The 72,089-nt window shown below is 35.9% G+C and overlaps 2 protein-coding genes across 11 annotated transcripts; both read left to right on the top strand.

Moving 5' to 3' along the window:
- The first annotated feature begins 39,541 nt into the window (after positions 1-39,541).
- On the top strand, positions 39,542-41,099 carry LOC131599505 (protein PYRICULARIA ORYZAE RESISTANCE 21). Its single transcript, XM_058871835.1, has 3 exons — positions 39,542-39,861; positions 39,958-40,042; positions 40,176-41,099. Exons 1-3 carry the CDS (start codon positions 39,844-39,846, stop codon positions 40,823-40,825), a joined length of 753 nt encoding a protein of 250 aa, XP_058727818.1. The 5' UTR covers positions 39,542-39,843; the 3' UTR covers positions 40,826-41,099.
- Positions 41,100-44,531: 3,432 nt separating this feature from the next.
- On the top strand, positions 44,532-48,133 carry LOC131626478 (uncharacterized). 10 transcript variants are annotated; one of them, XR_009291175.1, is made up of 7 exons: positions 44,532-45,458; positions 45,581-45,981; positions 46,225-46,335; positions 46,558-46,602; positions 46,698-46,903; positions 47,274-47,386; positions 47,673-48,133. XR_009291175.1 is itself a non-coding variant. In XM_058897307.1 (7 exons), exons 4-7 carry the CDS (start codon positions 46,225-46,227, stop codon positions 47,724-47,726), a joined length of 372 nt encoding a protein of 123 aa, XP_058753290.1. In that variant the 5' UTR covers positions 44,532-45,458; positions 45,581-45,689; positions 45,771-45,981; the 3' UTR covers positions 47,727-48,133. The 10 variants fall into 10 exon arrangements, 7 of the variants coding, with proteins under 7 accessions (XP_058753290.1, XP_058753298.1, XP_058753281.1 ...); XR_009291174.1 differs by having other exon boundaries at positions 46,742-46,903; XR_009291176.1 differs by having other exon boundaries at positions 46,225-46,321.
- Positions 48,134-72,089: the final 23,956 nt, after the last annotated feature.

Consider the following 72,089-nt stretch of genomic DNA (forward strand, 5'->3'; position numbering starts at 1 on the left):
AATCTTATAGTGTGTTTGGATGGAGCATTTTAACGAGGGAAAGTAATGTTTTGAGGGAATTTAAAATGATTTGACCAAAATCTATTGTTTGGATACAAAAATAAAGAATTGTTAAAATGATGGAAATTTATGGAGTATTTCATCTAAGTTAAATTTAATCATTTTGAAATGACACCAAAAACCAAAGAATTTGAAATTCCTCTCATGTTCCATAGAATGTATTTGTTATTATTATTTTTTCAAATTTTACAAATTGGTCCTCATATTTTCCAAAATTATAAAATTGACCCCAAAATTTTTAAAAAAATTGCAAATTGGTCCTTGATAATTTTTAAAATTTACAATTTGGTCCTTCAAATTTTTAAAAATTGCAATTTGGTCCCTACTTTTCAATTTTTTAATTTGGTCCAAAAAATTTATATTTTATAAAAAATGACCCAAAAAATCTAACAATGGATTACCTTAATACTTCATCCAAACAAAATAATTTAGAATGAATGGATTTCAATTGAATCATTTGAATTGCTTTGAATTTTAAATTCCCTTAAAATTTCTAATTACCTCATCCAAACACACTCTTAAGATCCTAAGAAATATCCATGAAGGTGGTAAATTTAGAAAAATCAAAGATGTAGCAATGAATGTCTACACTCTGTTTTCGTCAGTTTAGTTTTTAACTTGCTAATATGAAAGACTGAATTATTGGATTTTATACTGTTTAAGAATTATTATGGCATTGAAACTAAATTGAAGTGAGAATAATAGTTTAAGGATGATTGGGTCTATATATATATGGATAGGAATTGAGATTCTTTGGTTAAAATTCAATTATTGAAATTGAAAAAAAATTCTATGGTTGCATATCTATCACCTAAAAAGTTGTCACAATCCGTTGGGCCATATATGACCTTGCGCCAACCGCACCAATGGACAACTTGTGGGCTCATTCTTTCGTAAATAATATTGATATTTAACATAATAACATATCTAATTTTTTTTTAATTATAAAAATTTGGACAAAGTTTGGACAAAGTTTGGATTACCTTGCCATCTAGGGGTAGAGGGCTATTAATAATGTTCTCCTTGGGGGTGGACTAGGTCGTCGTATTTTTGTGGGTTTGGGCGTGATATCTGGGTCCAGAATATAGGAAACAATGGAAGAGGTTTTGGGTTAGCCGAGCAAGGGGAACTAGCCGTTGGCGGGAACGAATGCCCAGCGTGCTTGGATAGTCCTATGTTGTAGGAGACCTGTTGATGAGTCATGCTCGGACAACGAGGAGCTTCGTCTTCTCCTTGCTCCAAAGAGTGAGCCAACACTTATTGGGCCTCTTCACACTAATAAGTGGGTTGGGCCAATTTATACAATTGGACTAGTCCAGAATATTTTGTAATCGGGAAAAACCCAAACCCGAACTCAAACTCAGTCAAAGCAGATTTTTTTCATCAACTTCGGAGCAGGTTCGGACCAGTACGAGTTTTGTTGTGATGTATATGATATGAAGAGTAATTTTAATCATTGTTTTAAAATTCCTATTGATGATTAATCTCTTTAGAGTGTTGGGTTAATGGATTATTGGTTAAATCAATGAGTCATTGATCAAACCACATAACCATTAACTCAATCTTTATTAAAAAATATAATATAATATTTAAAATATTTAATTTTAATTTATATAAGAATATATGTTGATCTTAATTAAATCAGATTTTGAATTATAATAATTATAGTATTCTTGCTAACTTTGTCATCAAATAACAGTTAATCTAGTAGGAAAAACTTCCTTGTCATTTAAAATGTCTATTTTCATTTTACATAAAGTGAAATTATCGTCCATTTTCAAAAATAAATGGTACAACAGCATGCACGGTGAATCGGGTCAGTTTGATGACATCATAATGGGTTAATTGCATTTTCGGTCTAGTACTACTTTAGTTACTGGTTTGCGGTTAAACTGGTCGGACCAACTAGTTCTATCCGAATTTTAAAACTATTTTACTTTAAATAAATATATCATGAATTCAAATACAGCTTATGCATTTAGCTTCCATTTACATTTCAGTTTAATTTGGTTTTGTATTTAAATTACATTTCATTTGGGTGTTAGTATATAAATTCAAAATGAATTTTGTTTGTAACATATCTTTAATTTGAGTTTGGGATTGAAAAGTTAGTTACAAATTTTTTCTCTCTCTCTTTTTTTTTCATCTTCATCTTCCTTTCTCTTGTACATCAATGGAGTTTGTGTGTTAACTCCAATAAATTGGTATATAGAGCTCCATATTTTTAGTTTAAGAAAACACGTATGTACGTGAGGCATGTGATCGATTTTGTTCCTTAAATTTACACTGAATTGAAGTTCGAAATCAGAGAAGAAACACATTTCTTGATTATGCAGGATTGGGAAACACGAGTGTTGATAAGAATCAAGTGATTTTCACAAGACCGAAGATTAACGGTGGAGATGGTAGCTAGAACACAAAGCTTTCAGTATTCGACGAAAAGAATTGTAATTAGTGGTCCATTCAGATGCATGTGTTGTTTGAAGCTCAATATGTTCTTGATCTCGTCAATGACGGTTACAAGCCGATAACATAAGGTGTTGTTCTATATCCATCAGTATGTGGTTATGAAGGAGTTTGAAAAGATTGCTGATGCAACGACGATGAAAGTTGTGTGGGATATACTGGTGCAGTGTTATGGCAGTGATGCATTAGTGAAGAAGGTGAATGTTGAAACATTAGACACTTAATGCTTTAGTGCAATAGGTGTTGCAAAGGACAGTGAGTTGTAGCATAAGAAATTGGGGCATATGAACTTCAGAAGCTTATGCCATCTGAGATTAAAGAATCTAGTACTTGGAATTCCTAAGATTGTGGCACCACAGGAATCATGTGATGTATGCATGAAAGGCAAGCAACCAAGATTTCCTTTCTCATCAGAATTTCCTCCTAAATTAACTTATGCTTTGGGTGTTATGCATTATGATGTATGTAGTCCTTTTAAAGTACCTTCACTTGGAGGGAACAAGTACTTTGTGTCATTTGTGGATATGTTCACCATAATGACATGAGTAGCATTCATAAAGTCAAAACATGAGATGTTTGCAGAGTTCAAGAAGTTCAAAGTGAAGTATGAAAATCAAAGTGGACAAAGTTTGAAGATCCTTACAACTGATGGTTGAGGTGAGTTCAACTTTGGAGAGTTCAAGAAGTTCTGTGAGGAGAATAGTATTGTGCATAAGGTGAATGCTCCACACACTCTATAACATAGCGGTCTTGCTGAAAGAAGAAAAATAACTCTATTTGACATGACCAGAAGCATGTTAAAAGAGAAGAATACACCTTATACTTTTTGGGGTGAAGTTGATGCTACTGCAGCTTATGTGCTCATTAGATGTTCAACTAAGAAGCTAAAGGAAATAATTCATTTGGAGAAGTGGACAGGGAAAAATCAAAGTGTGAGTCATCTGAAGGTGTTTGGTTCTGTTTGTCACAAATATGTACTAGATGCTACTAGAAGGAAATTATATGACATAAAAAATGCTATGTTGCTTATATGTTACCACTATACAGGTGGCTATAAACTCTATTGTCCAGTCACTAATAGAATTGTTGTCAGCATAGATGTGATATTGGAAGAATCAGAAACATGGGATTGGAACAAGTTTGATCCTACTTCTGAAGCTGAAAGTGTTTCTGAAGATGCCTCTGAAGAAGACTCTGACTCTAAAGGAGATTTTGAGTCTAAAGGTAACTCGGGTTTTGTAGATGATTCAGAATTTGAAGATGATTCAGATTCTGAAGGTGACTCAGACTTTGAAGGTAACTCGGACTCAGAAGGTGATTCAGACTCTGCAGGTGGTTCAGACTCTGAAGGTAGTTCAACCTCTGATGGTAGTCCACCCTCTGATGGTAGTCTAACCTCTAATGATATTCCAAAATTTTGTGGTAATCCAGCTTTTGAAGATGTACCTGGCCCTGAAGGTAAATTTGTGCAGTTCTAGGGGCCACAGAGAGTTAGATAGATATCAAGGAGACTTGTATATTTTGTGTTTTTGGAGCAGCGTACAGTGTGCCATGATGGTGGATGTTGAATCAGTCAGCATTGATGAGGTTCTTAAGAAGAAAGTATGGGTGAAACCTGTGAAAATCATGAAGGAAGATCTTAAGGCCATTGAAAGAAACAAGACATGTGAATTGGTTGTTCTACCAAAGAAAAAGGAAGTCATCAGTGTAAGATGGGTATTCAAGATAAAACTGAAGCCAGACGGGTCAAATTCCAAACATGAAGCAAGGTTAGTAGCTAGATGATATCTTCATAAATCTGGTTTAGACTACTTTCAAGTGTTTTCACTCTCTATACTAAAAAATGGTAAGTGCTCTAACCTATCTTCATCCTCTCTAGTTCTATTTCCCATTCGTAACCATAATTCTATTCTCAATTGCATAATCGAACATTTAAAAGGGAAAAGTCAACCTTGGATTGAGAAAGATGATGAAAACGAGCAAGGGTTTTGGGCATGCATGTGGATATGAGAGAAGAAATCTCATCATCAACCTTGTCATTTTCTTCTATAGATGAATTGAGGTGGGGTTCCCTCCCTTTAAGTTAATACTTCCCTATTTATAAACCCTTAATTGTATACGATTAGATGCAAATTATATTATCGGGTCTTAATTGTTTGTATATTGTACAAGGATTCTAATTCATGTGTTTATGAGGTTATAAGCATGCTTATTGAATTAATTTATATTTAGGGTTACAAGTAGGGGTTGTGTAGTGGCTTTTTGCATGGGTTACAAGTAGGGGTTCCCTCCTTGATTTTTGTACCAAGATGAGAATGCTATAAACCTAAGTTTGTGTTGTGCTATAGACGTAATATACATTATAACTAGTCCGTAACATACATGTAACACAAGGCATGGGCACCAAACGCATATGTTGGTTTGTGTTAAACGTCGAATGACCAAGTGCGAGCCACACATTTAGTGAAGGGACTGAGTGTTGGATGTTAGAACATGAAATGTTCAGATCAATATTTCTAGTTTTGATGATAACATTATATATGAATTTTGTATAAGACAATGTGGTACTCTAATTATTCACGTTTTCCATTTCAGGAAAAGTCTAAAAGAGTATGCACAAAATCAGCATTCAGAAGCTCTGACCCAGAAGATCTGGATGGCTTCATCAGAACATGGTCTGGAAGACATCAGAAGATGGTCTTGAGAAAATCAGAACATGATCTGGAAGGCATCAGAAGATGGCAATCAGAAGCAAGGCTCTGAAGATCTGATGGTATCACGCTGCAAGGAACTTCCAAAGTCTGATGACTGAAGTTACAATCTGCACCAACGCTGAAGACTCTGATATTCAAACGTCATTCTAATAGTCTGAGTCCAGAAGCAAGTACAATATGAAAAAGCTACAACGTCAAATTTGTCTGACAAAAGGAACGTTAGAAGCTACAAAAGGCAAAGTCAGCAAGATCAGTTGAAACAAGGCTCGAGGTAGTTGACAAAAGAGTGAAACATTAAATGAAGCAGTGTACTATTCACGTAAAGCATTAAATGCTCCTCAACGGTCACTTTTCTCACTGCCTATATAAGTGATGCTCTGGATGCTGAAGAACTAGAGAACTTACGCAAAAGAAACCTTACGCTGCCAAATTGATTCTCAACATTTTCACACAAACAGCTAACAACTTCATCTTCAACCTCACAAACATTGTAATATCTTAGTGAGTGTTAGAACTTAATCTTGAGAGAAAATCACTTGGTGATTATAGCTTATTAAGAAACACATTAAACTCTTGTAATATTGTTTACTATTTTGTAAAAGAATTCCTAGAGTGATCAAGTTGTGATCAGCTTACTCTAGAAGACTTAGAAGTTGTCTAAGTGGAAAACCATTGTAATCAAGATTGATTAGTGGATTAAATCCTCAGTGGAGGTAAATCACTCTGTCAGGGGTGGACTGGAGTAGTTTAGTTAACAACGAACCAAGATAAAAATAACTGTGTGATTATTTTTTATCTGCCATTTTTAGAAACAACCCTTATTCAATCCCCCCCCTTTCTAAGTGTTTTTCACTCCTTCATTGGAGAGCGGTTTGGGATGCGTGATTAAAAGCTGATGTTTCATTAATCTATCTAAACTTAAAATAGTCACTAACAGTAAGGAGAACCCTAACCACCGTGATATTTTTGGACTTAGAATTGGCTAATAATGCATGAATATTATCTTGCGAGATGGAATATCCCATTTGGCTAGAATTACGAAATAGTAATATAATTAGTGTGATTATGGTTATGTGATGCTAGGATTTTCATAGGTCGGTCCATGATTAATTAGGTCTAATATAAGTGAATCATGGACATGTGACACTCTTATGTTTTTATTATATTCCAAAGGAGTGGGACTAGAAGGACTCATGGGGTGACGACCTCGAGGATACCTGTCTAGTTTTGTGATATGTTACACCTTTAGGATATGCATGGGTGTTCTTTGTATAACATTGTGTGGCTCATTTAGAGGACAGGGCTCAATGTTGGACCCCTTGTGAGTGTTACAAGGCTTAAACAACGCGGTAATATCCCTATTGAGCACAATGCATGGGTTATCCCTTCAGCTAAGTGTGGGATTTGTGAAGACCCTAGTCTCGATGTATAATTCTCGATGTATGCTTGTGAAGCACAGACAGGGGTTCTCATGAGGTGAGTAGGTCGGACAATGATCTGTTCACTATTCTTGACAGTTGAGTACTACCTATGTAGTCCAAGACATATGAGTTATAGGGGATGGTTACACTTCTGAATCATTTTGAGAAGTAGGAGACCGAGACCATGCATAACTTAGCTCATTTGGATTACACTAGGATAAGTCGGATCTAGGCGCTATGCTTGTGAGAGGGCCCTGAGTGATCATGACCTTGGATGGGTGTTCTTTGTATAACATTGCGTGGCTCACTTAGAGGACATGTGCTTAATGTTGGACCCCTTGTGAGTGTTACAAGGCTTAAACAACGTCGTAATATCCCTACTGAGCACATGATGCATGGGTTATCCCTTCAACCAAGTGTGAGATTTGTGACGACCCCAGTCTCGATGTATGCTTGTGAAGCACAAACAAGGGTTCTCATGAGGTGAGTAGGCTGGACAATGATCTCCTCACTATTCTTGACAGTTGAGTACTATCTATGTAGTCCAAGACGTATGAGCTACAGGGGATGGTTACACTTCTGAATCATTTTCAGAAGCATGAGACCGTGCATAACTTAGCTCATTTGGATTACACTAGGATAAGTCGGATCTAGGCGCTATGCTTGTAAGAGGGCCCTGCGTGGTTGATCGGTAAAATAGCAAGTGTACTATTTTGCCTCTGTAGTAATAATAGGGAAATTCCCCGAATGTCGATCTCAAGGACTGCACGTTAATATCGAGTTTAAATAATGGTTCAATTAAACAAAAAACTATATTTGGAGTTGTGTTTGCAAATTGTGACTAAAAATAATTAAATTAAGCAGAAAAGTAAATTGGCTTTTTGACAAATATGAGTATTATGCTAGGGTAAAGTGTGTGATTGTTCATGTAATAACCTTGGATTTAGATCTCTTCAACAAGTTCATAACCTTTAATTACCAGCCCTTTTAGGATATTTTCCCCTAATTCCTTAGCGGGAAAACCTTTGAACATTCATCCTAAATCCTAAGTCCTTAGAGAATTATGATGAAATCAAGCCTTTATATTATCAAGAGTTAACCGGTAACTATAGGGTATCCCTAGTCCTAGGTGATATCTACTATAGTCTAATCGTACAAAAACCTTAACAACCGCTGTCCAGCTGGTTGTTAACCTTAAATCAATCTTGTTGGTCCGACAAAGAAAGCATAAAAACCTTGTACAATTAAATTAAATAAGAAAACAAATCTATTGATGAACTCAGGAATTCAAAATCATTACAGAGTCAAATCAGGGACACCCCCTAGCATTAGGGTTTAGTTACTCATATTGTTCAAAGAAAACAAATTATAAAATAGATACATTACAAGAATTGAGATGAAAGTTGATCTTCAATCGCTTCCGTACATGAAGACCTTCTTCTCTCCCAAACCCTTGTTTTCTCCAATCTTCAATCGTGTCTTCTCCTAGCCAAAAAGTCCCCTTTTTCATCATTAAAACTCTTCTATATAGTGCATACTCACTTAGGTTGGTTGGAAGTACCCAAAATGCCCCCACAACTTAACCCATGGAAAAAATATGAAAAAATCATAAAATCAGCGTCACATGCTGACACGGGCCGTGTCAGCCAACACGGGTACCCGTGTCAGACTTCTGTCATCTTAAAACTTTTTTTTTCTCCCAGGCCTCCTGACACGGGTGCCCGTGTCAGGTAACACGGCCCGTGTCAGCCCATAACTTCATATTTTGGCTTTGAGTTCTTCATCAAAGTTGTAGCCCTTTTCGTTAGCGAAATTTTGCCACCGGAACCGCGTCAATCGGAGTTACGAAGCTCTAGTTATGATCAAAATACTACACACCTGTCACGATGAGAAACATGCTGAAAATTTCCAGATCTCACACTTGCTAACACGAGTCGTGTCAGCCCCGTGACTTTCATCTCTGTTGCATTTTCTTGGCCACGCTTCATCCTAACACGGCCAGTTTCAGGTGACACAAGTGGTCGTGTCAGACCTCATGTAGCTTGATTTTTCACTTCCTTCGAAACTCCCCTTTTTGTACTTTTTCGCATTGATTTGTCTCGATTTATTCCTTTGAGCCTGCAAACAGTAAAATACACAACCAAAGCATAAAATGTAGAAGAATGAAGTAAAACGCTTGATAATATAAAGCAAAGACGACTAAAATCAATGGTAAATAAACGTGTAAAAACCACTGATCAAACTCCCCCAAACTTAAACCGTTGCTTGACCTCAAGCGACAATTACAAGAGAAAATGACCTTCCAGGCACACCGGTGTTCATACGTGAGATATCCGTTTGTATTGCTCAAGAGACAGTTGGTTCGGCATTCACATGACGCGACGAGTTTCTGTTACAATATTAAACCTTAAGCTCCCCTTTCGGATACCTCTCCAACTATGCTTTGCACTTAAGTCTCTTTCCGATTTTCCTCCTTTTTCATTCAGACAATCATATTAAGGCACTGCATTTTTAAGAATAATCATCACCTGCATGAGACGAATCAAGGCTTCTTATTTTCTTTTCCTGACACCAAACTAGCAGCATTTGCTACTTTTAATTACCGATGAAATTTTCAAACTTTGCAGTTATATATTGTCCTTTTGGACGACGTTTGGGGATCAATCTCCTTTGGGCTGAATGACCGGGTGAGGGTTACCCAACTTAGCGAGCCGATTGCCTTTTACCGCCTTTCCATCATTTGGTGCCAGCTTTATATCTCTTTTTTTCAATCAGTCATCATGCAAGTGAATCTGAATTATGCCAGACAGTATCAATAAACTACTCGAGCAGTACTTCTCAGGAGACAAGTACTATGGTGCAAATCTACACGTTAGACTCGTATTTCTTTTAGGGAACCAAGGGTGTTTACCAAACCTCTTCTTGTCACATTATTCCAAACTTCCTGTCCTTAAACAATCCTCCCTTCATCTCTATATACTATTCCCGATCGCTCTTTAAGATCAAAACTCTTCAACAAAAATTGAAATTTCGGTCAAAATTTGGGAAGAACTCAATGTTTGGTTTTACACATCATAACAAAAACATAAAAAGAAAAATGCAAGAGTAAATCCTCCCCCAAACTTGAACTAAACATTGGCCTCAATGTTTCAGAACAAGCCCGAGAGGGGTGACTCACAGAGGGTATTGCAACTCTAACTGCAGCTTCCTAGCATTCACCAGAAAGTCCCCCTTTTTATTTCCTGAAACAAAAACAAGCAAACACAAAAAAGAAAACTAAGTTGTTAAAAGCATGGGTTGCCTCCCACGAAGCGCTTCGTTTAACGTCGCATGGCTCGACGATCCATTCCCCTTGTTAGGGTGGCATATATGACACAAAGAACACATCATCTTTTTTCTTTCTTTTGTTTGGTAGCAATCCCATGAACTTAAAGTACCGATGATGTTGCTCCCAAATCCTTTTCAGCTTGATTTTATTGAACAAGGCATAAATGTCTTCCAATACTTTGTCAATTTCTTGTCTTTCATCTGCCTTGTTGTAAAAATAGTTTTTGGGGATACCCTTTTGTTGAAAATTTTCTTGTTGGATGTCCACATCTTCACAAATTGTTAAATTTGTGGTTTTATCCAAAACTCGGTCATCTTCAAGTTTCCTTATTTCTTCTTCCCCATATTTCTTTTTTACCTCAAATTCTTCTGTTCTTACTGCACCCTCTTCATCTGATGTTAAGCATTTTTCTTCTGGTTCCACATACTCTTCTTCCAACTGTAACTTTCTCCAAATAAACCTATCTGGATAAAGGTTAGCTTCCTTACATTCATTCATAAGGATTCTTACCTCCCTTTTATATGCTTTGAAAATTTTAGTCGCCTCTTCCAAGGTGACTCCTGAATCAGGCGACCAACATGCAGGAGATACAGGTGGCAATGTATCAAAATAATACATAGCTACAAAACTCGGACAATATGTTAGTAGCACAATATAGAAGAATTCATGAAGCAAAAATAATCAACCTTTTTTTTTCTTTTTTTTATAATATAATCAAATTCAAATAAACAAAAACTTAAAACAAAATTTTAGCTGACGAGCAACAAAATTTCAATTGAACTAAAATTAAAACTCTATATTTTGGCAGTCCCCGGAAACGGCGCCAAAAACTTGATCGGTAAAATAGCAAGTGTACTATTTTGCCTCTGTAGTAATAATAGGGAAATTCCCCGAATGTCGATCTCAAGGACTGCACGTTAATATCAAGTTTAAATAATGGTTCAATTAAACAAAAAAACTATATTTGGAGTTGTGTTTGCAAATTGTGACTAAAAATAATTAAATTAAGCAGAAAAGTAAATTGGCTTTTTGACAAATATGAGTATTATGCTAGGGTAAAGTGTGTGATTGTTCATGTAATAACCTTGGATTTAGATCTCTTCAACAAGTTCATAACCTTTAATTACCAGCCCTTTTAGGATATTTTCCCCTAATTCCTTAGCGGGAAAACCTTTGAACATTCATCCTAAATCCTAAGTCCTTAGAGAATTATGATGAAATCAAGCCTTTATATTATCAAGAGTTAATCGGTAACTATAGGGTATCCCTAGTCCTAGGTGATATCTACTATAGTCTAATCGTACAAAAACCTTAACAACCGCTGTCCAGCTGGTTGTTAACCTTAAATCAATCTTGTTGGTCCGACAAAGAAAGCATAAAAACCTTGTACAATTAAATTAAATAAGAAAACAAATCTATTGATGAACTCAGGAATTCAAAATCATTACAGAGTCAAATCAGGGACACCCCCTAGCATTAGGGTTTAGTTACTCATATTGTTCAAAGAAAACAAATTATAAAATAGATACATTACAAGAATTGAGATGAAAGTTGATCTTCAATCGCTTCCGTACATGAAGACCTTCTTCTCTCCCAAACCCTTGTTTTCTCCAATCTTCAATCGTGTCTTCTCCTAGCCAAAAAGTCCCCTTTTTCATCATTAAAACTCTTCTATATAGTGCATACTCACTTAGGTTGGTTGGAAGTACCCAAAATGCCCCCACAACTTAACCCATGGAAAAAATATGAAAAAATCATAAAATCAGCGTCACATGCTGACACGGGCCGTGTCAGCCAACACGGGTACCCGTGTCAGACTTCTGTCATCTTAAAACTTTTTTTTTTCTCCCAGGCCTCCTGACACGGGTGCCCGTGTCAGGTAACACGGCCCGTGTCAGCCCATAACTTCATATTTTGGCTTTGAGTTCTTCATCAAAGTTGTAGCCCTTTTCGTTAGCGAAATTTTGCCACCGGAACCGCGTCAATCGGAGTTACGAAGCTCTAGTTATGATCAAAATACTACACACCTGTCACGATGAGAAACATGCTGAAAATTTCCAGATCTCACACTTGCTAACACGAGTCGTGTCAGCCCCGTGACTTTCATCTCTGTTGCATTTTCTTGGCCACGCTTCATCCTAACACGGCCAGTTTCAGGTGACACAAGTGGTCGTGTCAGACCTCATGTAGCTTGATTTTTCACTTCCTTCGAAACTCCCCTTTTTGTACTTTTTCGCATTGATTTGTCTCGATTTATTCCTTTGAGCCTGCAAACAGTAAAATACACAACCAAAGCATAAAATGTAGAAGAATGAAGTAAAACGCTTGATAATATAAAGCAAAGACGACTAAAATCAATGGTAAATAAACGTGTAAAAACCACTGATCAGTGGTTATAACCTTGTGAGTCATATAGGATTTATACGATTGTGGACACTTTACTTTATTTGATAGAGTCTTTGTGAGTCACAATACTTAAACATCCGAGTTGGGGTTTAATTAAAATCAATACATCTCTATCGGCTTAGTATGTGATGATTCTATTATTGGTTGGTGAACCGCAATGGAATATGTATATTATTTTCCATAATGTGCATCATGTATATGAGACTAAATGGATGGCTTTAATGAGATGACCATGAAGTGTTTAGCGAGTACTCATAGTGTGGGATGGATCTGAGACACCCTGCTGGAGTTTCCAAGTAAACCTTGACTCGGGTAGAAGGATAATGAGAGTTTAGTGGTTTAGATCAGGAATCCTTTGAGAATAGTATCTCATTCCACTTAGTTGTATTATTTTCATGTAAGCGTGTATTTGGAGTGGACTCGCAATTGTAGACTTGACACTAAAGACTTGATGGAGTGTATTTTTGTTGTATTGGAGATTTGGTCTAATTGCTGATGTATTTGTAGACTTTGTTGTATTGTTGAAAAGACTTTTGGTTGAATATTTTCAATCAACACCAGCATATATATATATATATATATATATATATATATATATATATATATATATATATATATATATATATATATATATATATATGGCATATCATATGAGAATGTCTTTTTTATATGAGAATGTGAGAATGAATCTGAACCATTAGATTTTAAAATAAATGATGAAGATTATGTGCGAATCTTTTTTTATCTCTCCACCATTATTTTATATATATATATATATATATATATATATATATATATATATATATATATATATATATATATATATATATATATATGAGTTAAATTTTTAGATTTGAAATCTAAACTTGTTTACTATGTATTAAAGTTGGATTAAAGATAACAATGTGCTAGTTTGAGTATTTAAGTTTCACTAAAGTCTCAACTTATAAAAGATCACTTCCAAATGGTTAGATGGATATATATTAGTATGAGCTAACTTTGGATATTAGAGTCCTATTGTGTCACTTTGCTTGTATTGAGAGACAGAATGCCACATTGACTTGACAACATATTTTCCTCAAATTCAATTATTTCAATCATTGCAGAATTAATGTTGTGCGACCCTTGAGGTCTTTTATGAGAAATAGCTAATGAATCATTCCAAAAGTGAATAAAAGTTATACTCCTATATCACTAGTAGATGCATTTCCAGCAGAATAATAGAATGTTGAAAAAGGTTCAAGACCTATTAGATCATCATCATTCCACCTTGGCCCATTTCCAAAATAGTATGATTCAAACCTACATCATCTATTGTTCTTGTAGATTTTCTTTTGGTCATATCATATATTCACGTTGGAAAAAAAATGAAACTAGGGTTGGCAAGATTGAGGGTACTTTTGAGTTGAATGGTGTAAATTATTCTTTGTCTGATTAATATCATGGTTGATATTCCATTATTCCCACCATTGTAGAAGTGGAGTTGACAACTATGGTAGATGCATTAAGATGGAAGCTAAATAACTTTTTGTAATGAAAATGTACTTTATAGATTAGAGGACAAATCGAACTCATAACAACAATTCCATTATGTCATCTGTAAGAATGTTAAAAGGAAGGGAACCTTTTTATAATTATTCAAATTTTTAATGGAAGGATGACTTTTAGCAGATTAAATTCTAGATCCACCATATTGTCATAGTTAATTACGCCCTCAAAGACGAATATGCGTGTGACATGTGACAAACACAATTCAAATGTATAGAAATAGAAAAGTAATAGTGAAAGTGTCGTACATTCCATACGTTGCATCATTCACTTCTCATTTTTTCTCTTGTTGTTGTTGTTGTTGTCTGTCCTTGAACCTTCCTTTTTCCACTCGTCGTCTGATTGTCATGAGCTACTCTCACCGTCCATAGCTCACCGTATTACTAATTATCTGACTTGAAGATTGTCAATTGAACAACAAACTTTGGCGCGTTATCTATTATTTAATTTCTTAAAATTTTGGATAGAAATTGGATGTTGGATGTTGATTAGCCCCTAAACATGTATAGTTATTAAATTTTTAATGTATGGTTAACATAAAATAGATATAACATGCTATATATGGTCATTCATAGTTATATTTTGGAAGTAGATGTAATATTCAAACGTGTGAGATACACATAAAGAGATGATAAGATGGAGAGAGTATATTGGATTACCACACATCAATGCCTCAAAAGTGTATAATAACCTTTGACATATGCGATTCGTTTCTCCAAAATTGAAAAGAATTTTGTAATAGAGACAAGTCTATGAATTCAAAAAAGTATAAAGTGGATTTCTTTTTCAATTCAATTCAATGGAAGATTTTTAACAATCGATGTAAAAAGAAAGAGGGTAAGGTGTTTGTATGGATGCTTCACGTTGGGATGCACAGAGAGCACATTAAATGTGCATAGCGTGCAACTCTACTTATGACTTTATTGAATTTTTAGTGACAGTACCACAACTCCAATATCTTTTATGATTAGGACCTCAAACCAACCAGTCTTGCACTTTCACTTGATTTCTACTCATTAATGTAGTTCACACCAATTCGCAATTTGTGGTCCAAATATATCTGTATCGCCACAATTTATTGTACAATGGAAACTGAGATGAAGTGCACTAGATTCATCTGTGTTATAATGTCTTGTGTTATTTTGCACTACAAATGTGTTTAGTATATAAGTAGTATTTATGTCTTATGCCTGTGGTGTTTCTTTAATGATTGGAGTGGAAAGAATCTTGATTGGGCCTTAAAAAGGGTTGCCCATAATTTAAAGGACTCTAAGTCTCGTAAAAGAGATATCAAATTTTTTTATAGACTTCGATGGGTGAAAACTCTGCTGAAAACTCCAAAATACTTTTCGGAGATGCATATCTAAAAAAATTGAGATTTTGATTAATTCGGAGATACATTTCCGAAAAATCCCCAAAAAATGGTCAGAGGTTTTTTCGGATATGCATATCCGAAAAATGGTCAGAGGTTTTTTCGGATATGCATATCCGAAAAAATTAAAAAATTTAGGATATTGATTAATTCAGATATCATAAAATTAAAATAATTTATAAGTTATGAATAATAATAATAATAATAATAATAATAATAATAATTATAATTATACGGTAGATATTTCTATTCTAATTCCAATTATAAATTGAAAAATAAAACTCATAAAAAATTTAATTGTTTTTTGATAAATTTCATATTAATAATTACTAAAATTATAACTAATACACAACAATCACAACAATTATGATTATATAAAAAATAAATACATTAATAATTATTCAACAAAAATTTAAAATCAAAGAGATCAAATAAGAATAAAATTATTTACTACTAAATTCATATTTTAATATAAATTTAGAATTGCATAGTTTTTCAAAATAATAAATAAAAATCACAAATATTAAAATTATGTTTTTAATAATTAATTATGATAAAATAATCATTTTTCATTTAGTTTAAAAAAATTACAAGAAGATTTTGTCTTAATTTTATTTAGTGAATAAATTATATATTTAATTTTATATAATTCAAAATTTACTTATGAAATATAATAAAAATATTTTTAACTCTGAAATTGTTTTGAAAATTTTGTTTATAAAATGAATTTTTTTAACTATAAATTGTTTTTGAAAATTAGTTTATAAAATAATTTTTTTATGTATCATAAAAAAATAATAAATAAATATTTTTATTATTATTATTATTATTAATTTTATATATAAAAATAAGGTGTTGATTTAAATATTTATTAGGCTAAAATTATTATTATATCTTGATTATAATGATATATATATATATATATATATATATATATATATATATATATATATATATATTTTAATTAATATAATTAATTATATTATTAATTGTATTGATTCACCTTGATTTTAATTTTTTTAATAATTATTGAGTTTTTTCGGATATGCATATCCGAAAAATTCCAAGATAAAAAATTGGAATATTTCGGATATGCATCTCCGAAGACACCCCTTTCCAAAAAAAATGTGTTTCCGGAAATGCATCTCCGAAATCACCTTTTTTTTTTTAAAAAAAAAAATAGGTGTATTCTAAAGTGCATCTCCAAAACCAACTTTTTTTCATAAAAAAGTGACTTTGGAGATGCACTTTCGAAATATAGGGACATTTTTGAAATTTCATCGCGGGTTTCCAAGAAAGTTAGGGGTCCATAAAGAAACTGTCAAGAGATATTACACGATTCGGGCCGATTAGCAGTCGTCAGGTCCACCTTACATGGATGGATCCATATCTTCCAACCATTAATTTGACTAAGACATAATGGACTTCAGTTCCATTAATGAGCATGCTGGTTTCAGCGAACTGGAAGGTTCATATCGCTCAACCTAGTGCTTCGTGACCACGGGGTCCAAAACTTTAGATATAGGTCGCGGTAAAACTGATCAACCCATTATATTAGGTTGCCATTTGCTTCTCCTATGATTAAAAGATAACGGATCCACTCACTCCCATAATCTGGTCAAAACCCTAGAATCATAGTTGAATCCATAGGAATAGAAATTTGCCCATTCCTTTCACTCTAGAAATGGCCCAACACATAAATATTCCAACCCCTAAGGTTTGAGATTCATCCACTAATTTCACACAATCACAATATAGACCCTCTTGCAATCATACACGTGAGCAGGGTCATGTTTAAATCAGTGTATTTTTTCCACAAGTACAATTGACGTCAATTATGGAGTTCAGTAAAATTAATATAAGCACCAAGTTCAAATAACATGAAGCTACCACAGGCGGAGGCGCCGATGACCCTAGCATCGGCGACAACAATGGTGAAATAGGTGATGTTGGAGGACCCAGAAAAAGAGGGGCTATAAAAATATTTGTCGAAACAAAATCGTCAATAGTAATTTAGCTCTCATGCAAAAGGCTAATAAGTCATCCATAAATAATTGAAACATGTCAAACTACCTCATGAGCATCGAGATACAAGCTAATTGAAATCTTCCTGAAAGCACCAGGAATTGAGTATTGTTGGACCTTCACTAAAAGATTATGGTCACCTTATTAGGCAATAAATTATTGGACCTCCATTAAGGATCCTTACTGCCTTATCATGTAATGAATTGTTGATCCTTTGTTGAAGGATCTCGGTCACCTTATTAGGAAATGAATTAACGGACCTGCATCAAAAGATCCTCGCCGTCTTATCAAATAATAGTTTGTTGGATCTTCATTGAAGGATCTTTCCCACCTTATCATGCATTGAATTCATGGACCTTCACTGAAGGATCCTTGTCACCTTACTAAGAAATACTTTGTTAGAATTTCTTAAAAGGATCCTTGTGGCCTTATCAAGCGATTTTACTATATCCCAAGAAGGAGTCCTCGTTGAATTATCAGACTGTCAATACTTGACCTCGTCGGGGTGACTTCACAGCCTTAATAGACCACTAACTCAATTCCAAGGGGGAAAACGCCTCAGAACTACGACGTTATTAAATGATTTATAAATTCTAGAAGGCGTTAACATATCCCTTAAAAATCAGAAAGGTGTTATTATAAAAGGGCATACAAAGGGTGAGTATAAATAGTGAACAAAAGTACACATACTTAATGAATTAAATGTTGCATGTGCTCCCCTAAGAAACACTTCAGGTACTCGCTCCAATCAACTCTCGAGGGACTGGCCCCAAGCAACCCTTGAGGGACTCGCCCTAACCATCGCTTGAATAACTTGCCCTCTAAGCTACACTTGAGAAACTCACCCCCTAATCTTCGTCTCAGAGATGCGCTTCTCCAAGAAAGAAATTAATGACTCCCAAATTAAAATCACTTCACCTTGTTTCTTGGTGAGGAGTCGAGGCCACCTTAAGTTGGGGTGAGAATAGGTCAGACTAACTAACAGAGGCTTATGTCCTAGATTACAAAGACCCTAAAAAAAGCCTTCTAAGCCTACAAGGCCAACCTATTTAAATAAACATGAATAACTTTATTATTATATTGTATTTTATACTTTGAATCAAAATAAAAAATAAAGCTTAGTTATCTTGAAGAGCTTATGTAAAAATAGTTTAAGAAAATCTTATAAACAATGTCAAAAGTTATTGTCATAAGTTGTTTCCATAAGTTCTCACAAACAAATAGTATTATAAAACTTATGGTAATAGGTAAACTCAAATGAGTCAATAAAACAAATTCTTAGTCTCATTGATATTTTAATTGTTATTCTATTTAACATTAGTTGAATTTCTTATTTACAAATATTCAAATAAATTAGGCTTTTAAGTAAGCTAGTAGGCCAATTAAGCCTTCGAAAAGGCTAGACTCATGCCTAAAAATAAGCCTATGGCAGACTACAGGCCACACTTAGGATTTGAATTTTTTAGCAGGCCAGACGCGTGTTTGGTAAAGCCTAACTCGGCCCAGCCTATTTCCACCCCTAACTCTAAGACGCCATCTCGTTCGAGTTAGGATTGGAAACTATTGAAGCTAAGCCTCACAACGTGTCTTCAACATCTCAAAGAACAAAAACGCAAAATCAATAAACTTACCGCCAAAGGTGTGAATACTATCATTAGAGTACACTGAAGGGAGATGTTACAAAATTCCTCTAACAGGGCTACGAACCAAATAGTACAAAAGCGAAAAGGGATAATTGTTTACCTTGTGTAATCACTTCTCTTGGAGCTTTAGAGGCTATCGATTGGGAAAATTCTAATGGGGCCTTAAAAGGTAGCGACCCATAATTCAAATGGCCCAAATCCTCATAAAGAGTCATTAGACGAGTCGAGAAGGTAAACGATCGCCTGATCCACCTTGATTGAAGATTGGGTTGTCTGACCTTAGCCCATATGTTCCCAACACCAACCTAGTTAAGCTATAATGGACTTTAACTCCACTTATGGACATGATGGTTTTGACGGGCTGAAAGATTCATGTCACACGACCCAGTGCTCCATGATGTCCAAGCCTAGTAGTTCACATATATATTATGGTAAAATGTCGTCACTAGCTTATCCTATGATTAAGGGAGACTAGTTCCAGTCTCTCCCATGATTTTATCGAAACATTATAATCATGGCCAAATTCATAAGGATAGAGTTTGAATTGTTCCTTCGCTCTAGCAACCCTTCAACACGCCAAGGCCACATAAAGGCGAATTATCCCAAACTTGCTAAAAGTGGTCATAAAGGAGGAGAGGAATCAAAGTCTAAAATAGCCTACATTGCATGGGATGATAATGAAGTGAGTTCCTCATCCGATTGGGAAAGTGAATAATATGTAAATGTTGCTTTGATGGCATCACACCATTCCAATGATGAAGAAGAAGAGGTTAATGATGAAATGTCTTTTTATGATAATGATGCACAAGGTGCAATAGATGAAATACTCAATGAGTGTAAATTATTTTACAAACGATGTCAACACAAAAGAAACAAATTTCATCTGTTGAAGAAAATATTGACACCACGCAAAAAGATTTTGAAGTTGAAAAAAAATTATGTTGAGAAACAAAAACATAATTTTATATGCAAAAAGTGTGATTCACTTTCTTTTCAAATAGTCCAATCGAAAAGAGTCCTTGAAAGATATCAAAAAGGACAAATTGTATTAGACAATGTCCTTAGTCAATAAAGATACTCCAATGATAAAAGTGGACTTGGTTTTTGTATATTTGATAAACCAAGTACTAGTAAAACTAGTGTTGTAAAGGCAAGTGACTAATCCAACAAACCCTATTGAACAAGAAGGGCTTGCATCTACAGGAGCCATAGACTGAAATCATTCATCCTGGTGTGCTTCTCAATCTCATACTTTGTTGACGACATATTCTTCTCCTTGCTCACCGCACTAGTTATGGTAACGAGCGCTGTCAAGAACAAATTAAAACTATGGGAAAGATTGAGTTTCTTGAACAAACACAAGAAACCCTTCAGTTTTACGAAAGAGGGGAGAAGAAGAAAATTAGGATTGGTTATAACAATTGTACTATTCACTTTTTCAATTAGGGTTCAAAGATTACAAGTGAATAACAACAACCAATGCTCTCTCTATAACCTGAGAGAACCAGACTATTTATAGAGTACTAAGCTAACTTAAACAATTGAGCTAACAGACTAGCCCAATTTGACAAGCTAACAATTTATCATATTTTGACACCTGCATGTTTAAACGGATGTCGACCATAGTATGCAAGACTTCGACTTCTGTCGAATCAACCCATGTCGTGACAAGAGTTTGATCCAATTACCACAGTTTTAAAATTAGACAATCTCTTGTGCTACCCAGACAATCGAAAGGTGGTTAAGATCGATTATTGCTCACCCTTGATTAATTACAAATGAAAGTTGAAGTTCAAAAACTTTGAGTTGAAGATAGATAGAGATTTAAGAATTATGTGAAGTACTTTTCATCGTTACGAACGAAAGGGTATGATCGAAGTGGATGCGACAATGGCGAGATTGATCGACAATATTCTAAATATGTTGAAACATCCTCAACCATCTCTAGATAATGAAATGTGATGTTAGATTTTACATTAACAAAGAACTATGTAATGATACATATTTTCTTTATGTGATAGCAAATATTTACGTTGATTTGCGTTTTCTTCATTTTTAGTATGAAATTTCTTTTTTTTTTATAACAGAGTATATTTCGGCTTTAACAATCCGAAAAATCACATGGCAGCCTGAAATTTATTATGATTTCTGATAACAATATATATTCTAGATTTTAAAATTCAAAAAACCCTCCTAGATGAATTAGGTGTGATTAAGTAGTAGTATCAGAAAAGAATCATAATTTTAAAATCCAAATTTATTTTTAACTTAGCGTGTTTTAAATTATATTGTGTTTTACGTGGGTGCGAATTTTAAAATCTAAAATCTAAAAATACTTTTAGAATTTTGACATGTACATGAATAACATTTGCGGGTGCGATAAGTAATTTTTTTATCTCTATTTAATAGGGCATGTTAATAACAATAAGATAGGTACTTAACTGATTTGGAAATTGAGATTAAGCCATCAACATTTTTTAACTTGTATTTTACTATAATTTTATCTGGGATCTCTATTCCTATGTCTCTCGCTTCATAATTTCTGCATATTTATATGAAAATGCGGCAAAAATACATAGATTAAAAAAATATGGATCTATATTTTCATATATTTCGTATAAATATGTAGTAAATTGATAAAATTTCAAATTATTTTTGTTAAATAATTGAGATATTTCAAATGTGGAAGTTTCTACAATTTTTTTTTAAAATCTAAATATTTTGATAAAGAAAAGATGCAAAAAAAAAAAAAAAAAGGTAAGTTTTGCAAAAATACGATTAAATATTTTGTTCTAATATTATTTATTTACATGTTGATACGGAAAAATATATAATTTAAAAAAAAATAAGGATACCATATCTCTGGATAATTCGCATAATTTAAAAAATGAGGGACATTTTAGTTTTATTTTCTATTTCTTTTGGGGGGTGTAGAGTATAGGAATGAGGTGCCAGGTTGTTAGCTTGTGTTGTACTTTAAATGCAAAAGCTGAAATGCATGGGCAACATCTAGCCCAAGTTTTCCTTCTAATGGAACGTTATTTAATTTCTAAATGGGAGACCCCTTATATGCTCTTACACCCTTTACGATAAATTTTTAAAAGTTAATAATTCTTTATCACCAAAATGTTAAACTTTATAACATGTCTAAAAATTCTTTATCACGTGTCCCTGTTTATCGCTTATCAGTTGAACTGAAATTTCTTTTGAGTTTAGAAATACTATGGCAACTGTCTCACCCTTTGGCACAACAACCAGTAGAAACTTTTTGAATTGGATGTCTAATGGGTTCGTTTATTGGTTTCTGATGAGAGTTATGTGAAATTTAGTGGAGAGAAGTATCACTATGATATGATTTTAATTTATAAACAAATGTTGTCACCACTAACATATTAAATTATAGCATGCATCATTATCATTTTTATTAAGGATTAAATATGTTTTTGTCACTATAAATATTTTAAATTTTATTTTTAATCTTCATAAAAAAAATGACATATTTTAGTTTTACAAAATTTTTATGCATTCAAATTTAGTCTCTGTTATTTTTTAAAATTTTGAAAATTGTTTACTTATCACTAAACTTTTAAATTTTTGAATAATTTTTTCTCTTTCTGAATCTTTTCTAAACACGGTTAAGTGCTTGCACCTTAGAACCGGCGCTCTGATGCCAATTGAAGGATAGAAAAACACTTAGAAAGGGGGGGATTGAATAAGTGTGACTTTAAAACTTGGACGATAAAAATAAAATGCACAATTATTTTTATCCTGGTTCGCTGTTAACGAAGCTACTCCAGTCCACCCCCGCAGAGATGATTTACCTCAACTGAGGATTTAATCCACTAATCGCACGGATTACAATGGTTTTCCACTTAGTCCGCAACTAAGTCTTCCAGAGTCTTCTGATCACACACTGATCACTCCAGGAACAACTGCTTAGATACCCTCTAAGACTTTTCTAGAGTCTACTGATCAACACGATCACTCTAGGCTTAGTTCACTCCTAAGACTTCCCTAGAGTATTCTGATCAACACGATCACTCTAGTTACAAACTGCTCAGCCAACTGCTAAGACTTCCTAGAGTATACTGATCACACTGATCACTCTAGTTCCTTACAACTTAATGTAATCTATTCAAGAGTTTACAAATGCTTCTTAAAAGCGATAATCACAACTGTGATATTTCTCTTATCGTTTAAGCTTAATCTCACTAAAATATTACAACAGCAATGTAGTGAGCTTTGATGAAGATGAAGATTCTGAGTTTAGATTTGAACAGCGTTTCAGCAAGTTTGATATAAGATGTTTTGGTGCAGAATCGTTAACCTTGCTTCTCATCAGAACTTCATATTTATAGGCGTTGAGAAGATGACCGTTGAATGCATTTAATGCTTTGCGTGTTCCGTACAGCATTGCACTTAATGTTATACGCTTTTGTCAACTACCTCGAGCCTTGTTCACGCTGTGTCTACTGACGTAGCCTTTAGTAGCTTTTAACGTTCCTTTTGTCAGTCAGCGTAGTCTGCCACCTGTACTTCCTTCTGATCTGATGTTTGTGAATACGACGTTTGAATATCATCAGAGTCAAAACAGCTTGGTGCATAGCATCTTCTGATCTTCTGACCTTGAAGTGCTTCTGAGCGTGATACCATCTTCTGATCTTCAGTGCTTCTGATCTCATGTTCTTCTGATGCTTCCATAGACCCATGTTCTGATTCTGCTTCGACCATCTTCTGATGTCTTGCCAGACCATGTTCTGATGTTGCATGCTGAACCATTTGAGATACAACTTCTGAGCGCTGAATCATGCGTACTCTTTATGTATATTTCCTGAAAGGGAAATTGCATTGGATTAGAGTACCATATTATCTTAAGCAAAATTCATATTATTGTTATCATCAAAACTAAGATAATTGATAAGAACAAATCTTGTTCTAACAATCTCCCCCTTTTTGATGATGACAAAAACATATATAAATGATATGAATTTGCGATCAGAAAGAGTAGACGGCAAAAGACAAATTACACAGCTATAGCATAAGCATATGAATATGTCTCCCCCTGAGATTAACAATCTCCCCCCTGAGATAAATAATCTCCCCCTGAAATAAATACTCGAAGAACTTTGATAAAAGACTTCCCTGATTATTTCGGTAGAGACGATCATATAAGCTTCTGCCTTCAGAGAATTCATAGCTTCTGACTTCTGCTTCCATTGGACAGCTTCAGAACTTGAATTTCTTTAGATCCTTAGAACACTCACAGCTTCTGATTTCTGCTTCCATTCAGGACAGCTTCAGAACTTGACTTTCTTTGATCTTCAGAACATTCACAGCTTCTGACTTCTGCTTCCATTCAGGACAGCTTCAGAATTTGAATTTTCTGGATCTTTTAGAACATTCACATCTTCTGATTTCTGCTTCCCTCGGATAGCTTCAGAACTTTGAATGTCTACCAACATCACTTCATGCTAGATTTGTATCAGAACATTGTTGAATGTACCAGAGCATCATCAGAGCATCTCTACATCCTGAAATGTTACAGAACAAAAAACTAAACGACAAAAGTCAGCATGAACGAGTTAGAACATAAAAATGTATGTTTGAACACATTATATATATCAGAGCCATATAGGCTGAAATAATGTATCAGAGCAAATAATGTATCAGAGCCATAACATTATATGTATCAGAGCAAATAGAATTTTGTCAGAACAGGATAGACAATGATATTCAAATTCTATTATCAGTGCTTCTGATTCATTCTTCTTTCTTGCTTCTGATCTCTGAAGCTTGACAGCACTCAGCTTGCTTCAGTTTCCAAGAGCTTATTCCTTTTGCAGAATAACGCTTCTTATGGTTTTGCTTCTAGTGTTTGCTTCTGAAGATTCACTTCACTTCTGTGTACCTGCAAAACACTTAAACCATATAGAACTTGCAGTTCTTGTTAGTGAATGCAACTGATTAAATCAAATCATTTATCACAGTTTTTCTCCCCCTTTTTTGTCATATCATCAAAAAGAATAGAAAAGATTCAGATGAATAAACCAGAACACATGGAGGAAGAAGATGATTTCATTAAGGTTCAACCATTGGGTACAGAAGTACAAAATGATAAGATCAGATGCACAAAAACAAAACAGATGCAGAGAAAAGAATGAAACAACACAGACTCAATCTAAGATGGCCCTAGTCTTGACAAGATCTTGGCCAGCATCGCTTTAACATCGTTGTTGTGTCCTTCTTGCCTTTCAATGAAAGCATCATACTTGTCATTGAGTGAGCTTTGCTCATCCTGTCTCCTCTGAATCGCCTCTAGAGTCCTTGCAAGACGAGAAGGTTCATCAGAAGAAGCTTCACGGCTTTCAACTACAGGAATGGCATGTTGATCTGCAGCTTCCATAGAAGTATCATTTGCTGGGATTTCCTCAACAGGGTCTGATTCAGCAACATGATCTTCAGCATCTGCTTCTTGCATAGAAGCATCTCCATACTCTGCAGCAGGAATTTCAGAGTCTCCATTCTCTAGTGCCTGAAGGATGGCAGCTAAATTCCTGGGAGCAGAGGGACCTTCAACTTCTGGTGGGTCAACAACTTCTGGAATGACCAAGTTTGAATCTTTCTCAGACGGGTTTTCCCTCAGATAGTCAAAGAGAGTCTTGAAATCTCCGAGCAGAACAGGATATTGAGGTTTCCAAACCACAATCTCCCTGCAAGGATTTGCTTCCAATGCAGCAGCCAGTCTTAATACTTCCAATTCATCCACAAAGGGCTTCTCCTCAGCAGCAACACAATTTCTGAGAGGATGGTAGTATATACCATTATCTCCCTCCAGAAGGTAACCAGGGTAACCAGGGGCAGCAGCCACTAGTCTTTTCTGTACTGCTATTGCTTCTACTTGAAAATCCTTGCGAAATCTTCTCCAGAGATTTCTTGTAGAAACATCATCCAGACCATTTAGGAATGCATCCTTCAGAAGGTCTAGACTGCTAATCACCTCAAGTCTGAAAAGTTCCAGGTAGGTATAGGGTTCAGGTTCAGGTTCAGGCGGATTGAAGGTGAATTTGTAGTCAGGATAGAGAAGACAGTAAGGTTCGGAATTTTCGATAGGAAAGGGATGAGATATAGAAGTTGGAGGAACAGTGGATGAGGAAGAGGGGATATCTGAGAGAATGATTGATGAGGATGGAATATCAGAAATGATGGATTGAGACGAGGATGGAGTGTTTGTAAAGGGAATTGGTGAGAGAGATTTATCAGAAGGAGTTGGAGGAAGAATACTTAAAGGTGTGGGGTTTAGTATGGGAGAGGAGAAAGATGATGGAGAAGGATTTGGTAGGGTGAAGTTTACTTTTGGTTCAGATGGAGGTGATTGGAAAGATGGTTTAGGGACAGAAGGAGGTGGAGTAAAGACCTTTCTGGAGATTTGTACAGAAGAAGAAGAAGAAGATCTGGTTCTGCGAAAGGAATCTCTGATCCTTTTATCTCTTCGTTCTTGAGAGTCCACCTTGTCAGGATCATAGGTGACCCTCAACTTCTTGGCTCTCTCAGCCTCATCTTCTTGTGCCTTTCTTTTTAGCCTTGCCTGACGTTCCTTTTTATCCTTCTTCAGAATATCATCTTTGGATGGAAGTACTCTGCCACGGATCCAAGCAGGATCAACATCTGATTGCTTCCTCACACAATCTTCCAAGTAAAACTTGACAACTTGATCAAGTTCTTTATGATACAAAGATATGAATCCTTCAACAGCAATTCTTCTTGACAGAATGTCAGGGAAGCTTGTGCACATAACAGGTACATTCTTAATGACTTCCAGTCCGAACAGATCAACACCATTGAAGATGGGACCTTGAGTTACTCCAAGAAAATGCGAGGCATTACGATTTCTGATGGAGTCCACCACTTTGCTTTCAATCAGAATGTCTGAAATCATCCTTCCGAAAGGAATGGTTGTTCTTGGAATATGAGGGTACTTCGCCCTTTCATCTTCTCTTGACTCAAAGATAGAGGTTTTCAGATTCTCAAATAGAATATGAGAGATGTTGATCTCTATCTTTTTGCCAATGCAGAAAAGAGTATACTTGTGAGTCGGACTGATGTAGGAGGAGCAGCGCATTTTTTTCTATGGTGAAGAGAACCCAGAATAATCTCAGCCCATACTTTATAAAAAGGCTTTAAGTTGCCCGTAAAATGAGAATCAGTTCCAACAACCGTAGAGATTTGTTTTTCAACTAAAGTCCAGTCAACTGTATGGGGTTGAAACTCAGACCAACCTTCTTCATCATCAAGATTGTACAGCTTTCTGATGAGTTTCTCAGTGATAGTCACTTCATGCCCTAGCACGAATGAAATGATGGCAGTTGGGGTAACTGTTGCATGTACCCAAAACTCCTTTACAAGTTCAGGATAAATTGGACCAACCAATCTATCAAGATATTTAGACCATCCTTGCTCAAAGATTCTTGCATCACACTGAAAGCCATTTGCTTTAAGGTTGTTGACGTCCACAGCCGATTCACATAGAACTTCCAGTTCTTTCGTGGGTATTAAGCATGTTTTCAATGGAGCATCATTTTTGCTTAAACGGTTCTGTGTGGAAGTGATTCTATCTTTAGAGATTGATGAACGAGAAGATGGATTCATTATGATAATGCTTTGAGATCAAATCAAGAACTAGGGTTTGAAGAGAGATGCAACGAAGTGAATGCACAAAAGAGAGAGAAAGAGAGAAAAAAAAAGAAATGAAGATGAAGCGGGTTATTTAAAAGATTTAAAAAGAAATCATTATGCATTTAATGAGAAATAACATTAGGAGAGAGAACACAGTAAATGAAATGATTTAATACAGTTACCTAGGTCGGCGTCTTTTCAACTGCACGTTTTGTACAAACCGTACAGACACGTGTTCATCATCAGATAATAGATGACAGCTGTAAATATCAGAGATATTTTACGCCTTCAGATTTAGATCACTGCTTCTGATCTGATCTACTTTCTCTTCTGGAAACACTTCTTCTGAAGTGTGCTGATATAAATTTGAATGATCTTCTGATCCATTACTTCTGATATACACAGCTTCTGGGGGTTCACTTCTTTGTTCTGCAGCTTCTGATAAGACAAAACTGTATCTGCAGAAATTCTTAAGCTCTTTGTTTCATCAGAAACAAGTTTATCATCAAAACAGATGTTTCTTGATTTGTCCACAATCAATGTTTCAATGTTGTATATTAAGCATAGTTTCTTCAACAGATTTAAGAACTAGAACTTGGAAGACAATCTTTCTTCCCTTCAAGTGTTGAGACCAACTTGAGTCCAGGAGACATGTCATGTTGACTTTTATCTTCTTTGTCACCAAGAGAATCTGCAAAAGAAATAGTCTTTTTCTTTGGTACCCACATTTTCTTGGGTCCTTTCTTGTTAGATTTTCTCAAGTTCTGATTGAACTTGGGTTTGACATTATAAGCAATAGAAGGAACAGCATGATAATTCTTAATGTGAGTTTCATGATATTTCCTAGGTTGTGTCACATGCTTTTTGGTGTGTGTTATGTGAAAACTTTGAGCATGTGAAGTGTGCCTAATATCATGAGAGTGGCCATACTTGAACTGATCATACAATGGCTTGTATGTAATTTTCATTTCATCAACAGGTTCAAGTTTGTATGGGGTTTCACCCTCAAAACCAATGCCAACTCTTTTGTTTCCAGATACGGCATATATCATAGAAGCTAGCTGACTTCTGCCAATACTTCTAGATAAGAACTTCCTGAAACTTAAATCATATTCTTTCAGAATATGGTTTAGACTAGGAGTGGATTTTTCTGAATCAGAAGGAGATCCAACATCATTGGATAATTTTAAAAGTTTGTCTTTTAATTCAGAGTTTTCCAACTCAAGCTTCTTTGTTTCAAATTCAAATTGCTTTTTCAGCTTTTTGTATTTGAGACTAATCTGAGACTTGAGTTCCAGAAGTTCAGTTAGACCGGAAACTAACTCATCTCTAGTAAGTTCAGAAAATACCTCTTCAGAATCTGATTCTGATGTAGATTCTGATCCGTCATCTTCTGTCGCCATCAGCGCACAGTTGGCCTGCTCATCTTCTGAATCATCTTCTGACTCATCCCAGGTTGCCATAAGACCTTTCTTCTTATGAAACTTTTTCTTGGGACTTTCCTTCTGAAGATTTGGACATTCATTCTTGTAGTGTCCAGGCTCATTGCATTCATAGCACATGACCTTCTTCTTGTCAAATCTTCTTTCATCAGAAGATTCTCCACGTTCAAATTTCCTTGAACTTCTGAAGCCTCTGAACTTCCTTTGCTTGGTCTTCCAGAGTTGATTTAACCTTCTGGAGATCAGGGACAGTTCATCTTCTTCTTCAGATTCTGATTCTTCAGGATCTTCTTCTCTGGCCTGAAAAGCGTTAGTGCATTTCTTGATATTTGATTTTAATGCAATAGACTTACCTTTCTTTTGAGGCTCATTTGCATCCAGCTCTATTTCATGACTTCTCAAGGCGCTGATAAGCTCTTCCAGAGAGACTTCATTCAGATTCTTTGCAATCTTGAATGCAGTCACCATAGGACCCCATCTTCTGGGTAAGCTTCTGATGATCTTCTTCACATGATCAGCCTTGGTGTATCCTTTGTCAAGAACTCTCAATCCAGCAGTCAGAGTTTGAAATCTCGAAAACATCTTTTCAATGTCTTCATCATCCTCCATCTTGAAGGCTTCATACTTCTGGATTAAGGCTAGAGCTTTAGTCTCCTTGACTTGAGCATTTCCTTCATGAGTCATTTTCAAGGACTCATATATGTCATAGGCCGTTTCCCTGTTAGATATCTTCTCATACTCAGCATGAGAGATAGCATTCAGCAAAACAGTTCTACATTTATGATGATTCCTGAAAAGCTTCTTTTGATCATCATTCATTTCTTGCCTTGACAGCTTCACGCCACTGTCATTTACTGGATGTTTGTAACCATCCATTAGAAGATCCCATAGATCACCATCTAGACCCAGAAAATAACTTTCCAGTTTATCTTTCCAGTATTCAAAGTTTTCACCATCAAATACCGGCGGTCTAGTATAACCATTGTTTCCGTTGTATTGCTCAGCAGAGCCAGATGTAGATGCAGGTGTAGATGTAGACTTTCCACTTTCATCAACCATCTTTTAAATGAAGCGTTTTTCTCTTTCTGAATCTTTTCTAAACACGGTTAAGTGCTTGCACCTTAGAACCGGCGCTCTGATGCCAATTGAAGGATAGAAAAACACTTAGAAAGGGGGGGATTGAATAAGTGTGACTTTAAAACTTGGACGATAAAAATAAAATGCACAATTATTTTTATCCTGGTTCGCTGTTAACGAAGCTACTCCAGTCCACCCCCGCAGAGATGATTTACCTCAACTGAGGATTTAATCCACTAATCGCACGGATTACAATGGTTTTCCACTTAGTCCGCAACTAAGTCTTCCAGAGTCTTCTGATCACACACTGATCACTCCAGGAACAACTGCTTAGATACCCTCTAAGACTTTTCTAGAGTCTACTGATCAACACGATCACTCTAGGCTTAGTTCACTCCTAAGACTTCCCTAGAGTATTCTGATCAACACGATCACTCTAGTTACAAACTGCTCAGCCAACTGCTAAGACTTCCTAGAGTATACTGATCACACTGATCACTCTAGTTCCTTACAACTTAATGTAATCTATTCAAGAGTTTACAAATGCTTCTTAAAAGCGATAATCACAACTGTGATATTTCTCTTATCGTTTAAGCTTAATCTCACTAAAATATTACAACAGCAATGTAGTGAGCTTTGATGAAGATGAAGATTCTGAGTTTAGATTTGAACAGCGTTTCAGCAAGTTTGATATAAGATGTTTTGGTGCAGAATCGTTAACCTTGCTTCTCATCAGAACTTCATATTTATAGGCGTTGAGAAGATGACCGTTGAATGCATTTAATGCTTTGCGTGTTCCGTACAGCATTGCACTTAATGTTATACGCTTTTGTCAACTACCTCGAGCCTTGTTCACGCTGTGTCTACTGACGTAGCCTTTAGTAGCTTTTAACGTTCCTTTTGTCAGTCAGCGTAGTCTGCCACCTGTACTTCCTTCTGATCTGATGTTTATGAATACGACGTTTGAATATCATCAGAGTCAAAACAGCTTGGTGCATAGCATCTTCTGATCTTCTGACCTTGAAGTGCTTCTGAGCGTGATACCATCTTCTGATCTTCAGTGCTTCTGATCTCATGTTCTTCTGTTGCTTCCATAGACCCATGTTCTGATTCTGCTTCGACCATCTTCTGATGTCTTGCCAGACCATGTTCTGATGTTGCATGCTGAACCATTTGAGATACAACTTCTGAGCGCTGAATCATGCGTACTCTTTATATATATTTCCTGAAAGGGAAATTGCATTGGATTAGAGTACCATATTATCTTAAGCAAAATTCATATTATTGTTATCATCAAAACTAAGATAATTGATAAGAACAAATCTTGTTCTAACAAACCGCAGATCTCTGTCTGACACGATACTTGAAGGAATACCATGCAGACTCACTATCTTCTAAATATACAATTGAGCCAGCTTTTCCATCGGATAATCCATTCTCACTGGTATAAAATGTGCAGACTTCGTCAACCTGTCTACCACGACCCAGATAGCTTCACAATTTCTGTCAGTTCTCGGCAAACCCGACACAAAATCCATTGAGATGCTATCCCACTTCCACTCAGGAATAAACACCGGTTGCATCAACCCAGACGGTTTCTGATGTTCAATCTTTGACTTCTGGCAAGTCTAACAAGAATACACAAACTCAACAATTTCCTTCTTCATTCTCGGCCACCAAAACAACTTTCTCAAATCATGGTACATCTTGGTAGCACCAGGATGAATACTCAATCCACTACGGTGTCCTTCTTCTAAAATACGCTTTCGGAGTTCATCAATATCAGGAATACAAACTCGGTCACCAAACCTCAGTATACCATTCTCGTCGACTCTGAATTCACTACTCTTGCCTTGATTAATCAAAGTCAACTTATCAATCAATTGAACATCAGCTTTCTGACCTTCTCTAATTTCTTCAAGAATACCACTAGTCAGCTTCAGCATACCCAATTTGACACTAACAGGAGTACCTTCACACACTAAACTCAAGTCTCTGAATTGTTCAATCAAATCCAATTCCTTCACCATTAGCATAGACATATGCAAGGTCTTCCTACTCAAAGCATCAGCAACCACGTTTGCCTTACCCGGATGGTAATTCAAACCAAAATCATAATCCTTCAGAAATTCTAACCACCTTCTCTGCCTCATGTTCAACTCTTTCTGATCAAAGAGATACTTCAGGCTCTTATGATCACTGAACACCTCGAATCTCGAACCATACAAATAGTGTCGCCACAACTTCAAAACAAAAACCACAGCTGCCAACTCCAAATCATGAGTCGGATAATTCCTCTCATGCACTTTGAGTTGTCTCGACGCATAAGCGACCACTTGTTGATTCTGCATTAATACACCACCTAAACCCATTAGTGACGCATCACAATAAACCACAAATGATTCTGTTGGATTCGGCAAAATCAAGATAGGAGCACTAGTCAACCTCCTCTTCAGCTCTTGGAATCCTTCCTCACACTTTGCATCCCAAATAAAAGCTTGTCCCTTCCTGGTTAGTTTAGTTAACGGCAATGCTAACTTTGAAAACCCTTCAATGAATTTTCTATAGTAACCTGCGAGACCAAGAAAACTACGAATCTCTGACACTGACTTCGGAGCTTCCCACTGAGACACAGCTTCTATCTTTGTAGGATCAACAACAATACCATTCTTAGAAATCACATGTCCAAGAAAACTGACTTCTTCCAACCAGAATTCACACTTCGATAGTTTGGCAAAAAGTTGCTTCTCTTTCAATAGTTCTAACACAGTTCTGAGATGTTCCGCATGTTCTTTCTCACTTTTAGAATATATCAGGATATCATCTATAAATACCACCACAAACTTGTCGAGATACGGATGAAAAATCCTGTTCATATATTCCATAAAAACACCAGGTGCATTAGTAACTCCAAACGGCATTACAGAATACTCATAATGTCCATACCTCGTTCTAAAGGCAGTCTTCTGAATATCGTCGTCTTTCACACGAATCTGATGATACCCAGACCTCAGATCAATTTTACTAAATACACATGCCCCAACCAACTGATCCATCAAATCATCAATCCTCGGCAATGGATACCGATTCTTGATAGTAACCTTGTTCAATTGTTTGTAATCTACACACAGCCTCATTGAACCCTCTTTCTTCTTTACCAACAACACAGGCGCACCCCACGGCGAAACACTAGGACGAATAAATTTCTTCTCAAGCAATTCCTCTAACTGCTTCTTCAGTTCAGTCAATTCAGACGGCGACATACGATACGGTGCCATCGATACTGGACTAGTTCCCGGAACCAAATCAATAGAAAACTCCACTTCTCTTTCCGGTGGCAATTCATTCACATCTTCTGGAAAAACTTCTGGGAACTCGCACACAACAGGCAATTCGCTACTCGCCACTTTCTCCTTCACATTCATCAATGCAAACAACATAAACACTGTTGCACCATCTCCGATAGCCTCATTCACCTGTCTAGCTGTCATTTCTAGACTATCAGAACTAACCTCTTCAGGAAAAATCACCGTCTTCGCAAAACAGTTGATATGAACACGGTTGAATTCCAACCAGTTCATTCCCAGGATTACATCGAGTTGTTTCAACGGAAGGCACACTAAGTCCATCCCAAATTCTCTACCAAAAATATCAACCGGGCAGTTCAAGCATGCAGACGAAGTAGTTACTGAACCCGATGCAGGAGTGTCAATAACCATACTTCCATTTATGTCAGATATCTCAAGATTTAACCTCATAGCACAATCCAAAGAAATAAAAGAGTGAGTTACTCCAGTATCAATAATTGCAACCAAAGGTGTGCCATGAATGAAACACGTACCTTTAATCAACCTGTCCTCTGGAGTAGTCTCTGACCCGGTCAAAGCAAAAACCTTTCCTCCCGATTGGTTCTTCTTTGGCTTAGGACAATTAGGACTAATGTGACCCTCTTCACCGCAGTTGTAACAAGTCACAACCCTCTTCTTGCAGTCAGCAGCAATATGACCCACTTGGTCACACTTGTAACACTTCTTCTGATCAAGCTTACACTCGTTGCTACGATGTCCCATCTCACCACAATTGTAACATCTGATACGAGCACTGGAATCTCCCCCACTGGGTTTCTTCCAATCAGCAGGTTTACCTCTACCATATGGCTTACCTCTATCCATATGTTTCTTCTCTTTTCTGTCAACCAACTCGCGAGAGTGAGATGACCTCAGCTTGATGTTATCTTCCTCAAAAATCCTGCTACAATCTACCAGATCGACAAACCTCCGGATTCTCTGGTACCTGATACCCTGCTTGATCTCATCACGAAGACCATTCTCAAATTTGACACATTTTGAGAACTCACTGGCTTCATCCTCATTATAGTGCACATAATACCTTGCCAGTTCCACAAACTTGGCCGCATACTCTGGTACCGACATGTTGCCTTGAACCAGTGCCAAAAATTCAACTTCCTTTCTTCCCCTGACATCTTCAGGAAAATACCTCCTCAGAAATTCCCTTCTAAATACAGTCCAAGTAATTGTTGTACCATTAGCATCCAATTCAGCTCTGGTTGACATCCACCAGTCATCAGCCTCCTCCAATAACATATGAGTACCATACCTCACCTTGAGATCCTCAGCACAGTCAATGACTCTGAAAATCCTCTCGATCTCCTTAAGCCATTTCTGAGCACCTTCAGGATTATGCGTGCCCTTGAACAATGGAGGATTGTTCCTCTGAAAACTGTTAAGTTGTCTGTCAGCACCAATCGCAGCTCCATTGGCATTCCCTCCCAACACACCAGCAATCATGCCCAGAGCCTCAGCGATAGCATCATCGTTTCTTCCTCCTCTTCCAGCCAGTGTTCTGCTTAACACAAACAATCCAGTCAGAACAAAAGTATCGACAAATAACTCGTATTAGTCGCATACACGGAAAGACTGACACTAAGACTCTGATCACAACGATCGACTATGCTCTGATACCACTAATGTAACACCCCTCTAATAACCCGCGGCAATAGAATAAATATTAATCAGAGTCAACATGCAAGAGGTGTCACAATTCATAAATAAAGAAAAATACACGTTCGGTACATGTCATGCGTTCACTGAAAACGTCTGTAATTATAACTCAATAAACAAACCATGTCTACACAGCGGAATTAAAATCATCAAGTCAACATCCATCATTAATGTATCAGACTTTAACAACAAAAACAAATAGAGTTATAATCGAACTCTAAAAACAACGCGTTCCCAGTGTTACATCTACCAGAGCATGACACCGACACAATACTAAAAACCGACTTATGAGCTAATCCTCACCAAGTCGCGCCGCTATCCTCAATCTGAAAATGACAACAAGTAAGGGTGAGTCTCATCACAGTTAACCAATGTTATTGCATCATAAATAATAACATATCATAGTGATATCATTCACCAACTGTTTCATATTCAGACAAATCATCATTCACACATCCACAGATAACAGACAAGTCATCTTAACACATACACCATCATGTTATAAACAAATCATGCACATGTATGAAACTGACACTATGCATGTGGTACCAAACATCACCAGTGGACATCATCCACCGACCGTTCTATCATCATCCAGATACGGCCCTGCCAGCACAGATTCCACACAATGGGAATCCTGCCCTTCACTGCATCCTCTCATCTTTAGGATACAGCCCTCATACTATGACTATGAATGCATGCAACATATATATAACATACCATTATCATCATCACACAATGAGTAGCCTCGTCTATACTCATATATCATCATTCATCATCATCATCATCATCAACAAGTATGTTCATATATATATAAATTAAATTGCATCATTCAAATAATCATATAATAATAAATCATACAGATATACCAGCTCGAAAGTTACACGCCATTAACCTTCCAAAAATCACAAAGCAGCAAAATCTGTCAATCGCGCTGGCCATACGCGTACCATACGCGTACCAACAGGGCCAGAACTTCACAAAACACGCCCCATACGCGTATCATACGCGTACAGGCAGAAGCACAACTTCAGACAAAACATACACACCATACGCGTATCATACGCGTATGGACAGAATCATATTTCCACACAAAACAACATCATACGCGTATCATACGCGTACCAGCAGAAGGGCACATTCTGATGCACCATGGGGAGCGTACCATACGCGTACCACACCCCCCATACGCGTATCATACGCGTACCATACGTGAATGGACAGCAGTTCACAGAAACCTGCAACTTACCATTCATCTTCCTCGCGATTTCACCTGCACAGTCTGCGATTTGGGTCTAAAAACCAGAAAATTCATCTCATAACAGCATACGAATTCACCCAGAAACTACAGTATATGATCCAATAATCAATTTCGTTCATCATACTCTAGATCTACTCAGTTATTAGGGATTTATCAGTCCAAAATTTCAATCCAAAAGATGAACACAACATAGAACATGGAAACCATTGATCAAAACAATACTACCAATCTATACTATTACCTATAACACGATAATAGAGATTAAATGGAGAGTCTCCCCTTACCTTAGACAATTGTTCTTGATCCTTGATCTCTCCCTCTACAGTTCTCCTTCACGTTCTTCGTTCCAAATCTCTGTTCTTTCACGTTCTTTCTTCCTTCTCAATCCCAATTGTTTTATGAAAAATAATAATAACTTAGTAAAAAGGATTACAAAATCACTCCCCCTTCTTTTACTATTCCCTCATATGGCCCAAATGCCATAAACCATTATTTCCATTATTTTCCACAAAATTCTTAATAATTCTAATTATTAATTCAATGTTCCAATTAAATTAATATTAAAATTATATGGGTGTTACAAAAGGTTTCTGCAAGCATCCTCCAAGGGAGGTTTTGAGAAGTATGTCTGATTGTTGGTAAGGACTACCTCATCAATACAAACAACAAATGGAGTTTGTGTTTGACCGAAACAATTAGGTGCCATTGTCAATCTGGAGATTTTGAAAAACAAAAGCTAGAAATGGCAGAAAATTGTGAAAAGCCATGTTAGGGTTTTTCTCTCTTGCTCTTTCTGTATTTAAAACAAGGGAAGAAGATGTAAAAACAAGATTGGCTCTACATCTGGCCTTGAGTTTTGATAATAACTTTACACGTTATCTTAAAAAATAACTGTATACTCTAATGGTTTCTTTCTAGTGTGTAGCTTTTGTTAAATAGGTTCTGACTCTAGTATGAAGGCGTGTGACGTCATCAGATTCTGAAGTCAACACTCTGGAAGAATACCTATGGTGTGTTACAAAGGAAGTCAAGATTTTGGGTGTTACTTCTGCAACGGTTCTAAGGAACGTTAGTACAAGAGCTTCTGGTCGTGACTTTTGCAAGGAAGCTTTGAGGCCTTTTAAAGATTTACTTATGTCATCCCAAGTTCTGTAGATGTTGAAGACAAAGTTCTGCTGAACAGGTTCTGAAGATCTGAAGACATCTCTTCTGAAGACCATGTGTTGAAGACTCTGAAGATAAGGTTCTGCTGAACAGGGTCTAAAGACTCAAAGACTTAGGCTCTGAAGAGTCAAGTTCTGATGCTTCTACAACATGCTTCAATTAACATACAATAAAAAAGCCTCTAAAGACTTAGAAGATCAAGAATGTCTTGATTGTGACGGTGATCATAAAAGTACCAACGTAAACTGTGACCTCTGCTCTTATAGGGTGGTGTAACGATAGTTCTAGTTGTACTTGTTATCTACCATTCCCACCATGATCGTTGAGAACTTTACAACTGTATTTGTATTTTCTATTCTACCCTCCAACAAATCTATCCTTCTCTATAAAGGAAGATTTTGGAAGAATTTGAATGCAACTAATCATTTCTATAAAACTATACCAAAGCGCTTCAAAAACTCTATTGAGATATTCTTTGTACAGTTTTGTATTTTTAGCAAGAAGATTATGTTCATATCTTGCTTTCAACACATTTGTGTGTTATGTATTTAAACTTTGTGTAATCTTCTTATTAGAAACATCTTTGTATACACATCTTTGTAAATCAACGGTGGTTGATAGATACCTTGGGGGACTAAGTGTAGTCAGAATTCTCAAGAAGACAGTGGATATGGTCATTGTGGTTTACATAAAGGATCGACTGAACTTGTTAAGGTAGTCGCAAGGTTGATCAAATTTATTGTGGTTGTCTGCAGCTTGGCATTAAGGATCAACTGAACTTGTTGTGATTGTATGTAGCTTGGCAATAAGGATCAGCGGACTTGTTTGGACTAGTCGCAAGGTTAATCGGACTTGATGTGGTTTGTCTATAATCTGTTTGTCTATAGTGGAATAAATTCTTATTGAGAAGGCAAAATCACCTTGGCAGGTGGACTGGAGTAACTTCGTTAATAGTGAACCAGGATAAAAATAATTGTGTTCATCTATTTTTATTCATCTGTTAGCTTTGTGTTTTGAGTTGCGAAAAAATTATATAAGGTGCAACCCAATTCAAATACTATTTTCTTGTGTTTCACGCACCTTCAGAATATAGAAACTAAAAGAAGAAGGAGTTTAAATAGAAGATTTTTTAAGTGAAGTGAAACATTTAAGGTTTCCCTCCAGAAACATGGAGAAGTGGCATGTTCAGAGCCATTGATTGACATTGAATTATGGAAAAGACAATTTATGAAATTAAAATATTTTAATTTCACTGTTAGTGGCTATTAAGGGTCTTGGAAACTGGGATAATGATGGATAGCCTGTGACACGTTTTGAGACGTGATATTTTGGTAAAAAGGTAGTCATGATGTCTGACAAAAGCATGGTTAAGATGACATATGCAAAAGTGGAAAATAGTGACCAAGTGGTTACAAAATATATCATCTTTCTTTCAACTGATGCATGATCGAAGGTAGCATTTTTTGGGGGGCATCTGTAACACTGGGATTTTCAGCTAATGGAAAGTCAACGAAAAATGTTATAATGGAGGAACATTCTGTGGTAAGAGCATTAATGTTAAGTGTTTTGTAGCAATGTGGTACTTGTAACACCCCAAAAAATATGAATTGATTATTTAATTAGTTATTTAATTAATTTAACATAAATATATGAAGTATTTGATTTAATGATGTTTTAGGCTATTTTTTAAATTAGAACGGAATTCTGAGTTAATTGAATAGGCCAAATTCAATCCATGTATTTAAAACATATTGATGTGAAGACATCATTTCTTTTCAATAATTTAGATAAATAAATTTACATGAAGCATCCGAGGAATTTAGTGAAACCGGACAAACCAGATTAGTTTGTGAAATGATTATAGGCATATTTAAACGTTTTTGTACATATAAATTGAATAGAAAGATGTATAAATATAACTCCAAAGAGGGAACCGTGTGAATGAAGCTATCACAGCACAGCTGCATTGAAGAGTACTAGAGTTGGCAATCTATCACTATAAACCATTATGCACCGGCCGCGCCAAACACTCTCCCACCCTTTTAGCTCTTGACGTGATTCAACCTCCTAATACTCCACGTGTAACCTTTTCATTCGTCACACTTTTTCATCCTCTTGCTTTCTTAAACTTCAACTTTCTTTCTTCCCCTTTCCTCTGTTTCATCACTACTCAATCATTTCATTCACATCTCTTACATCTAATTCTGCAATATTCCACTGCCATGGGAGAAAAAGAAAAGGTTAAGCCACCGAATTTTAATCTTTTATTTTTCTTTTTTATTAATAATTTTGATGGATCCCTTATCTTTCTCTTTCTCTTGATCAATTTGATTCAGGTAACAGCCATAATGAAACTCAAAGTTGATCTTCAGTGCAGTAAATGCTACAAAAAAGTCAAGAAAGTTCTATGCAAATTTCCTCGTTAGTCTCTTCTTTCATCACTTTGATTCATTTTTAATCATAGATTAACAAATTAATTAATTCAATTATTATTATAATTATTATTGTTATTGATGATTTGTTTGGTTGGGTGTTTGAAATATCTGTGAACAAGAAATTCGAGACACGGTGTACGATGAGAAGAACAACATCGTAACAATCAAAGTGGTTTGTTGTAATCCTGAGAAGCTCAGAGACAAGATTTGCTGCAAAGGTTGTGGTGTCATCAAAAGCATAGAAATTCTCGAACCTCCTCCACCTCCCAAACCCAAACCCAAAGAACCAGAAAAACCCAAGGAGCCCGTCAAGCCCAAAGAGCCTGAAAAGCCCAAGGAGCCAGAAAAACCAAAACAACCAGAAAAACCAAAAGAGCCAGAGAAGCCAAAAGAGCCCGAAAAGCCGAAAGAGCCTGAGAAGCCGAAAGAATTGCCTCCTCCTCCGCCTGCGCCGAAGCCCGAACCACCAAAAGAACCTGCAAAACCACCACCGCAGCCGCAGCCGGAGTACATACCGGGACCGCCACCTTCGATTCCGGTATGTCCTCCGGCGGTGGTTCCGATTGGGGTATGTTGTGGATCATGCTATGAAGGTAGGGGAGGTGGGCCATGTTTTCAGGGGTACGGTGGGCCGCCGCAAGTAAGTTGTTACGATGGGTATTACGGGAGACCAATTTATGATAGTTACGGTGGTGGGGGGCCTTGTTATGTGAGTCGTTGTGATGAGTATTTGTGTGAAGAAAATGCATCTGGTTGCACAATTATGTGATGATCTCATTTTCCAAAAGTGTCAGTAATGGCCAACTGGGTTGGTTATTCATGCAACCGTCACTACATCACCTAATATTTGTCATAGGTGGTTCATTTTTCATCATCAATATCATGGAGTGGTTTTTGTTTTGGTAAATTAGGAGTACACGTTAATAAAGGTGTTTGGCAGAAAGCAATTGAATAAGATATGGAGTTGGAGGGGATTTTATATATAGAGTAAATAAATGTAACAAATATACTATGAAATAGAGTATCATATACTACTTTGACAAGTTAGTAATGTTGCTTTTTAATGTGCAAATTGATTCAAAAATTGTTTTATTTGATTTACTAAAATAGGATTTTTTTTAGTGGTTTCATGTTCGAATTTAAAAAGATTAATTGTAGAATGACATTATTTTAGTAAGTCAGCTGAGTTAGTTAATAATAATACTACTATAATTCAATTGATAAATCTAATTGAAATACCACGACGGTCAATTGATCAAAAATGTTAATTTGTTTAAATTATTTGATTTTAATTTTAATTTTTTAAAATAATAAAATTGAGCGATTATGATATATTGATAATATAAAATATTTTACACTGACCTTATATAACAATTAACCTCATATCTTATATATTACACAAATTTATTTTTATAAAGATAAAATTCTTTTTACGTTAACAAAAATCTCATTTTTTAGAATGGATAATGATTAATGTAATTTTAGAATAAATAAATTATATAAATATTTTTAGATTTTAAAATTTAGTAACATTAATAAAAAATTTATACATAAAAATTAAAATAATAGTGATGTTTATTTCTTTGAGAATTCAATAGGTGGGACCTTGAGAAAATTTTGTTGAATAAGTTTAAATATTTTGTTGAAAAAATAGAATTTAGTGACCGCACTTCCGCAATCTCCCCACTGATTAATTAATAAATAATTTATTATACTGTTTAATTAGATTAGTATTATGATAAATTGACAATGACAACCACATAGGATTATTTGCTTCTACAAAGTTCCTTCCTAATCTACTATCTTTACTTCTTATAAAAGGAAATCAATACATGGTGAGATTTAGGTGATTTTGGGCAAGGAAATATATGGGGTGACTTCTAGAGTGAGGGTGCAATTAAGTCCCTCACCTATGTACCACCAATCATGACCATTAGATTAAATAAGTCCACACAATTTCAATACTCATTCATGCATTAGATTTTGGTACCTTTCATCCTTCTATTATGGTCAGGGTTGTTTCTTTTTCTCCATCGTCATGCATTTCTTCTATTGACTTCTTCTTCTCTATTAATTCTTCAACACTCACATTTACAATTTATTACATGAAAAATTATTATTCATTCTACCTTTCCTAATAAATAAACTAAACACACCCATATAAAAATAGAGAAGGAAAAGTTACATGGGCAATTATTCCCGTTACTGTTAATTTTTAATAATAATTGAAGGCCATTATGGGTGGATCTAAATTTATTACATGGACAATTATTCCGGTTACTGTGTTAATAAGAAAGAGTAATTAAAGGTTATTATGATACCATATTCTACGACTCTCAATTTAAAAAATATAACGGTGGAAGAGGGTCTGATGCAACAAATTAAGAAAGGGGAGAGAAACTTTAGAAAAAGGAGAGGTTTTTCTTATGAGAAGTGGAAAAGATGATAAGAGGAGAGAGAAGTGGTGGGGTAAAGGATTGTCTAAGGAAAGTAACACGTGTTCTCATTTTTTCCATAATTCATCTAGACCCTTTAAAAAGATCTAATGGTATATAAAAGTGGTTCATCCATGAACCACTTTCTTGATGGTTCACCCTAGAAGTAACCAATATATGGTGCTTTTTTATATATTTCTCCTTATAAGTCTTTCAACATCTTATTTATTTTTAACGTTTGTCTTTCAATAAAAAGCCTTTACAGAAAACACCTTTCATGTCAAGTCACTACATCTTCACATGAGTGAATGAATGAGAAAGATCATACTCCCTCCGTCTCCGTTCTACAATGAGTAATTTATTTAAAATATATTGATGTTCCAAAATAAATGACATATTTTCTCTTACTTTTATATATTTTTCTTAAATCGTGTGAAATTGTGTGTTGTGTCATTTATTGTAAGACGGATGGAGTAAGAAATACGAGGTTATACATTTTGAATTGAATATATAAATACAACTCCAAATAATATTTTTATAAAAATAACATTTTTATTTCAATCAAGGAACAACTAACGCTACTACTAAAGATAACCACATTTTAATTTTTTAAAAAAACACGTTACCTATTTCCTCGATTATGCTAGAAACCGAAGGAAAAGTTAGGAAGAAACCCAAATTGATTTTCAGTAATTGTATTTAAGTGCATTTTTTTATTTAATTTAAATTATTTTTTTGGTTGAGCTTGCAACCAAGAAAAAAGGTTATAATCAATCCCCTTTCTCATACCAATAATAGAATTTAAATCATTTTTTCAGTAAAATTAAAAGTATTCCACTTATCAGCAAATCTTTCTCTTTTACTTAGATTTTTTTTCTCATAAACTACAGTAACTTTGAATACAACACTACTAGAAATACACGATTTACCTGCGGAATTTCCTGCGGAAAAGTTTCCGCAGGTATACCTGCGGATTTTCCTGGGATAATATTAAATTAAATAAACTTTCCTGCGGATCAAGAATTGGTAGGAAATTCCGCAGATATACCTGCGGATTTTGCTGCGAAACATATAATTCAAGCAAAACATCTTGTTACAATACAAAATCCGCAGGTAAGTTCGCAGGAAAATTTCCTGCGGATTTTGCTGCGGAAATTTGTTAAAGTAAAATCCAACTATAATACAAAATCCGCAGGTAATTCCGCAGGAAAACTTTCTGCGGATTTTGCTGCGAATTTGTTTGTAGTTTTTTAAAATTCTTTTTTTAATTTAAAAAATAATATAAAATATTTGTCTTGTAACATAAAAACCATTTTTTGCAAAAAAAAAAACTTAAAGATTTTGTTATTCTTTTTGAAAAAAGCTTACTGATTTAAATATTTTCTAAGAATAATGTTATAATATTTTTTTAAAACAAAGTTATAATTATACATGCTATGTTGTTTAGTTATGATTCAAAGTTGAAGATTTTTAAATATGTAAGGATAGTGTCAAATTAATTTACACTATGAGTGTATCATCTTATTTTTTTAAGTCTCATTTAAAACATAATTTTATATATTTTATAATCATTGATATTTATAAAATTATTTTGATATTTTTAATCTTTATTTTTTGAATTTTATTTTTATTACTTTTATAGTGTTTTTTAATTAATTTTTAATTTAAATATTACTTTTTTTAATAAGAAATTAAAAATATACAAATTTTGATATATATATATATATATATATATATATATATATATATATATATATATATATATATATATATATATATATATTTATGTTATAGAATGTAAAAATTAATTTTTCAATCTTTTTTAAAATCATTTAAATCTTTTTTATTATAATAAAATAATAAATATATTAGTTTTACTTAATAATTTTTTTTAATTTTGTAAATATTAAAAATATATAGTTATATATAATATAATTTAGTGTATTTCAATAATAAATATAAAATTTTAAAAAATAAAATTAAAAAAAGTAAATAGAAAGGAAGATTAGGATACTTATGCATTGACCTAAATATGCAGCTTAAAAAAAAAATCTAAAAACGCTTCTTCGGTGAAAGCAAACGACTTATTCAAAAACGCTTCTTCGGTGAAAGCTAACGACTTATTCAAAAACGCTTCTTCGGAGAAGTACCTTTTTAGCGATTGAACAGAAGCTATGGAAACCTAGAAACGCTCCACCGATTGAAGATTCACAACCATCGATTGAAGATTCACAACCACAAAAGTTATTCTCGCCGTTCTTCTAAGTACATAGACGACGGTGATTCTCGCCGTTCTTCTCGCACGCTCTATTAATTGAATTTTTGCTGTTTCGTTTTGTTTAATTGTGGTTTATTTTTGAAGTGTTTGTTTACTGGTTATGCTGAATGCTGCTGATATTTCTTTTTGTGGCAGATTTAGGGTTTATTAGAATGGTTTTTGTATGCTGCGTTAGAAATTAGTACAGCACAGAATGATTGTAGTTCAAACTCTAGTAAGCAATGAACTCCAACATCTATCCTTCATGCCCTGCATTGCTGATTGAAGGAATTCTAAGCCAAAATCATGGTTTATGTGTCTTTTAGGTTCCTTAATTATATATGGTCACTATAATTGTGAATGATATCTTAAAATAGGAGTTATAGTCATTGCATAAATATGAGTTGAATTTGGTGATAAGGCATATATATGGTTGTATGTGCATATTAAATTTAACTGATGGTGATAAGGCGTATACTAATATACTAGTATGGACTTAGGTGCAAGAGGGAGCTCTGGAGGGTTCAGTACGCTCTTAGTCGGATCTGTAACAATGAAAGGAATCTGTTGACACTGGATGAGAAGAACCCTCATCGGATCTTTGAAGGTGAAGCACTTTTGAGGAGAATGTTTCAATATGGTCTTCTTGATGAAACTCAGAAACCATATCTTTTACTTAATCTTTGTTTTTTGAGGCTCGCTACTGCTAGGTAATTCATATACAAGACTATCCCCAAGACATTCTGTTTCCAGATTTCTAAGTATTTTTAGGCCAGTTTGTCATACAATTCATTTTATACTATTCACAAACCATATCTTTTACTTGTTGCAGGAGTGATAACAGTTTTTGGGGTGAATCTTCCTAAATATTTTCAAGCTTGTAGTCTAAATGAAGACCGTGGCGGAACACGAATCATCCACTGTTTCTGACAGTAGCTTCAGTACCTCTTCACACACTGACACAAAGGCTTGTTAAATTAATTAATTCTATTGGATGTGGATTAATTAATTAAAGAGATTAGTTTCATTACGGTGCAGAAGTTAAATAAGGCGGAGGACCAGTACAGAGAATGGAGAGAGCTACTGCAGAAGTGTGATAAATTACTAAACAGTATAGCGGAAATAACTGAGTTACAACAACCGAGTCCCGTATTAGTTCTTGACTCGTAGTTTACAAAGACGACTCGTCGTGCTCACCATCTCTAGTAATGAAAAGATGCATTGAATATAAAGGTCAGTAGTTTTGTTTTGTTGGCACATACATAAGGTATACATGAAACTTATAGGGTTGTTGAACTCTAATTGTTAATTTTTTAAGTTATCAATTGGTAGTATCATTTTATTTTAACTATTTTTCATTATTTCAGCTGCACTTGTTCGATATTATAGCAGGAAACTTCCTACGACTTCCTGTTGTCACTTTTCCGGTAGTGTTATATTCTCTTAGTTCTTAAACTGTGTTATTTTTTCTCATAGATGGGGCATTATGCTGCTGTATGGAACTTTAGAGCAGCAGCTGAACTTACAAAGGGCTGGAATGGAATTGATCAAGTTGTACTTCGGACGCCACAAGGTACTTTGGCACGGGTGAGAACTTGTTGATTGATTTATTTGCGTTGGTTTTAACATTTGACGGAATCATGATTTTGCTATTTATTATCAATGTATGGTGTTGAAGTATGAACTACCTTGAGGGTGAAAACCTCGAGGTAGGAAATATCATTGATAATGTTTGCTGCTTGCTTACACATTAGTAGACTGAAAAAGTGACAAAATCTGACATTTGTATGCTTGGCTTTTCTTCTCTAGGTTGTACTCACGAAAGATGTTAAGGATGACTTGGCCGAAGAACTAGTAAGTAAATGTCCAGCTAAAGTCATGGACCATGTAATTCTCAGAAATAGTTTTGATTCTCACTGTTTAGGCTTGTTGTTCTGAATGTACAACAGGATGCCATTTTTATAGTTTTTTACATAGCGGTCATTATCTTCAGGGCGTTGCTGTAGAAGAGATCAATCGTATATGCAGATTGGCTGGTTGTCTTCTTGCAGTTCTTTATGGAGTCAACATCAACAGTTATTGCACATGGTGTCCATATGTCGACTGTATCCCTTTCACAAGCTGGCACTGCAAAGACAAAGAAACCTTTTGTGAGGTATACAGCTTACTTTTGGCATTTATCAAAATTTTAAACACCTAACAAAATTTATATCACTTGCTTGGGTGAGCTTACAAGTTACAACTTCAAATGAACAATAACATAAATTAAAGGGAAAAAGGAAAACAAATTGATTCTGCCTAAAATATTACACAGTTTTCATAAGTTTTAAAATCTGAATGTTATATATAACGTTGCGTCGAGATTTGTTTGGCATTTTTTTAGAAGTTACTTAACATTTAATGAATTCACGTGTCTTCATGAATGTGGGCCAAGTTTTAGAATGTATAGATCAGACATAAAGCTTTATGTTTGTATATGAATAATGAATTAAGCACATTATTTTACATTCTGTTTGATGTTGCAGCATTACATTGTATCAAAATCTATATTTTGAGGGACTATATCTTCTTCATCAATTGCAAGTGCCATGATTAATCTTATTCCAGGAGTTACATTTGTAATAGCAGCCTTTGTAGGGTAATTAATAACTAACTTAACTTATTTTCATTATTCAATCAAAATTCAAGCAAATATGTTTCAATTAACTCAGTACTATCTACATTCATCATAACGTAAATATGTTTCAATATCGGGTTAAAGACGTTTTGCAATAACACACCGTTTTTTAAAACCTTGATAAGGATTATTATATTGGAAGGTACTAATGATATTTAAGTTATGATAATAATGAAGATTAATTCTATATGCATTCTTAATTATTAATCTAATTAAATGATGTTAATTAATGCTTGATGTGTGTCAGCTTGATAGGTGCAATTGGAGTAATTATTGGTCTGTATATTGTGCTTTGGGGTAAAGCTGGAGATATAATTGATGTCAAAGAGCCGCCAAAAAAGTCCAAGAAAAAGAATATATCAACTCAACATGAAGTCACTCAACCTCAACTCACTCAACCCCAACGCAATCAACCAACCTATTCCGTATCTCACCCTTTATCAAACACTTGGTAGCACGCACACTTGGTTTCGACATTGTTTGCGTTCTGAAATTTTCCCTAAATTATGTGTTTTCAAATTCAATTTTCTGCAATTAGAATATGAGTGTTCGTATGCCTAATTTTGACATGAGTTGTTAATGAATGTTTTAGCTGGATGAGAACTTGTTGTTTGTGCTAGATATTATTTAGGTGGGATTATGTATGTGATTGTAGATATTAATACCAAATATTATTTCTAGTATAAACCTTTGTATATTGATAGAGAAGCAAATAAAAATTTAGTTATTTTTTAATTTAGAAATAAATTACCTGCGGATTTACCTGCGGATTTATCATTCCTGCGGATTTACCTGCGGACTTACCAGCGGAATTTACAGCGGATTTATCTGCGGATATTTCCTGCGGATTTATCTGCGGACTTTCCTGCCGAAAATATTACCCACGAAGGTTTTAGCTGGGGACCCAAAACCGCAGGAAAATTCGCAGGAAATACGTTTCCTGCGGAAATTTTGCTCAAATCCGCAGGTAAATCCGCAGGAAAACAGAATATTTCTAGTAGTGCAAGTTACTGCATTTCTTTCTTCTTTCTTATTCTTTCCCTATCATATTTATAATCTTATCTCACTTTTTTACCTTTCATTTTTTTAAGATGAATACCTACATATATCCATAAAATATATCATTAGTATTTATTAAAATATTTTAGATATAAATTAATGATTTTAGAATACGTATTATAGAATAACAATATGAAAGATGTATTTAGTTTAGGTCCTTATCTTTATTTCCTTTTCTTTTGACAGTGGGAATTTTCTTTTAGGAAGCAGACATGTAGATGATGTTATAGCATATTGTCCTAAAAACAATAAAAGCATGAATAAGCTCTTGCTTTGTTGGTTATTGATGAATGACATCAGTAGATAGTGACAACATGACAATCGTGATCCTTTTCTTTATTTACAAATAGCCAATTGGCTTTTCTAATATTATTCGATTCATGAATCAACTAATTAAATAGAATATCGAATTCTATTTTAAGTCAATACTATAAAAAATATATATGTAAGAGTAGGAGCAATTATGAATAAGTTGATTTGAACCGAATTTTGATTAGATAAATTGAATATATTTTTAAAAATTAAATTTTAAATTTATTGCATTATTTATTAAAAATTATGTTTTAAATATGGTGTGATTATTTAAAAGTTTGACTTGACAAGCTAATATATTGGTTTTCTTAATCAACATCACATATTAAACGAAAAAGATAAAGTAAGAACAGGTGGAGGGCAAAACTTAGAGGTGGCAAAACGGACCACTCTCTTCGTTTAGTTCCGTTCTGACTTAAGTTCAAAAAAAAAAAAAAAAAAAAAGGGTGTGCAAGACCGCAAAGTAAAAATAGACATAAAAATTAAGCCCATCTATTTTTTTTTTATAATTTTTTTAACAGATTAATAAGTTTTTTTGCCTTCCAAATTAAATTTTTCACTTATTTTTATAAAGCATCTTTTAAATAAATTTTACTTAAAAAAATATTTCATAATATATTAAAAAAAAAATATATAAATTAAACCGTAAAAAATTGCAATTATTAGAATTAACTAAAAAAGGGTCGGTTAAATGCGGGATGAGCTAAACGAATAGGCAGGTCGGTTTTTGGTGGGCGGTGGGTTTTGGTGGAACGGGCTTTGGTGGACGACGAGCACAAAATCCCAACTCAACCCGCAATTTTATGACGGATGCGCGGACTGACCTGACGCACAACAACCCATTTTGCCACCTCTAACAAAATTAATACTCTTAAAAAGAATAAAAGTGAACAAAAATTATAACGGATAGAATGCAAATAACATGAGGGACAACTTCCACTTTAACAAATTTACAAAAGAGAAAACTATGATCAATATTATAACATTCCGACTGCAAAAAAAATTAAAATTAAAACTCTAATATTTCAGAGGCAATTTAGAAAACGGTTTCAAAGTTGTTGTATATTCGTGGTTATCCAAATTAAAAATGCGAGTTCAACCGAATAGAATGAGAAATTAGACTCTAAACTTCAAAAAAAAGTACCGCACGAACACGTTGGAGATCCTTAGTATATGATAAAAGGAATTTTGTTATATATTATTCTTGTAATGATGTATATATATATATATATATATATATATATATATATATATATATATATATATATATATATATGAGTACAAGGATCTGTATACTAATTGCCTATAATTGTCTAGTCTATAATTGCCGATAATAGAAATCCTATTTTAAATACAATTATGATATAATATACTTTGTCTAGTCTATAATTGTTTATACTTGAATGTCTTGATATTTGCTTTGACCTTCTTTAATGTGAATAATATGTGTGTATCCTTAACACCCCCCCTCAAGTTGGAGGTGGGATTGAGATCTCAAGAACACCCAACTTGCCGAGTAGTCGTTTATAAGTATCGCCTCCAAGAGGTTTAGTAAATATGTCAGCTAGTTGGTCAAAAGATCGGAGATAAGAAGGGCTGATAAGACCTGATTTAATTTTCTCACGAACGAAATGACAATCAATTTCAATGTGTTTTGTGCGTTCATGAAAAACTGGGTTTTCGGCGATGTGAATAGCAGCTTGACTATCACAATGAATGGTGATCAGTTGAGGATGATCAATGCCGAGATCCGAGAGAAGATATTTTAACCATTGTAACTCGGAAGATAAAGTTGCAAGGGAACGATATCTTGCTTCAGCAGAGGAACGAGAAATTGTTGGTTGCTTCTTGGTTTTCCATGATATAAGATAAGAGCCCAACATGGTAAAATAGCCGGTAGTGGAACAACGAGTAGTAGGACAACCAGCCCAATTAGAGTCGGCATATCCAACTAAATTGAGGGAGCTAGAAGCCGAAAGAAATAAGCCTTTGCCGACACTCCCTTTAAGATATCGGAGAACTCGTGTGGCCGCATCGAGATGAGTTATACATGGAGATTGCATGAATTGACTGAGAGTGTTAACAGCGTATTGGATGTCGGGCCGTGCACTGTTAAATATAATAGACGACCAATGAGGCGACGATAGATTGTCAGATCAGGAAGATGGCTTCCTTCATTGGGCCGTAGGCGGAGGTGTTGCTCCATAGGAAAATCTGATGGTCGGCAACCAGTCATACCAGAGTCGGATAAAATGTCAAGTGTATATTTCCTTTGACATAAGAATATTCCCTTTTTAGAACGGGATACTTCGATACCTAAGAAGTATGAAAGATTTCCAAGATCTTTGATGGAAAAGGCCTGAGCGAGAAATTTCTTGATGTCGGAGATAGCGTCTTCGTTATTTCCAGTGATGATGATGTCATCTACATAAACGAGTACAAATATAGTCGTGTGATTACTTTTGAAAGTGAATAGACTATAATCAGAGATGGATTGATGAAAACCCTTTTGAAAGAGGGTGGTGGAAAATTTTGAGAACCATTGACGGGATGCCTGTTTGAGACCATAGATGGATTTGTTTAATTTGCAAACACATGATTTCCCTTTATGAGAGAAGTCGGGTGGTAATTTCATGTAAACTTCTTCATTAAGGTCTCCTTGGAGGAAAGCATTGTTAACATCAAGCTGATGTAACGACCAGTTTTTAATGGCAGCAATGGAGAGAAGGAGTCGAACCGTGACAAGTTTGGCAACCAGTGCGAATGTTTCATGGTAGTCAATACCATGTACTTGATTGTAGCCTTTGGCGACTAAACGAGCCTTATATCGCTCAACGATACCATTAGAGTGATATTTAATTTTGTATACCCACTTGCAACCTATGGCGGTTTTGCCATTCGGGAGAGGAGATAAAACCCAAGTGTTGTTGGATTCAAGGGCGTGGATTTCTTTAGTCATAGTGTCACGCCATTCAGCTGATTTGATAGCTTGAGAATAACATGTTGGTTCTTTATTTTCAATGATATTAACAAGAAGAGCTCGATGAGAAGTGCTCAAATTGGATAAAGAGAAATAATTCTTTAATGGGAAGGCACTCTGTGATGTGACATTATTAATGTCACATACGTGGTCCGTGAGGCGAACGGAAGGAGTACGAAGACGTTGAGGATAACGACATTCTGCAGGATTGATCGCTATAGGTGAATGTTGTTAGGGAGTTTCTACAGGAATGGATGGAATATTGGATGGAATATTCGATGAGTTATCATCCTGAGGGGTGGGAATAGGCACAATTGTGTCATCATGATGACTAATGCCGGGAGAGATACTTGATGCAGGTGATAAGTGAAGGATAGAAAAACACTTAGAAAGGGGGGGTTTGAATAAGTGTAGCTTTAAAAACTTGACAGATAAAAATAAATTGCACAGTTATTTTTATCCTGGTTCGTTGTTAACTAAACTACTCCAGTCCACCCCCGCAGAGATGATTTACCTCAACTGAGGATTTAATCCACTAATCGCACGGATTACAATGGTTTTCCACTTAGTCCGCAACTAAGTCTTCTAGAGTATCCTGATCACAACCTGATCACTCTAGGAACAACTGCTTAGACACAAGCTAAGACTTTCTTAGAGTATCCTGACCACCACGTGATCACTCTAATTACAACTGCTTAGACACAAGCTAAGACTTCCTAGAGTATTCTGATCAACACGATCACTCTAGTTACTTACAACTTAATGTAATCTTTCTAAGAGTATTACAATGCTTCTTAAAAGCTATAATCACAACAGTGATATTTCTCTTAAAGTTTAAGCTTAATCTCACTAAGATATTACAAAAGCAATGTAGTGAGCTTTGATGAAGATGAAGATTCTGAGCTTTGATTTGAACAGCGTTTTCAGCAAGTTAATATTCACAGAATTTGGTTCAGAGTTGTTAACCTTGCTTCTCATCAGAACTTCATATTTATAGGCGCTTGAGAAGATGACCGTTGAGCGCATTTAATGCTTTGCGTGTTCCGTACAGCTTTGCATTTAATGTTATACGCTTTTGTCAACTACCTCGAGCCTTTTTCACGCTGTGTCTACTGACGTTGCCTTTAATAGCTTCTAACGTTCCTTTTGTCAGTCAGCGTAGCCTGCCACTTGTACTTTCTTCTGATCTGATGTTTGTAAATACAACGTTTGAATATCATCAGAGTCAAACAGCTTGGTGCAAAGCATCTTCTGATCTTCTGACCTTGAAGTGCTTCTGAGCGTGATACCATCAGAACTTCAGTGCTTCTGATCTCATGTTCTTCTGATGCTTCCATAGACCCATGTTCTGATTCTGCTTCGACCATCTTCTGATGTCTTGCCAGACCATGTTCTGATGTTGCATGCTGAACCTTCTGAGTCAAAGCTTCTGAGCGCTGATTTATGCATACTCTATATATATTTCCTGAAAAGGAAATTGCATTGGATTAGAGTACCATATTATCTTAAGCAAAATTCATATTATTGTTATCATCAAAACTAAGATAATTGATCAGAACAAATCTTGTTCTAACAATCTCCCCCTTTTTTATGATGACAAAACATATATAAATGATATGAATTTGCGATCAGAAAGAGCAGACGGCAAAAGACAAATTACACAGCTATAGCATAAGCATGTGAATATGTCTCCCCCTGAGATTAACAATCTCCCCCTGAGATAAATAATCTCCCCCTGAAATAAATACTCGAAGAACTTTAATAAAAGACTTCCCTGATTATTTCGATAGAGACGATCACATAAGCTTCTGTCTTCAGAGAATTCATAGCTTCTGACTTCTGCTTCCATTGGACAGCTTCAGAACTTGAATTTCTTTAGATCCTTAGACCACTCATAGCTTTTGATTCCTGCTTCCATCTAGGACAGCTTCAGAACTTGAATTTCTTTGATCTTCAGAACATTCCCAGCTTCTGATTCCTGCTTCCATCTAGGACAGCTTCAGAACTTGAATTTCTTTGATCTTCAGAACATTCACAGCTTCTGATTTCTGCTTCCATTTAGGACAGCTTCAGAACTTGAGTTTTCTGGATCTTTAGAACATTCACAGCTTCTGATTTCTGCTTCCCTCGGATAGCTTCAGAGCTTTGAATTTCTACCAACATCACTTCATGCTAGATTTGTATCAGAACATTGTTGAATGTACCAGAGCATCATCAGAGCATCTCTACATCCTGAAATGTTACAGAACAAAAACTAAACGACAAAAGTCAGCATGAACGAGTCAGAACATAAAATGTATATTAGAACACATGATATGTATCAGAGCCATATAGGCTAAAATAATGTATCAGAGCAAATAGAATTTTGTCAAAGCAAATAGACAAATTTTGGATCAAATTCTATTATTAGTGCTTCTGATTCTGAAGCTTGACAGCACTCAGCTTGCTTCAGTTTCCATAAGCTTATTCTTTTTACAGAATAACGCTTCTTATGGTTTTGCTTCTTGTGTTTGCTTTGAAGATTTTCTTCACTTCTTTATACCTGCAAAACACTTAAACCATATAGAACTTGCAGTTCTTGTTAGGGAATGTGTGGGAGCTTTACCCAGCAACTGATAGATTAATCAAATCATTTATCATTTATCTTCTCCCCCTTTTTTGTCATAACATCAAAAAGAATATTCTAAAAGATTCAGATGTATAAAACGACAAATAAAATCACTGGAATGTAAAAAACAAAGAAACTTTTCATTGATAATCAAAAGATATTACAAAAGTTCTTATGTTTAACAAGATGAGAAACATTCCTAGCAAATACATAAAAAGTCATCCCAAGAGGAAATGACTACAAAAATTAAAAACAAAACCCTAGCAAGACACAATCTGTGTCAACCCATCAAGAATCCCTGTGGTCTTCTTGTCTTTTCAGACTAGAATCTCCACTGTAGGAGAGATTCAAGAGACCAGGGAGGAAGTGAGGGACAGTTCACAGACAGGGAGCTAATGTTGCAAACGGGCTCCAGTGACTCAAGAAGGTCTTCTTCCTTTGGATAAATGTTGATAACAGCATTGAAGAAGAGATCTGTCTTGAAAGAGACTTGGAGAGCCATCCCAAGATATGCTTTACATCTGGTAACTGAGTAACCCTTCCATCCGTTCTCATTGAGTTGAGAGAATTCATGATGAACGCTAGGTTTGAACTAGGAATTTTTTAAAGAGAAAAATAAAAAGACTTTGTTTGAGCAAGAAAGGAAATAGAAGAGAGAGAGAAAAAACTCGATGAGGAATGCAAAGGAACGGAGGATTTAAATAGACAAAAAAAATGAAAAGTACAATAGAGAAAAAGTAAGAGGAAAGGAGAAGCGTTTGAAGAGAATTTAAAATGAAACAAATGATGAATAGCATTTAATGTTACGTGACATGAGGAGAGATAATAAAGACAAATGAGGTGACTTGCACAGTTACCTATGGTCGGCGTCCCTTCAACTGCACGCGCACTTATCCATGAACAGTAAAGACAGGTTTACCATCCCGAGATAAAACGTTACAGCTGTTTTGCTTTTAAAGAGGTTCTGAATCAACTTAGACAATGAAACGTTAGTAATAACTGAATCATAATTTCTAATTGATTTCAATCAGAACTTCTGATTAACAAATAATCCACTTTCATTTCAGAAGATACTCATACATAAGAACTTCTCATCTTCTCATTCTGGGCATAAATCCATACTGATGTTCTTCAGAATGAACTTAAACCTATCTTCAGCCAGGGGTTTTGTAAAGATATCAGCCCATTGATGGTCTGTATCCACAAAGTTTAAAGATAGAACACCCTTCTGAACATAGTCCCTTATGAAATGATGTTTAATCTCAATATGTTTAGCTTTTGAATGAAGAATAGGATTCTTAGATAAACATATAGCAGAAGTATTATCACAGAATATAGGAATGTTACTCTCATATATCTGATAATCTTCTAGCTGACTCTTCATCCAGAGCATCTGTGTACTACAACCAGCAGCAGAGACATATTCTGCTTCTGTTGTTGATAGAGCAATAGTTGCTTGCTTCTTGCTATACCAGGAGATCAAATGACTTCCAAGAAATTGACAACTTCCTGAAGTACTCTTTCTTTCAATTCTGTCTCCAGCATAGTCAGCATCGCAGAATCCTACTAAGTTGTATTCTTTAGATTTTCTGTAAACTAAGCCAACATTAGTAGTACCTTTCAGATACCTTAGAATTCTCTTAACAGCAGTTAAATGAGATTCTCTAGGGTCTGATTGGAATCTAGCACACAAACAAACACTGAAAAGAATGTCAGGTCTAGAAGCAGTCAAATATAGAAGAGATCCAATCATACCTCTGTATAACTTATGATCTACCTTCTTACTTACCTCATCCTTACCTAGGATGCATGTTGGATGCATAGGAGTTTTGGCTTCTTTGCAGTCTAGAAGATTAAACTTCTTCAGAAGTTCCTTCACATACTTGGTTTGGTGAACATACGTTCCTTCTGATGTTTGATTTATTTGTATTCCAAGGAAGTACTTGAGTTCTCCCATCATGCTCATTTCAAACTCAGCCTGCATAGACTCAGCAAACTCCTTTCCAAGTGTAGCATTAGATGTTCCAAAAATAATATCATCTACATATATTTGACAAATTAAAATATCCCTTTTAAAGGTTTTACAAAAGAGAGTAGTGTCCACTTTTCCTCTAGTGAAACCATTATCCAGAAGGAAAGAACTTAAGCGTTCATACCAAGCTCTGGGAGCTTGTTTCAATCCATACAATGATTTCTTTAGTTTAAAAACATGATTAGGAGACATAGAGTCTTCAAAACCAGGAGGTTGATGGACATAAACTTCTTCATCTATATAACCATTTAAGAAGGCACTCTTAACATCCATCTGATAGAGAGTGATGTTATATTGAGTGGCAAATGAAATTAATAGACGAATAGATTCTAACCTGGCCACTGGTGCAAAGGTTTCTGTATAGTCAATACCTTCTTGCTGACTGTAACCCTGAGCCACCAGTCTGGCTTTGTTTCTTACCACTTCACCTTTTTCACTGAGCTTGTTTCTGAAGACCCATTTTGTACCGATTATATTGAATCCATCTGGTCTAGGAACAAGATCCCAAACATCATTCCTTGTAAACTGATTCAGTTCTTCTTGCATAGCAATTATCCAGTCTGGATCTTCTAGAGCATGATCAACAGAAGTTGGCTCGATCAAAGATACAAGACCTAATTGACAGTCTGCATTGTTCTTAAGGAATGCTCTTGTTCTGATTGGATCATCCTTCTTTCCAAGAATGACATCTTCTGAATGACCAGAAATGAGTCTGGATGATCTTCTGACAGATGGTTCTTCAGAAATGCTTAGATTCTCCAGAGAAGCTGATACTTGATCTTCAGATTCTTTGCTTCTGAGAAGCTCTGCTTCTGATGCGTTGCTTCTTGGCTCAACAACTTCTGATACATCAATATCACAATCTGCAAAATTATCAAACTGCTTTGGTTTTTCAGAACCAAGCTTATCATCAAACCTGATATTGATTGATTCTTCTACAACCAATGTTTCAGTATTGTATACTCTGTAGCCTTTTGAGCGTTCAGAATATCCAAGAAGGAAACATTTTTGTGCTTTGGAATCAAATTTACCAAGATGATCTTTAGTGTTCAGAATAAAGCATACACATCCAAAAGGATGGAAATATGAAATGTTGGGCTTTCTGTTCTTCCACAATTCATAAGGAGTCTTATTTAGAATAGGTCTGATAGAGATTCTATTCTGAATATAGCATGCAGTGTTTATTGCTTCTGCCCAGAAATGCTTAGCCATATTGGTTTCATTGATCATGGTTCTGGCCATTTCTTGCAGAGTCCTATTCTTTCGTTCTACAACTCCATTTTGCTGTGGAGTTCTAGGACAAGAGAAATCATGGGCAATACCATTTTCTTTGAAGAACTTTTCAAAGAATCTGTTCTCAAATTCACCACCATGATCACTTCTGACCTTTATGATTTTACACTCTTTCTCAGATTGAATCTGAGTGCAGAATTCAAAGAACACTGAATGAGACTCTGTTGAATGCAGTATAGGGCAAGCAACAAAAGAAAAGATTTGGAAATATTGATCCGGGATTTATCGTCCACAGAGATGGAAGATGCCATTCAACAGTTTCTACGGTTTCGAGCTCGGGTTTGAATGAGCAAAAAGTAAACAAAGATATGGACAGTAAAAGAATAACAAACACATTCTTAGAAGAGAAAGAACTTATCAGGAATGTAAATATATCCACTCTTCACAAACATACACTTACCAACCCGTTATACTCAACCTGCGATACTCATCCATGTCATCACGTATCTCTCACATAAGCGTCCATCTCTGGAGCACAAACGAGATCATCTCACAACTAAGGTTATCTCTAACGCAAAGTCGTGAGAACATCCGTATTCTCGCGTCGGCGATCTCTCGCGCGCCGCTCAAACACGAAAGCATTAAGAACAGATACAATCGGTGAATGCTAGCTCTAAATCTATCTCTAGAGTTCAGAACCAACAGATTATCATCCTAGATAAAGATTCAAGCAGTTTATCTCTAAAGCAACTCAAATCTCCAGCACAGAGCAAAAATCCAGAACAACATCAACACAGATTCATAAAGCAAGTTAAACATAACATTATAATCGGTAAATATACATAAGATTCGAGTAACTATACAAACAAACCCAACACAAAGAAATACACAAAGAATAGAGAAGATAAACCAAACATCTCGCGGGTTGTCAGCTCCGGTTGATGAGAAATCCACCTCCGATCATCCAAGTGCATGACCCGGTGTTGTTTTCTAAGCTAATCCTACTCTAAGAATGAAAATGATGGAGTTGGAACCAAAAACTCTCCAAAACCATAACCTAGAAATGTTACAAATGAAGAAATATAAAGAAAATTTCTGCTACGGCCGCTTAGCGGCCAAATCTCGCTTAGCGGGCTACACGTATTCACAAAATATCAAGAACAGTAAACAGGCCTCCGCTTAGCGGCCAGAACCACCGCTTAGCGGCCAAGGAAATTTGGTTCGCCCCTGGAAAGCGCGCTTAGACGCCGCTCAGCGGCGCTCTCTGCACAAAACTTGCTTATTTGATCCAAAATCGCGCAATCGGAGCCGTGCCTTCGACACTTTATTCCTCGAGGCTCCAATAAGCATGAATACCTATAAAAACAAAGGAAAAACTATTAAACGGTATATAAAACATATGAAAACTAAATAATGTGAATATATACACAAAAGTGGGGATTTTATTACAAAATCGGAATGAATAGAATCGATAAGTGCCACAATTATATACTCAAAATAACAACATTTTGGCACTTATCAAACTCTCCCCAACTTAAAACTTTGTTTGTCCTCAAACAATGTCAAATAAATCAAAGAATCAAAAGTAATAAACCAAAGAATCGTGAATCAACAAGTTTTGAAAACCAAAAACAAATGTATGGTTCAATACAAAAACGTATAAACAAAGTAAATACTTACCACTATACTACAACGACAACATGTAAATGAAACTAATCCTAAGTACAAAAAGCATACAAAACATTCTAACACAATACATGCTATCTCATGAATCACACCTAGCAAAATTTCATCAATGGATGAAGAACACACAAAGGTGAAGGACTTTTAACACTCATCCAACAATCTTGCAAACAAAAGATTAAATTATGCAGTCATCTAAAAATCACATTGAAGATACAAAAGCAAGAATCACAAGGACTTTTCAAGGTTGTAATGTGGCTTGGTTAACAAACAAGGGATATGTCCTAAGGCTAATCGAAACAAAAACTTGCCTAAACCTAAGGGAGTGATCAATCCACCAAAGATTCAAACAACAAAATTCCGATCAAACTTCTTCCTTAACCACAAGTTTCTCAAACCAATCACAATACTTATTAGCACAATTATTTCCTTCTCTTTTATTTTTCTTTTTCAAAACTTTTTCACTTTTTTTTTCTTTTCTTTTCTTTTCACATTTTTTTCTTTCTTTTTCTTTTTTTTCAACCTCATAGCAACAACCAAATAAGTACATAATCATTCTTCTCCCCAACTTGAATTCAACCACATCATCATGTGAATACTCCCTACTTTCTAAGGCAAGGTAAAAATTCATACAACAACATAAAGTTGAGGGTTCAAGAAAACAAAGAATCAATCATCCATGCAAAAATGAGAACTAAACACTCAAAGATAAGCATTTAGCAAAAACAACATGGATATTGACAAAAAGGCTCAAAAGGGTTAACAAATGATCACACACTCACAAGGTGAATTGACTATTTGATTTTGGTAGTTGTGCTCAAAATGAAACAAAATGCCTTGATCCTTTTCATGCTTTCATAAAATCAACATAAACAAAAGATTAAGCATAATAAAATCCAGTTAAAACAAAGATTGTGGCCTCCAGCATATATGTACAATGGAAAGCTTCCTCACATTTATGGTTTGGGAACTAAAGTGATTCAATCAATAAGCAAGTAATGTAAAAGAATGAATGGTATGGTAATTGTGCAAATGAAAAGTTTCTTAAACATGCTATGCTATAGAAAGCGATAAATGAGTACCTTGAATGATACGACTTCAAAAACAATATCCTACCATACATCCGCAAGTTGAAACACTCAAGCTTTGGAAAATCACCTCAAAAATCTTCGAATAACGGACAAAATTCGAGTACAAACAACCAATAAAAGAATTAGAAAAATAAAACTAGTATCTACTACTAAATAGCCTTGGTGAAAGTGGGAAAAATGAGTGAACCAAGTGGAATGGGAATCCCACTGATACAAAGCAAGAAAACAAAATTCTGCTATGCTCGCTTAGCGGAGCTGAGCTCGCTAAGCGATGACAGTAAAATTCAGAAAAACCAGAACAGAATTAGGTGTTCCAGCCCTCTCCACTTCACCTAAACACCTCATAAAGAGAAATAAAAACAATATTTACAACCGTTGGGGTGCCTCCCAACAAGCGCTTGTTTTACGTCGTTAGCTCGACGCCTTTATTGTTTCGGTGTTTGGAAAGTAGCTTCCTTCCGTCATGCCATGGTGACGTGTCACCGCACAAGCCTAAAGAAAGTGTCCTAACCAACCACTCAGCAAACGTTACGGGTACAAATATATACAATGATTATACGAACATAAAAACAAAAGTATACTACTATATACACAAACAAACACATATGCACAAGTATGGAACAAATACAATTATTATCATACAAAAAGGAAAAATTGGTGAATATAAACAAGTAAATATATACAAGTGAAAATATACAAGTAAACATATACAATATATACGTTATATACAAAGCTCAAGACCATGGAAACTATTGCGATGCAATCAAACCATCCCCGGCAACGGCGCCATTTTGTTGAATGCAGTATAGGGCAAGCAACAAAAGAAAAGATTTGGAAATATTGATCCGGGATTTATCGTCCACAGAGATGGAAGATGCCATTCAACAGTTTCTACGGTTTCGAGCTCGGGTTTGAATGAGCAAAAAGTAAACAAAGATATGGACAGTAAAAGAATAACAAACACATTCTTAGAAGAGAAAGAACTTATCAGGAATGTAAATATATCCACTCTTCACAAACATACACTTACCAACCCGTTATACTCAACCTGCGATACTCATCCATGTCATCACGTATCTCTCACATAAGCGTCCATCTCTGGAGCACAAACGAGATCATCTCACAACTAAGGTTATCTCTAACGCAAAGTCGTGAGAACATCCGTATTCTCGCGTCGGCGATCTCTCGCGCGCCGCTCAAACACGAAAGCATTAAGAACAGATACAATCGGTGAATGCTAGCTCTAAATCTATCTCTAGAGTTCAGAACCAACAGATTATCATCCTAGATAAAGATTCAAGCAGTTTATCTCTAAAGCAACTCAAATCTCCAGCACAGAGCAAAAATCCAGAACAACATCAACACAGATTCATAAAGCAAGTTAAACATAACATTATAATCGGTAAATATACATAAGATTCGAGTAACTATACAAACAAACCCAACACAAAGAAATACACAAAGAATAGAGAAGATAAACCAAACATCTCGCGGGTTGTCAGCTCCGGTTGATGAGAAATCCACCTCCGATCATCCAAGTGCATGACCCGGTGTTGTTTTCTAAGCTAATCCTACTCTAAGAATGAAAATGATGGAGTTGGAACCAAAAACTCTCCAAAACCATAACCTAGAAATGTTACAAATGAAGAAATATAAAGAAAATTTCTGCTACGGCCGCTTAGCGGCCAAATCTCGCTTAGCGGGCTACACGTATTCACAAAATATCAAGAACAGTAAACAGGCCTCCGCTTAGCGGCCAGAACCACCGCTTAGCGGCCAAGGAAATTTGGTTCGCCCCTGGAAAGCGCGCTTAGACGCCGCTCAGCGGCGCTCTCTGCACAAAACTTGCTTATTTGATCCAAAATCGCGCAATCGAAGCCGTGCCTTCGACACTTTATTCCTCGAGGCTCCAATAAGCATGAATACCTATAAAAACAAAGGAAAAACTATTAAACGGTATATAAAACATATGAAAACTAAATAATGTGAATATATACACAAAAGTGGGGATTTTATTACAAAATCAGAATGAATAGAATCGATAAGTGCCACAATTATATACTCAAAATAACAACATTTTGGCACTTATCAGACTCATCCTTGTGTTTCAAGAACTTTACCCATGTCCAGCGGCTATAATCATCTACAATGACTAATCCATATTTCTTCCCTTTGACAGATGCTGTTTTTACTGGGCCAAACAGATCAATGTGCAAGAGTTCTAATGGCCTTGAGGTAGAAACAACATTCTTGGATTTGAATGCAGGTTTGGAGAACTTGCCCTTCTGACATGCTTCACAAAAGAGCATCTGATTTGAATTTCAGATTAGGGAGTCCTCTGACAAGATCCAGTTTGTTAATCTGAGAAATCTTTCTCAAACTAGCATGACCTAATCTTCTGTGCCAGACCCACTGCTCTTCAGAAACAGACATAAGACAAGTCACCTTCTGACTCATAAGATCTTGCAGATCTGTCTTATAAATGTTGTTCTTCCTCTTGCCGGTAAATAGGATTGAGCCATCCTTCTGATTTACAGCCTTGCAAGACTTTTGATTGAAGATTATATCATAACCATTGTCACTCAATTGAATGATAGATAAGAGGTTATGTGTTAATCCTTCTACAAGAAGTACATTTGAAATGGAAGGAGAGTTACCAGACTTTATAGTTCCAGAGCCAATTATCTTGCCCTTCTGATCTCCTCCAAACTTGACTTCTCCTCCAGACTTAAGCACCAGGTCTTGGAACATAGACCTTCTTCCTGTCATGTGTCGTGAGCATCCAGAGTCCAGGTACCATGACATGTTGTGCTTTGTCCTTTTTGCAGCCAAGGATATCTGCAATAGGAATGATCTTATCCTTAGGTACCCACATTTTCTTGGGTCCTTTCTTGTTAGATTTTCTCAAGTTCTGATTGAACTTGGGTTTAGCATTGTAAGCAATAGGAGGAACAGCATGATAATTCTTAATGTGAGTTTCATGATATTTCCTAGGTTGTGTCACATGCTTCTTAGTGTGTGTAACGTGAAAGCTTTGTGCATGTGATGTGTGCCTAATATCATGTGAGTGGCCATACTTGAACTGATCATACAATGGCTTGTACGTGATTTTCATCTTATCAACAGGTTCAAGTTTGTATGGGGTTTCACCCTCACAACCAATGCCAACTCTTTTGTTTCCAGACACAGCATATATCATAGAAGCTAGCTGACTTCTGCCAATACTTCTAGATAAGAACTTCCTGAAACTTAAATCATATTCTTTCAGAATATGGTTTAGACTAGGAGTGGATTTTTCTGAATCAGAAGGAGATCCAACATTATTGGATAATTTTAAAAGTTTTTCTTTTAATTCAGAATTTTCCAACTCAAGCTTCTTAGTTTCAAATTCAAATAGCTTTTTTAGCTTTTTGTATTTGAGACTAATCTGAGATTTGTATTCCAGAAGTTCTGTTAGACTGGAAACTAACTCATCTCTAGTGAGTTCAGAAAATACCTCTTCAGAATCTGATTCTGATGTAGATTCTGATCCGTCATCTTCTGTCGCCATCAGCACACAGTTAGCCTGCTCATCTTCAGAGTCTGAATCATCTTCTGACTCATCCCAGGTTGCCATAAGACCTTTCTTCTTATGAAACTTCTTCTTGGGATTTTCTTTCTGAAGTTTCGGACACTCATTCTTGTAATGTCCAGGCTTATTGCACTCATAGCAGACAGCCTTCTTCTTGTCAGATCTTCTGTCATCAGAAGATTCTCCACGTTCAAATTTCTTTGAACTTCTGACGCCTCTGAACTTCCTTTGCTTGTTCTTCCAGAGTTGATTTAGCCTTCTGGAGATCAAGGACAGTTCATCTTCTTCTTCAGATTCTGATTCTTCAGAATCTTCTTCTTTTGCCTGAAAAGCGTTAGTGCATTTTTTAACATTAGATTTTAATGCAATAGACTTACCTTTCTTCTGAGGCTCGTTTGCGTCCAGCTCAATTTCATGGCTTCTTAAGGCACTGATAAGCTCTTCCAAAGAAACTTCATTCAGATTCTTTGCAATCTTGAATGCAGTTACCATTGGACCCCATCTTCTGGGTAAGCTTTTGATAATCTTCTTTACATGATCAGCCTTGGTGTAGCCTTTATCCAGAACTCTCAATCCAGCAGTAAGAGTTTGAAATCTTGAAAACATCCTTTCAATGTCTTCATCATCCTCCATCTTGAAGGCTTCATACTTCTGGATTAATGCAAGAGCTTTGGTCTCCTTGACTTGAGTGTTTCCTTCATGAGTCATTTTCAAGGACTCATATATGTCATAGGCCGTTTCCCTGTTAGATATCTTCTCATACTCAGCATGAGAGATAGCATTCAGCAAAACAGTTCTGCATTTATGATGATTCCTGAAAAGCTTCTTCTGATCATCGCTCATTTCTTGCCTTGTCAGCTTTACGCCACTGGCTTTTACCGGATGTTTGTAACCATCCATCAGAAGATCCCATAGATCACCATCTAGACCAAGAAAGTAACTTTCCAGTTTATCTTTCCAGTATTCAAAGTTTTCACCATCAAATACTGGTGGTCTAGTATAACCATTGTTTCCGTTGTGTTGCTCAGCAGAGCCAGATGTAGATGGAGTTGGATTTGCTTGAGATTCACCAGCCATCTTTAACTGAAGTGTTTTTCTCTTCCTGAATCTTTTCTAAACACGGTTAAGTGCTTGCACCTTAGAACCGGCGCTCTGATGCCAATTGAAGGATAGAAAAACACTTAGAAAGGGGGGGTTTGAATAAGTGTAGCTTTAAAAACTTGACAGATAAAAATAAATTGCACAGTTATTTTTATCCTGGTTCGTTGTTAACTAAACTACTCCAGTCCACCCCCGCAGAGATGATTTACCTCAACTGAGGATTTAATCCACTAATCGCACGGATTACAATGGTTTTCCACTTAGTCCGCAACTAAGTCTTCTAGAGTATCCTGATCACAACCTGATCACTCTAGGAACAACTGCTTAGACACAAGCTAAGACTTTCTTAGAGTATCCTGACCACCACGTGATCACTCTAATTACAACTGCTTAGACACAAGCTAAGACTTCCTAGAGTATTTTGATCAACACGATCACTCTAGTTACTTACAACTTAATGTAATCTTTCTAAGAGTATTACAATGCTTCTTAAAAGCTATAATCACAACAGTGATATTTCTCTTAAAGTTTAAGCTTAATCTCACTAAGATATTACAAAAGCAATGTAGTGAGCTTTGATGAAGATGAAGATTCTGAGCTTTGATTTGAACAGCGTTTTCAGCAAGTTAATATTCACAGAATTTGGTTCAGAGTTGTTAACCTTGCTTCTCATCAGAACTTCATATTTATAGGCGCTTGAGAAGATGACTGTTGAGCGCATTTAATGCTTTGCGTGTTCCGTACAGCTTTGCATTTAATGTTATACGCTTTTGTCAACTACCTCGAGCCTTGTTCACGCTGTGTCTACTGACGTTGCCTTTAATAGCTTCTAACGTTCCTTTTGTCAGTCAGCGTAGCCTGCCACTTGTACTTTCTTCTGATCTGATTTTTGTAAATACAACGTTTGAATATCATCAGAGTCAAACAGCTTGGTGCAAAGCATCTTCTGATCTTCTGACCTTGAAGTGCTTCTGAGCGTGATACCATCAGAACTTCAGTGCTTCTGATCTCATGTTCTTCTGATGCTTCCATAGACCCATGTTCTGATTCTGCTTCGACCATCTTCTGATGTCTTGCCAGACCATGTTCTGATGTTGCATGCTGAACCTTCTGAGTCAAAGCTTCTGAGCGCTGATTTATGCATACTCTATATATATTTCCTGAAAAGGAAATTGCATTGGATTAGAGTACCATATTATCTTAAGCAAAATTCATATTATTGTTATCATCAAAACTAAGATAATTGATCAGAACAAATCTTGTTCTAACAATAAGTTGGAAGAGGAATCATCAAATTCACAATCAAGGATTTGAGTGTTGATGCTTATGTCGTTAGCGATGGAAAGAGTTTGAAGGTCGTGATATGGAAACATGGTTTGAAAAAATTGAACATCGCGAGAGACATATATTTTGCGAGTGTGCATATCGTAGATGTGGTATCCTTTTTGATTAAAAGGGTAACCGACAAAAATACTAGGTTTGACTCGTTCATCGAATTTGTGTTGAATGTTCATATTTTTGGCAAAACAGAGACATCCGAACACACGTAGTGATGAGTATGAAGGAGGAGAACCAAGTAAAATTTGATGAGGAGATTTATATATCAGGATGGAAGTAGGAAGTTTGTTTATGAGATAAGCGGCAGTGAGCACGCATTCACCCCAAAAGGAAAGGGGTAATTTCGCTTGGAAATGTAATGCTCTTGCGACGTCGAGAAGATGACGATGCTTGCGCTCCACAACGCCATTTTGTTGAGGGGTTGCAACGCAGCTGCGTTGATGAATAATGCCATGATCATGAAACCATGTTTGGATTTGTTTGGACAAAAACTCTGAACCATTGTCGGAACGAATAGCTTGAAGTTGGGGAAGAAAGATGCCCCCATCGCCGAAATTAATTTTATTAATTTTAGTGTTGAATTGACGATTGATTTGATTAAAAAAATGAATTAGCGTAGTAAATGTTTCAGATTTATGTTGCATGAGATATAACCAAGTACATCGTGAATAATCATCGACAATTGTTAAAAAATATCGTGATTCATTGTGTGATGGAGTAGAGAATGGACCCCAAATATCGACATGAATTAACTCAAAACAATGAGATAAATATGATGTTCTTGAAGAAAAAGGTAAACGTGATTGTTTTGCACGCGGACAAAAGTCACAAACAAAATTTTTATTCGCATTAATATTTGGAGAGTTCTTAACAATAAATTGAAAGCGGGAAATAGATGGGTGATTGAGGCGTAAATGCCATAGCTCAGCCTTATTACATTGCTTAGAACTAAAAAAAGAACTTGATGGATGGTCAAGGCAATAGTGATCCTTGTAATCTTTATTTAATGGTGGTTCTTCATTCAGATAGAAGAGTCCATTCTGAGCACTACCCCGACCAATCGTCTTCTTCGTTGCTCGGTCCTGATATATGCAACCAGAGGATGAGAAAATAATATCACAATGTATTGATTTTGTTAATTGTGAAAGAGATAATAGATTATATTTGAAATATGGAATGTGATAAACATTCGTGAGTGTAAGTGACGGCGAGCAATGAATATTGCCGATGTGTTTCACGGACGCGTGAGAGTCGTCGGGTAATTGAACAAGTATATTTTTATGAACAGGTGAATATGAAGAAAAATAAGAAAGAGATGTGCATATGTGATTTGAAGCGCCAGAATCAATAATCCAAGAAAAAGGAACACAAGTAAAAGAGGTACCTGCTAAATTCACAGATGATCCTATAGTGTCCTCTTTGGCTAAGAGAGATAGGAGTTTTCGGTATTGTGCGCTTGAGAGTTGAGTAGCGGAAGTAGATGAGAATGGTTCAGATTTCTTTGGTGGCTTATTGTGAAAGCCATGAATCTGATAGCAAGTAGCAATAGTGTGACCATACTTATTGCAATTCTCACAGTACGGACGATGCCGTTTGCCTTGAGTGCGATACTGCACTTTAGAAGCTTGAAGCGCTGCTGATTCCTCAGCAGGGAGGGGTCGAAAATTAATCTCTTGTTGTTTCTCTTCCTGGCGTAAAATATTATAAATACACTGAATTGAAGGAAAAAGGATCCATGAGGAGAATTTGACTGCGGACGGCCGAGAATCGGTCATGGATGCCTTGAAGAAATTCCATGGCCCAGTCCTGATTTTGTTGATCAATAATACTCTTGGCATTACCGCAGATGCACGGATTGATAGGTGCAATGGAATGGAGTTCATCCCAGAGAGATTTCAACTGAGTAAAATACAGAGATACAGACATGCCCTCTTGTTTTAGGGCAGAGATAGATTATTTCAATTGATAGATTTTTGGAGCGTTGGACTGAGAGAAACGATCCTTGAGATCGGTCCAGATTTGTGCCGCCGTTTCAGCATAGAAAATGCTAGGGCGAATCTCGGTTGAAACCGAGTTGAGAATCAAGCTTGCAACCATATCGTTGCAGCGACGCCACTTAGAGATATCATCGGCCTTCTTTGGACAGGTTAGGGTTCCATCGACAAACCCGAATTTGTTTTTGGCACGAAGTGCCATTGTTACGGCTCGGCTCCATGAACCATAGTTGTCGATCGTGAGCAGAGGTGTAACAAGGACAGTTGCAGGGTTGTCGGAATGATGGATGACGCATGGATCGGCGGGTTGATCATGGGTCGGCGGGTTTTGTGAAGGTGGTGGAACATCAGACATGATGATGCGAGTGAGTGAGTGAGTCGATGAAGAAGGATTGAAACAGGATGATAAACACAAACTAAGGGAGATTAACCAGAGAAAAACGGGTACCATATGATAAAAGGAATTTTGTTATATATTATTCTTGTAATGATGTACATATATATAGAAGAGTACAAGGATCTGTATACTAATTGCCTATAATTGTCTAGTCTATAATTGCCTATAATATAAATCCTATTTTAAATACAATTATGATATAATATACTTTGTCTAGTCTATAATTGTCTATACTTAAATGTTTGAATGTCTTGATATTTGCTTTGACCTTCTTTAATGTGAATAATATGTGCGTATCCTTAACATAGTAAAATAAAAAACAAATTCATCAAAATTTGTTCCTAAATAAGTAGTTTTTCATTTATTCAAAAGTTTCCCTAAGAGTGTGTTTGGATGAGGTAATTAGAAATTTGAAGGGAATTTAAAATTCAAAGCAATTCAAATGATTCAATTGAAATCCATTCATTTTAAATTATTTTGTTTGGATGAAGTATTAAGGTAATTCATTGTTAGATTTTTTGGGTCATTTTTTATAAAATATAAATTTTTTGGACCAAATTAAAAAATTGAAAAGTAGGGACCAAATTGCAATTTTTAAAAATTTGAAGGACCAAATTGTAAATTTTAAAAATTATCAAGGACCAATTTGCAATTTTTTAAAAATTTTTGGGGTCAATTTTATAATTTTGGAAAATATGAGGACCAATTTGTAAAATTTGAAAAAATAATAATAATAAATACATTCTATGGAACATGAGAGGAATTTCAAATTCTTTGGTTTTTGGTGTCATTTCAAAATGATTAAATTTAACTTAGATGAAATACTCCATAAATTTCTATCATTTTAACAATTCTTCATTTTTGTATCCAAACAATGGATTTTGGTCCAATCATTTTAAATTCCCTCAAAATATTACTTTCCCTCGTTAAAATGCTCCATCCAAACACACTATAAAGGCTTAACACAAGTCTTGAAATTTTAGGAGAGGATCTCCTAAGACATAATCAACCTTCCATTTTGTACGATTTAAGACTAACTTTTGTACTCATCTTCAAAAATATTGATAGCTATATCGTCTCCTTTAAATTAGACTTTGAAAATTGATAATGAGAAATGATAACACATAACTCTTTAGCAAAAGATTTTGTGCTTGTAACCTATATTTTATGAACCACGACGGTGAGTCATAGAAAGAACATTTTGTCTGTTTTATTTAAACATATAAGACTATAGATAAGATGAATTTTATGCTTAACCTAAAATTTATTTTATTTTATGTTGTTTTTATTTTTTTCTTGTGATTTTATTATTATAATATCTTATGTGAAGTATGAAGTTTAAATTGCATCATCATATTCTTTTGGATGGTCAAATTTTTTTTATGAAGTCGCTCATGTTTTTTGACAACTTAAATGTAGATGTGAAGTTTGTAGATTATATATTTTGAAAATTTCTTTAGCCACCTTCCTATGGGGTCATTCCCAGCAAAAATCCCAAAATACTCCTGCTTCGGAAATGAACTTCCGAAGCGTTTTTTTTTTTTTTTAAAATTTCCACAATTCGGAAGTGCATCTCCGAAAACACCTCATGGGGGGTGTCTTCGGAGATGAACTTCCGAAAACACCTCATGGGGGGTGTCTTCGGATATGAACTTCCGAATTATGCAGAAACTGTGTTTTTTTTTTATGCTTTTTCTTAACAGTCTCGCATTTTAATTAAACGTAAACGCCAAATAGAACAAGCAACAGATAAACTGAAAATACTAATATGATAAATCAAATCCAAATAATATATACAATCCGAAAATAATAATAATACTGTGCGGAATATACAATCCGAAATCAAAAAATAAATAAATCCGACCACTACTGGGTATGCCTAACCCTCTCACCCTGGGCCCTCCTCTGCCGCCTGTACCCCGCCGCACGGCCCGCATCAGTGACGATCATCTCCATCACGGCGACTGCCTCTGGACCGCCCTGATCAACGATACCTCGATCCAACGCGTCCCGCCCAAGCATCTCTATCCGCTGGCAGATCGGCATGAGATCAATGGCGTGGTCATCCTCGGCCTGCTGGTTCTCCAGGATCTCCTCGTGTGCTGACCTAGGAGCGCCGGGAATGTCGGGTCTCAGCAGAGGATGGGACACCCGGTAGAACCATGTGACGTACCCCTCCTCACTGTGCCAGTCCTGTGTGACCCGAGTGAGACGGTACTCCTGCGATACCACATGATGCTGCCAGTCCTCCCATATGGCAGTGAGCTGCACTCGGGTCACTGTGTCGGGAGCAGCCTCAAAGGGTGACCTGGGTATCCGCTGCACGAATCCGAACTGACGCATGCACCGCTCAGGGAGATACCGGACCATGATGCCGATCCCGCATGCCAACCAGCCTGAATATAGAGCAATGCCGTCAAAGGGGACAATCTGAGCGTAGTCGACGAACGGCCTCCAGGTGACGTCGTCGTGCATCGTGCGGTCCAAGTACAAACGGTATGATCCCACCACATCGTTCCCCCTCTGGAGAGCGTATCTGGCGGCCCTGGGCATGGCGTCCACGTATGCAGGATCGTAGCGGAAGCCGTGGACGCGGGAGAAGTAGGAGATGATCCAGCTCTGAAACACAAACACGATAATGTATTAAAAATAAATACGAAACATAAATAAATGAATAAATACGATAATGTGTTAAAATAAAATGTACCGTAAGTAGTGTGCAGGATCCGACTAACTGCCTCGTCCTCCAGTTGGAGGCCTCATTCAGCTTCTGGTAGAGGTATGCCAGAGTAGCTGCCCCCCAGTTCCACTGGTGAACGGTATCCAGGTCCATGAAGTAGCGAAGGTAGGTCACGTCGACGTACCTTGCACTCTTGTCCACAAAGACTGCAGCGCCTACCACAAACATGTACCAGCACCAGAGAGCGCAGCCGCGGTGATACTGTGTGAATAGCTCGTCACCCTCACCCTCAACCTCGACAGCCGCGTCCAGGTGGTGCTCAAAATAGCAGCTCAGTGTGGTGAACCGGACATGAGGCCCAGATGTCGTGGCGCACTCAAAGTGAGCAACCTCGTGCTCCATGCCCAAATAGAGCGTCATCCACTCAATGGCCTCAACCCTCTGGATCTTGGAGTGGGTCAACAGCGGCCCCCTAATCGGCAGGTGGAGAAGACACTGCACGTCATGCAAGGTGATCGCCATCTTCCCAACCGGCAAGTGGAAAGAGGACGTCTCCTTGTGCCAGCGCTCCACAAATGCCCCCTG

The sequence above is a fragment of the Vicia villosa genome, linkage group LG1, assembly GCF_029867415.1.
Source record: "Vicia villosa cultivar HV-30 ecotype Madison, WI linkage group LG1, Vvil1.0, whole genome shotgun sequence".
In the NCBI taxonomy this organism is placed as follows: Eukaryota; Viridiplantae; Streptophyta; class Magnoliopsida; order Fabales; family Fabaceae; genus Vicia; species Vicia villosa.

Bases quoted from the DNA above. Each gene is read 5' to 3' on its own strand.
- LOC131599505 (XM_058871835.1), top strand. The intron at 40,043-40,175 runs GTTAGTCTCTTC...TCTGTGAACAAG, and splicing joins AGTTCTATGCAAATTTCCTC to AAATTCGAGACACGGTGTAC.
- LOC131626478 (XM_058897307.1), top strand. From the start codon at position 46,225: ATGGGGCATTATGCTGCTGTATGGAACTTTAGAGCAGCAGCTGAACTT. The intron at 46,603-46,741 runs GTAAGTAAATGT...CATTATCTTCAG, and splicing joins ATGACTTGGCCGAAGAACTA to GGCGTTGCTGTAGAAGAGAT. The intron at 46,904-47,672 runs GTATACAGCTTA...GATGTGTGTCAG, and splicing joins ACAAAGAAACCTTTTGTGAG to CTTGATAGGTGCAATTGGAG.